Raw genomic sequence first — 72,089 nt, forward strand, 5'->3', positions numbered from 1 at the left:
TTGCATTGAGTAAATTCAAGTTTACACGGGCCACACAAACATTTTCATACTGTACATTATAAACCTCGATCCGGCACTCTAGTAAACATGTCTAACCGAAATAACATTCATCTTGATTGAAAAAGTAAAAAATATATCATTCTGGATTCATGGTAACAAAATACTACAAATTGTATTTACAGTAAATGGGTATTTCCATGTAATTTAACACCCATAATGCACACATATTACTATGTATCACTGACATTTATCAGTGATCATTGAGGTTTGAAGATTTCCCAGGTAGAATGCAAATTGCCTCAAGAATGCAAAGTTTGTCCTTATGAGTATGGTAAATAGGAGACCATAACACTGGAATCGTCCCCATGATGCACTACTACCTGACTGTATTTAAAGGGAGCACAGCCAATAGGAACGCGCTCTCTCTGAAATGACCTGTGATTTGTCAAAGTCTCCCGTCATGGGTTAGATTTTCTAAAGCCTTTTGGAATTTTTGCCCAGTGATGCCAAAAATATTCTGGCTGCTGCAGGTTTAAATCAAATTGCAACATTCCCATTTTAAATGGAAATAATTTGCCTTGTGATATGTAATAAAAAGGCTAGCATTTCCAGGAAATATAAATAGCAAAAAAAAACATATGTATATCAAGTATGTCAAAGTACATATGTGGCACAGTACTAAATGACCCAAGGACCGATACTGGTCCCTGGCCCGGTCATTGGGAACCCCTGGTCTATGCTAATCACACACAGCGGCACCATTCAGAATGAATAGTTAAATGTTGAAAATGTACAGCTTTTTTTTTGTCTTTAAATTGTTCAAATGTTGTATGATAATTCAAGTCTAAATATACAATCAAAACATAACCTTAAAGGTCCCATATTGTAAAAAGTGAGTTTTTAATATCTTTTATATTTTAAAGCAAGTTTAAGAGCTTTATAAATACTGTTAAAATATCAAAACGCTCATAATACTGAGAATTACACACAGCCCGTATTCAGAAATTGTGCGTTTGAAACAAGCCGTCAATTTCTGTCCATTTGTGATGTCACAAATATACAACATTTAGATAATAACACGGTTTTAAACATAAACATTCTAAATGTGTCCCAGTTTATTTCCTGTTGCAGTGTATGTGATAACATCAGCTGACAGGAAGTAAACATATACCCAAGCTGTTGCATAGCAATGCAAAAAAGACAGCATGTAAACATGTTCTAGTAGAAACACAAAATACAACTATGAACCTGAAAATGAGCACAATATGGGACCTTTAAAATAAGAGCAGCCCCAATGATTCCATGATTGCAAGATGTGGAGTAAATACCAGGACAGACAAAGTCTAAATGACAGCCCTTTTATTCCAAGCCGTGAGTGCTTGTTTAAGGGACGTGTCTTCTGTGTTGTGAAGGTCATTGATATGCTGAGCAGCAGATCTCAGGAGTCGGAGCCAGGCTTGACCACCCTACAGCCTGCCAATGTGTGGCCACCCGTGCCTCTATTTCTCACCCCGAATGTCCTCAATCTCCTCCGTCTCTGTGAGGCCGCGGTGGGACTGAAGTTTACTTTATTTGGCATTACAAGGCGGACGGAATTACATCACACAAAGACTTATTGCACTTGTAGTCTTTAAAGTAGTTTGGTGTGTACATTATTAGAATTGCAGAATGCATCCTTTCTTAAGAAAATGCAATGAAAACCAAATACAAAGTAGTTATTGTCTTTGGGTAGAAGCAGATTCTGGATACAGGTAGGAAACCCACAATATCAAACAAATGCACAGTTTGCATGTAATATGCTAACATGATAAACCCTTTCCACAAAAAAAGAGAAAGCAGGGCAGCAGCCAGCAGACAATCAGGGAGTTCATCACAGTCCTATGAAAGCACGTCCTTAGATCTGGTCCAGTAGGTGTGACAGGCCACCAGGTGGCAGTGTGGTTTCATCCTCAGAGAGACTTTCTCCCAGTTTGTAATTTGGCTGATTGAAGGCAGAAACAATTAGATGTGTGTTAACCTTCAATTCAACAAGAGGACAGAAGAAGTAACATGCTTTTAGAGATTGTTTGTATTAATAATTTAAGTGTAGTCTCTGTGTCAGTCTGTCACCCAGATGGTCCGCTGTCCACATTCTTCACAAAAAAGGAAAAGCACATGAAACCTTAATGAAATTGAATTTGATGCATCCTTAAACTAAATGTCACAGCAACCACTGCTGAAACACGTCTGACCAACACGTTCTCATCCCAACTCGTCACATACTGACGTTTTTATTTTGACATGTCAGACCCTCTCACAGTAAACATGTGCTTAATGTGTGTTTAGGTTCAGGCAACTGAACCACTATAGTTAGTAAAAAACTACATGTACGTAACGTGAAAGTGAAACTTAAAGGGACTGTATGTAAGTTTTGACATGTATAAACATTTCTTAATCATTTTGTTTTATTGCCAATGTGTGAACAGGTTGTAACCTAACCTAAAAAATTAGACCTTTCACGACTTTCTGGGTTTCCTCTATCAGCCTGTGGACTGTTTTTAATGTGAAGAATCCGGGCCATTGTTTTTTTCTGGGAAAATCCAACATATGTGTGCATACATATGCATGCTTGCGAGTGCCTTTAGTCTCTAAAGCTAACAGTGTGCAGAGTCCGCTAATGAAACAAAAGACTCAGACCACAACACAAACTCCACGGAAGCACAAAAAAAATAAGTCATATCTAGCTAAGCCCATCTTGCAAAACAGGAACGTGACCGACGTCGGGGGGAAAGTTAGAATCAACATCGGCTGGGTCTTCGATTCATGGAGGGACCTTCGTTTGGTTTTGGGGATCAAAACGAACCCAGAGCTGACAAAATTCCTATTGGACAGGTATGCTGACATTTCTGCCAAGCAGGTGAAATATACTGTAGAGTGATATTGTGGTTAAGCTGGCTAATGTTGCTAACGTTAATCAACATGATGCCTGTCAATCACGTTCAGTCTCGTGTGTCGCCTCACTGTTTTGACCGATGCTCGCTCGCGTCCACGTAGCGCGAGCAATATGACGCTGACTGTCGCTGACTTAACGGCCGCAGATGTCACTGTTAACAAGCAATTTCTGATTCTTACATAGAGGGACATGAACAGCGGTCTGCTGGATGAAAGCCTTGTGTTGGTTGGGACTCATCCACCTCTCCTACCTCCTTTTTTCCCCCGAGTACAACCCGGGTAGCTGCAGAATGTCAGCTCTCTGTTTTCAGCAGGACTACCAAGCATTTCTCAGTTCTCAGCCTGTGCTGTAAGAAAGAGTTTAAGATCTTTCCAACCCTCTAATCCATTAATTGAAGTGAAAACATGAAGATCCCCAAAAGTGGATTTAAGAGGTTTCCATTTCACAACGTGGAGCAAACCATGTGAGGGTCTGTGGCTTGTGGTGTGGAACCTCAGCACCGCTGCTCGCCGCTGTTCCGGAGGCCCTGAAAGGCCTCCTGTCAGCAGAGCAGGATCACTGATTCACTTGTGATATCAGTCAGGATGATGGCCTCGCTTTTTATTTTATTATTCTTTCAGAATACTTCAAGCAATGTCTAGAACAAATCTAAATTCCAACATGTCTTCTCCATTCCAACTAGCTTTATTTAATTTAAATGGAATTTGTCTAACTTTAAATCTTCTATATGTCACGTACATTTTTAAATTTTTTTTTGCATTCTTTAAGTAAAACAAATGAGCTCAGCAATGTGAAGATCTCCACCCAGAGTCTAAACATCCTGCTTGTCTTGTCCTTCCCTCTCCTCACAAATATTAGCTTCCACGTCCCCCCCCCCCCCCCCTCTCTCTGTCCCAGTCGGCTGGAGTGGCATCCCCGGCTCCACAGGGAACGCCGGGAATTTGAACCTCCTCCTGTCAGGATTGATTATCAGGGGAGCCATCAAAGTGTGTGTGTGTGTGTGTGTGTGTGTGTGTGTGTGTGTGTGTGTGTATGCCCATTACAAAACGTTCTGTCACATTTGTTGTTATAAACATAACTTCCTTTATGAAAATAATCAACAAGAATGATATGCATGTTGTTAAAGTGTGTATACTCTGTGCTCTATATGAACATACAGTGTTTTGTTTCATACATAATTCATACAATAGAATGTGTTTTCATTATAGTAGTTGACTGCCTTATAGACGCCAATGACATCATATGCATGACATACAATGTAAGAATGTGGTAATAAACAAAATAATGTACGAAAAGTGTATTAAAGTGTTCATTATTATGCATGGCGAAGTACAATAACGTTTTGTGTCCATATCATGTAAAATGTAAATTTTACAATATTTTGAAGTGTTTTGTTTAAATTTTATTTTAAGTATTATAGGATGATTTTTTTGACAATAAGAAAAATACTGAATATCGCCAGACTCATACAAAAATCATGCATTAATAATGTGTGTTGGGCTGCCATAGTGCTGTACATTGTTGTATACTGCTAAACATGCATAATATGCAGAATATATGTCGATGCTGCACTCAATTTTTGCAACTTTTCAAAATAAATGCACGGCAATAAAATGGGAAAAAAAATGCCAAGTTTCAAAATTAAAATGTATTTTAAAATAAGAAAAAAAACATCAGATGGAGTCACACTGCTTCTATTGGCCTCACACACATTTTCAGTATGGTCTTCTCCGTTCACAGGTCCCTCCACATGGACAGGAGACTCTATTAATAGGTGGAGAGGTGACCCGGTGACAGACACCCTCGGGTCACTGAGCAGAGATGGAGGCTCCAGCCAGGAGCCACTTGGTCTCATTCGTCTCGTCCTCCCTCCCCCCCACCACCACCATCTTCTCACAGTTCTGGGTCTCTGTGCCAACATCCAGCCTGTGGATCCTCAACAACTTTAAGACACTCTAAGAAAAAAATCCATAAAAAAACAGATAATGTCATGACAGAAAATTACCAGTACATTTTCCGTTAAGTTTACGGACATTTTCTTCAACCCTAAAATGGAAAATTCCGTAAATTTACGGTATATCCTCCGTACGTAGCCAAATAGCAGGCCCAACCTTTACATTCTGGAGGGAAAACAGACGCTAACGCTAGCATTTATACGTTACCTATCGGTCTCTGTGGGGCTAAAACTGGGGCTAACTCTACCTGATGACCACTGAAGTCTAAAATACAAGCATTTGTAAAACCTAAATTACAATACCAAACTTGGGTTAGTCTCAAAATAAGTCAGCAAAATATTCCTGGCGTATCTGGTAACGTTAACGGTCGACAACAGCTGAACTAAACAACAAAACAGCTTTACAACTAAAACGATACTGAGCTAACGTTAAGTCATTAACATAAATCATTTGGTTAGATATTAATTGTTGATTTTTTTTTTACCACAGAAGTGTGAGAAAGGTTTCTCCAAATCCGAAATTTGAACTAAACTTTGCCGTCTGTGATGGTCTCTGCCTCTTTCAACTTTCGCGCTAGCAGAGGTTCTTGTTCCCACAATGCAATGCATATTTAAAAATACGGGTAAAATTCCTTTGAAAAATCGATACAGAAAATTCTTTCATATTAACACGGTACATTGGCTCGTATCTTTATGGACTTTTCTCAGAGTGCTCCAGAACCACTGAGGCACTAACCTACATACATCTAAAGTGAATACAACTCCTTTTCTATCAAGCTCTCTGAATATAGGTCTAACGTATTTAACACAATATCTTCAGTGACACTTTTGTAACTCTTCCAACATGATCCCCTCCTTCAGATGGGCTATCCTAAAAATGGAGTCACAATTTCCTGTGTGAAGGCCTCCGAGTGCAAAGAGAAGCCACATAATGCTCAACACCAGCTACAGTTACTCAAACCAAACACCCTATACCCCTCGAAGAGTTCCTCTGAATGATTTTAAACCATTGATGTGACAGGAAAAACGGCCAATAACCACAGTGAGAAATCACCTTCCTATCTGACTTGAGAAGTATTTTTAAAATGGAATAGCAGGATATGGAAGAGCATTACAGTGAACCCCTTTTCCTTACTCAGCCCATCTCAGCTTGTTTTGGAAATGAAGTTGGATGTATGCTTTATTTTCCAGTGCCATGATCGACAATGTGCAACTCTCAGTCCGAGTTTTTAGCCTCAAATTCACTCCATGAATTTATGTTGCTGAGTCAATGATACAAGTAACAAAATAAAGATGATAGGCTTTGAGTGATTTGTGGCAGTTTGTGTCCGCTGGTGGCTTCATTTCCAGTCCACTCAGTCAACAGAGGCAAATACTCATGATCTGTCTCTGCACAAACTAACAGGTCTCCTCTATGTCCTCCTTAAAACGCCTTAATACACCTCAGATGGCAAACTTTCTCTTTCGATCCCCCGGCCGAACTTCTCGGTTCCCGTTTTCCTGGAAAACTACAAACTGGCCAGCACTAAAAAGTCTTGTTTCTTTGTTCATCCAGACACATTGTCCTCCACTGACCTCTGACCGCTGTAAAAGCTGGACAAACACAGGAACTCAAAGCACAGATAATGAGGATAAACAGTACAGCCACTCTGTGTGTGTGTGTGTGCCCAGTGTGCGCAGATCTCTTAGACAAAGTGGTCAACATTTTGGCTCATAGCTTCGAGACAAAAGACAGTCAAGAAGTTTAAAAGACTGCTGCAGTGTCAGTGTTGTCTCTCCCTGTTAACCTTCTGAGAAAACAAGGTTTTAGGAAGTTAATAGTCCCCTAGACAATAAGCCAACCTTGGTGGACATGGTCCACCTGTGGAGACCTGAGTTCTCGGTAACACAGTGTAGGGTAATGCATGGCGGTCAACTTCCTCTGATGAGACTCTTTTCCACCGAAAGATTCAGGAGATACATGAATTTAGTTCTGTATAAGTTCTGATTTCCACGTACTTTTTACTTATTTGTTTGTACATGCACACCTCAAACACGGTCAACTTCCATGGTGTTCTACTGACTGGAGCACTGTGGATAGTTTAGGAACATGGGCAGAATACATTTACCCTTGTTACCCACATAACATAGGTTGTGTACTGATTACATGTACTGATTATGAACTAATTACAATTTTGAAAAAAATATTGGAAATTCTTTCCAAAAATGAATTTGACTTTAACAAAATGCTAATGCCATTAAGAGATATTAGTTCTCACTCTTTCCCCCGTACAGTCACACAGACCACCGTCTCTGTACAGCCTGACAGAAGCAGCTGTGTATGTTTGTGGATGTGTGTGTGTGGATGTGGATGTGCTCAGGGTGGCGGTTAGTTTCTGCTAAATAGTGTCCTTGAGCTCTGTGAGCTGCTCAGGACCTGGTTGGATAACCTGCCAGAGAGAAAACAACACATCTTTTCATGACAAACTACTGAATGGAGACAGTTAATATCTTGTGATTTATCCTTACAGTTTTAAATCTTACTTTATCTTGCATTTCTTTCTTTCATACTTTATTGTCTTATGGAAACAACTTGGCCTAAAAAAGCGCTACATGGAGTACGTGAAGATATTACGGCTCATTGCTGGTATGCCTTGCAGCTGTACTTCTAGTGGTGTGGCAGTAAATCCCAAAGTAAACAACGATGGCCACACAGCCCCCAACAGAAACATAAATCACTTACAGCTCCAGAAAAGTATTAATTTATGACTTTACCTTTTTATAGACCCTATATTCTTACAATCGATCATCGGTTTTCACTGCTTTGCTGTGATGCACACGTCTGTATTAAGATTTAGGAAGGGAGGAGAGAATAACTTGAGTACTTTGTGAAAAATGATGAGCTTGATATAACTGAATCCATATGGCACACACTATTACAAAGGCAACTATATTTTGCAAACCAATTAGCAGTAGTTGTCACTATATGTCCCCAGAGCTTAAACGCTGCAGTGGGTAGAAATGGAGCAAATATGATTACAATACGTTATTTTTATAAAACCGTCACTATATCCTGACAGTAGTGCATGAGACAGGTAAACTGCAAAAAATTATGTCCCTCTGTGTCCTCCGGTGCTCCTAACGGCATCTGCAAGATTTCACAGACCGGAGGAAAACAACCAATCAGAGCTGATCTGGAGCCTTGCCGTCTCTGATCAGCTGTCAATCACTCGCCATCTCCGACCAAACGGTCAAACTAGGCAACGCTGATCAAATATGAATCAATATTCTGTTACTGTAATGCCTATTTCTCTCCTCAGATGTTTTCAGAAACATCTTGTAGTGTACTGTTTAGCTGTAAAATGAGAAAGTTTGTGAGATCAGTTGAGGAAATACCAAGCACCGCCCACCAGCCGGAGCACAGCCAATAGGAACACTCTCTCTCTGAAATTACCTGTGATTGGTCAAAGTCTCCCTAGATTTTCTAAAGCCTGAAAACAGAGCCATGAGGAGGTGCAGCAGTCTATAGTTTTCTCTCAGAACACTTGAATTACAATATGCTGAAAGGTTATTATGGGATGTTTGCCCAATGATGCCAAGAAGCAGCAGGGGCAGAAGAAAGGTGATAAATCAGCAGCTGCTGGTGTGTCAGAGGGCAACTAGAGCACATAGCTTCAGTGGTTCCTCTAACACTATACAACAACTAGAGCACATAGCTTCAGTGGTTTCTCCCACTCAATCACCACTCACAACACTTCCTCACCACAGCCAGCGGTGTCGTGGCCATCTGGCATACCGGGACAAATCCCAGTGGGCCGTCAAATAATCCATAAAGTTTTTAGTGGCCGTCCGGCCCCGTCTGTGTCGGCCTTCTCTGTGTGCCTGTCATTCAGGGTTGCTATTGAGAGTGTGTGTGTGTGTGTGTTCCAGGACTGGGCTAGTTAGTTCAACTTGTGCTTAGGTCATGGATAAATTGTTTTGAGCGTAATGACTCGTTTCACTGTCAGAATTTTGGTGTGACAAACTCAGAACAGATATTTATTGTTGCTCTACCTGGACTTTAATCGTCTTGAGTTTTCTCTCAATGACAACAGGGACTTATGTCTGTAAGACACAGGCTTAACACCCACTTGCCCACAGGAAAAGTGGAGCTTAGAGAGCTCTGCAGATAAAGCCTGAGTACCGATACACGTTCACACACAGCTATGCACGTGTAGAGAAACCTTACCTGGCAACCTTCTGCCTGCTGGTTGCCATGTATGTCTCCCAGCAGTCTCTTATTGTATTATTTCTCCCAGTTTCACACCTCACCAGAAATCTTTCCCTCATTCAAAGACCTTTAAACACTCTTTCAGCTCATTGTTTTGGTTTTTACGATCTGCTACTTTACCGCGTGGTTCAGTCTCATCAGTCTCGTCAACATTGTTTCCTTCTGCAGCAGCAGGCAGCGGTTTTCAGTGTAAAGCTCTGATAAGCCCACTGTACACTAGCTGCTCAGCAGAAAAACAGCAGACTGACACAGTTAGGGACTAACTGGTGAACACAGTGAAGCATTTAGCAGCTAAAGAGACAGATATTTCCCTCACGGAGGTGGTGGAGACCAAAAACAGAGTGTAAAAGAGACAGAATAGAGTGCTGCAGGAATGAGTCCTAAAACATGGAAATAAGTTAGTGATAATAGCAGGCTCAGTTTTAAAGCTAGAGTGAAGATGCTAGCATGTGAAACTAGAAAACCTGATGAATCCATCGGTACCAACCATGTCATACGAGCTTACCAAGGAGGCTAAATAACGCTCCAAACTTACGCTAAATTCTGGCGAGGAAAAACTGGCATGGCCATTTTCAAAGGGGTCCCTCTGACCTCTGACCTCAAGATATGTGAATGAAAATGGGTTCTATGGGTACCCACGAGTCTCCCCTTTACAGACATGCCCACTTTATGATAATCACATGCAGTTTGGGGCAAGTCATAGTCAAGTCAGCACACTGACAGATTTTGAATTTGCCATGTTATGATTTGAGCATAGTTTTTATGCTAAATGCAGTACCTGTGAGGGTTTCTGGATCAATATCTGTCATTGTTTTGTGTTGTTAATTGATTTCCAATAATAAATATATACATACATTTGCAGAAAGCAGCATATTTGCCCACTCCCATGTTGATAAGAGTATTAAATACTTGACAAATCTCCCTTTAAGGTTCATTTTGAACTGATAAAAAATGTGATTAAATGTGATGTGATTAAATATTTCAATCAATTGACTGCCCTAGTTTTTAGTTAAATGTCTGAAATAAGGACTGTGGTTAACACAAGCTGAAGAGATTTTAAGGTTTTGTTCTACGATATAAAATACGTCAGTAAATACCCCACTTCTGAATTTTGAAGCCTTTATGTGTCTTTAAAAAGGTGGTTGCTAACAAGTGGCTAAATGAGACGACTAAACGTCATCACGCCGACGGTAGTGTAGTTTATTTATAGCCTAACGTTAGCTTTTTACTTCTGGTGATTGCATTTACACTGCACAAATCATAAGAGTTCATGGAGTTCATTTGTAAAGATTATTTTGCAGAACAAAACGTGTCAGTATCATAAACTTGTGTTTGCCGGAAAGCTTATTTTCTGCAATAATCCAAAATGGAAAAATCCCATTGTTTTTTTATCAAGGGAACCGGGGCGATGCTAACTTCTTACTTGGACTACAACAATATCGTGTTTACAGCTTATTCCGCTCCACCCAAACCTCTGCTCCATACCCTCAAGTTGCCAAAACAAAATAATTCCTCTGCATTTAAACCTATGTCCGGGCTCTTGAGTGAAAGGGGTTCTCATATATGAACACATCCTCTCAGCGGACCGACATCCATCCCTCTTTGAACTGATACACTAGAAGCTCCCTGAGGCACAGACCTCCCCGTCTGGCAGATGATATCCTTGATCCTACACACATTTTGTCCCACGTAGCCCTTCCTTCCTGCACACGTCATGTGGATCAAATGTGGTCTACATGTATTTGGCCGTTACCCTCTCATAACCCCCATTCAGGCTGAGTCACTTATAAATTAATAATTGCGCCACCACGCCTGGCCATTAGGGTCTCGATCTACATTCCAAAAGCTGTCATGCAGAAAGCCAGATGGCAGGTGTCACGCTCAGACATTTGTCATATACTAAGATGACCCTCAGGCTACATCAGTCATGAATTAGTGATGAGGTCACATGCTTCGGATATATTTAACACGTCAAAATTGAAAGCCATTTTGGTGTTTTCATTTCTATTCTTAGTACACAACATGATAACTGGCTTCAGAAATATTATTGAAAGTTTGTTTTTTAATGACTTTTAATTGTATTTCCAACCCGGTCTCACAGGAAGGCATATAGCCTATAGCGCGACATTACACAGACATTTCACGTCTATGCATTTAAGGCTTTTTGAGTGTCATTTTTACGCCACGCAACAAAACTACAGTAACGTCTGCAGTTAGGTTGACGCAACAAAACCACTAACTTGGGTTTAGGCAACAAAACCACTAGGTTAAGGTTAGGCATCGACTGCGAATAGTTAAGGTTAGTCATTGACCTTGAATAGTTAAAGATAGGGTCGACGATGTTGTAAAGCTAGCATCATTTTCAAAGTAGCATCGCCTCAGGAGCTCCGTCTAAACCCCCCCTCCTCCCCTCTGGGCTTCTTCCAAGGCAACGCCCCCCCCACACACACATGCACGAGTACCGCCGCATCGTAACTACTTCACAGACACAGAGCGGAGAGAGGACCTCAACTCAACAACGCTACCTCATGACAAGTAACCTCGGCAGTGCTACTGCAGGGCTGACTTTTCTCTTCCATTCTCCAGTAAACATGCGGCGCCGACGCGCTTTGAGTTCAGGCTGGTGCAGGCCAAGGGTAGAGTACGAGCAGGGAGGCAGGGAGGCATCTGATTGTTTTTTTCCAAGCGGACCTCGAGGCAGTGATTGGTAGACGTTTTTACAGGATTACAGCAGCTACAGATGACGGCTCTTTTCCGGTTCCTTTTTCAGAGCTCATCAGTAGTGGATCGCTGTCGGGGGGGTGTAAAGACCATTTCAACCAATATAACAAAATATTGGAGTCATCCTTGACCCCACCCTCTCGTTCCTGCCCCGTGTTTGCTGATGCCAACCTCCTGCAAGTCTCTAGGACCACGTGCTGAACCTGCAGGGTGACGGGGCGTTTCCAGTCGTCGCCCCTCCCTGTGGAACTCATCACCAAACCACATCAGACATTCAGACTTGCCTTCCACAGCTAAGCTATCAGCTATAAATCTGATGTATTCTTCTTCTTATTAATATTATTGTTATTATTATTATTGAGTCATCCTTTAACACAAGAATGGTAAACCAATAGTAGGGAGTAAGATAGGGCCAAACAGCTGTCAAAGCAAGGGCGTAGAATTTATTAGAAATAATCACTTCTTGCCTTCTATTGTAAGAAACAAACTATTAGGGATGTTAATTATTAAAGTGGCAGTAGGCAGTATATTTTTGGCATCACTGGGCAAAAAATTCCATAATAACATTTCAGCATATTGTAATTCAAGTGTTCTGAGAGATAACTAGACTTCTAGTTATTTAGATAACTAGGCTTTAGAAAATCTAGCCCGTGACAGGAGACTTTGACCAATCACAGGTCATTTCAGAGAAAGAGCGTTCCTATTAGCTGTGCTCCGGGCATGTGACCGGAACTTGGCGTTCCTTCAAGCCAACTCAACCTGATGTAAACATGGCTGCCGGGTCACAAACTTTCTAATTTTACAGCTAAACCGTGCACTACAAGATGATTCTGAAAACATTTGAGGAGAGAAATAGGCATTAACGTAACATAATATTGATTCATATTTCATCAGTGCTGCCGTCGGAGTTCTCGATTGATTGACAGCCGGCTATTATAGACAGCAGCTGACAGCAGACTCCAGATCAGCTCTGACTGGTTGTTTTCCTCCGGTCTGTGAAATCTTGCAGATGCCGTTAGGAGCAACCGGAGGACTACGGAGGACACAGAGGCAGATGTTTTTTTTTCAGGTTACCTGTTTCATGTTCTACTGTCAGGATATAACGACCGTTTTATAAAAATAACTTTTTTTTAATCATATTTGCTCCAATCTCGCCTACTTCAGCTTTAGCGGTTAATGGTCGGTTAACGAGGGTCAGCTATCAGTCCCTATAGTTTGTAAAGAAAGCTGGTCCAGGGAAAGTTATGAAAGGACATTTCCAAAGCTGAGATGTTGCGACTAAAACTGAAAACATCTGTAAACTGACCTTGGTTTGGCCTTTATACTATTAATGCACAATTAATCCTGAGCTTCTTATGCGCCTTCAACAAAGACTGCAGATAGCTCCCTCTGTTCACGTTGAGAAACACCTCACATTTGGCAGTCTCAAATTCCATTTAATCCTGGACTCAATCTTGCCTTGAATGAGTTTTTACAGGTCCTCCGACAGCTATCACCCGGTGTTCGTCAGCTGCACGCCGTTATCGCACTGTGTACCATTAGTAGGCTACTGTAGAGGTGCCCGAGAGAAACTGACTTCTCCGCTTGAGCCGTGCAAACTCTCTCCCTCAGCCTCCGCACCTCTATTAAGACCCTTCAACTGCTCTAACTAAATACCTTTAAAATATTTGCTTACAGAAATCCTGACATCTGTCAAGCCTTTTGCATCGGAGCCAAAGACACAGACGCAGTTTTGTTCAAAGCTCTGGTTTCATGCCGTGCCTTCATTGGCTTGAATTCAGCCTCAGGCTGGAGGGGCTTGGCAAGGCTGATAATACATTAGATAAGTTCTGGGAAGTGGCTCAGGAGTAAACATGTCTCGGGCCACATTAATGGTAAAGTTCACACCCTGATCTGCGCTTGAATGAGAGGGAGCTGTGTTCAGGATGAGCAGCAGTTATTGGCAGCTCACACACACCCACACCCACACACGCACACACACACACACACACACACAACTGACACGATCAGGAAGAGAAAAGCTACAGATAAATAGATTGAGTGCTTTATATCTGTTTGATGAAACCTGTGGTAGATCTGTGTGTGTGTCTGTGTCTGTGTGTGTGTGTGTGTGTGTGTGTGTGTGTGTGTGTGTAAGTCAGACATCTGGTCTCATGCTCTCTATGCTCTCTATCCACACAGCACAACAGGCCACTATTTACTGCCTCTCCAGCAGCCATAAAACACACACATGCCTGAGTGTGTCTGTGTGTAATCATCTCTTCCCTCCCTGCCTTCTCTTACTTTTCCCTCTCTGCTTTCTTTGTTTCTCCAGAGCCGAAGTTCAAAAGAACTTGATCTCGCTGGGGAAACTGGGAGTCCTGTTTGCCTCTCTTTCTCTCTCTCTCTCTCTTTAATCACTTCTCTCTGTCTTCCTCCTCCCTCTTGTTTGCTCAGTCACCAGAGAATTCCCTGACGAAGATTTCAGGTCCTGTGAAGACGGCGTCGGCGTTTTTGTAGACGGCCGTTTCAGAGGGAACCCTGTTCCAATAAATCAATGTGAAATATACTGGAGCTTATCCCCCCCCAATATTCATAGTGACACTTCAATGGTGATGGAAGCTGATAAAAGGGCTGCGTCAAACAACATGCTGCTCAATGGAGAAACATCAGTGGAACTGAGAATCTGCTTCTCCTGAAATCCACCACAACCTGCTCCTCTGTGTCTCAAGGGACAGGAAGTCCCGGTCGTTACCACCACAAAGTACCTATAGGCTTTCACCTGGACTTTGACCTCAGCGGGAGCAGCAGTGAGGCAATAAGCCTCATCCACACCAGGAACGCCAGGAGCGCGTGGCGGCTGCATTACCTGTTGTTTTTATTTCGACATCGTTAACAGGTTCGAGCAGCCACACTGCCTGCTCAGCATCTCAGCTGTGTCTCTTCTAGAGATTCGAGGTCTCGCCTATTTTTTACGCGCGCTGCGCGCGGTTCACAGCAACAACAGACATAATATAACATAAAATATGTTACGGAGATGAAAAAAAGTAAAGACTTATTTTTAAATCAACACCACCTGCTTTCATTTCAAAATAAAAGCCCACAAGCGTTTTTTCTGTGGACAGAATTCCTTCATTTGTCAACACCAGGCTTTTATTCTGAAATATGTGCCGGACAGTGTTGTAGAACGTGCAGTGACTTGGAGAGCTCCATGAATGAATATAGTAGGTTTTAATTGTGGATTATTACTATTATTTACAAATTACCACACGTTTCTTAACCTTTCTCGTTCTAAAATAAATATAAATTACATTTATAATGAAATGAAATGGCCATTATGAAAGGCAAACTCTATGTAGAAAGTAAGAGCTGACAGCAGCAGCTGAAACGTCTATTTTACGTCTGCCTTGTAAAGCACTCTGTGATGAGCCCTCGTTGTGATAAGTGCTTATAAATAACCTCCATTATTATTATTATTATTATCAACCACACAATGGTTATGTTATGTTTGTTAACAGATGAAACCTCAATTGCACAACATGAGACTAATATCCTACAATCTAGTGTTAAATATTACAATTACACAGAAAGTTGTGACTTTACTACAACACCTGGTGTTTGCTGTCAAAACTAAGAGCCAATCAGCTCTTTGATCAGGCGACAGCCAGGCGTTTCCCATCATGCCCTGGGTCTCGCTTGTCGGTGGAGAACATCTGCGTTCAACCCAATTGAACACTTGGGATCGGCTTGGGCATGCTGTACGTGTTAGAGTGACCAACACAACCACGCTGGCTGACCTGCAGTGAATCCTGGTTGAGGAATGGAACGCCATCCAAAAGCAACGTGTGACCAGGTTGGTGACCAGCATGAGGAGGTGGTGCCAGGCTGTTGTGGCTGCGTATGGATCTTCCACCGCTACTGAGGCTCCTGACGGTGTATTAAATGAATAAAGTGTAAAATAGCCAATATGTCTTGTTTGTTCCTTGTTACTGATAGAGAGTTCAATCATCCAATCCACCAAACAACTCAAAACAAGAGTCAATACCAACAGGAGAACACACTGTTTACCATTGACGGAGCATTTTGGAAAAAAAATTCTTGGGCGCTACCCACATAATCAGCTGTGCTGCTCATCCCACAAATGCATGATCCTTACAAGTCGGACATCATTGTGAAGGTAAATAAACAGGCTTTCCAACGATGTAAAATACAATGCCACTTAGTATTGTAACAACAGAGAAATAATCCACCAAACACAAATTTCCAAACTTTTTTTTCCGAGTTTACATACATGGAATTTGGCTCAGGTTTTATGCAGCTCTCTCAATGTACTTCCACAGAACAGAAATAACTGTCACTGTCGGTCACATTTTCTGTGCTTCACCTCACCTTTCAACATTCAAAATGCAAATAAACTAAACTGTCTATAAACAGAAAATAAGCACCTTTATTTTTTTGAGACCCCCCCCCAAAAAGTTATATTTTGTTGTCAGGGGCTCTGAGAACAAGGTGTTTCACACGCCGTCTCTAAACATATTTCAGTCACAGTACACCTCAGTAATTCATCTACAGTATCTCAGAACACACAAGCAACCACAAAGCTGGTTTCTAATCCCTTTGTTTTTCTAGTTTATTAGCACATCTCTTGTTTCTAACTCTGTTGACCGACTCTCAACACTTGTTTTCATCTTATCTCCCGGCAAGTAGTAAAGCAAATGCCTCTGGCCCAACCCCTGCTTGTGTTCCCACAATGCCTTGTTTTCAGTCCAAACAGATGCCTGTGTAGGTATCATTATCTTGAACCTAAACCCACGTCCTCCCTGCTGCAGACTTTGAAGTCAACATCAGAGGTGTAAAACATTGACACTGTAGTTGGGGGATGTCTGTCACTTGTGTTGTGTTTATCAGTGAGAGGGACTGGAAGGCGTTCTTTAAAACATCTCTGCTGTGGAGTTGGCCATGTTGCTTTAGGGAAGAACAATATTGTGCTTTACATAAAAGTGACAAAATGCTGAAGACACTTTTCAAAGGATGCTTTCCTAACCGCAGGCACAGAGCCGTATGTGAGAATTATACAATCATTTAAAACTATTAATCCAAGTACTTTGCATATAAAAATAAAAACCATGCATATGCCAACAGTATGCATCCTCTTTTTGCCTTTGCATCATTTCGAGGTTTAATTAAATCTTAATTTAACTACCAGACAAATTCATTATCCCTTCCCATTCCATAAAGGGTCAACAGTAGATGTCACAGAGAGAAGAGGTGTCTGAAAGCTGGGAATGCAGCTCAGCACTGTCAAGTTGTTCTAGTCATAAATCATAAATAAAAATGAATGAATATATTAATTAACTAAAATAACCTATGAAAATAAACAAGCATGTGTGTATCTGAATGCTCTAGGTCTCTATTTTGTGGCTGTAAAGTTTCATGAGTCTGTGATTATCCTAGAGGTCACCACAGGTCATTTTAGACAGTTAAAAGAAATGGTCTCACTACAATGAAATGGCTACTATGGGGACTAACATCATCACACATGAATACAGTTGGGCTCATTAGATCCAAAGGGTCTCAGCTTTACAGTGATACACAATTTATGTAATTCAAGACTGTTTAGGGACCCCAGTATGCAGAAAGATTCAAATACATTATTTTAGAATAGGAAAAAATAACACATTTATACTGCATTAAAAAACTGCATGTTTTTTGCCCCAAACTGCATGTGATTATCATAAAGTGGGCATGTCTGTAAAGGGGAGACTCGTGGGTACCCATAGAACCCATTTACATTCACATATCTGGAGGTCAGAGGTCAAGGGACCCCTTTGAAAAGGACCATGTCAGTTTTTCCTCTCCAAAATGTAGCTTAACTTTGGAGCGTTATTTAACCTTCTCCCCGACAAGCTACTATGACATGGTTGGTACCTATGGATTGGTGGTAGGTCGGCCTGTCTTTTACTTCTTTAAATAAGGGAATTACTTGTGAGTGCTTTCTATATGTTAAGAACACAGTGAACCAATTTCTTCGGAAACTTACAAAACGTACTAATGCAAAACAATAGCTGTAACTTAGAACTGGCTATAGGTTTGATGGAGAGGTTCATGTTGTGGAATCAATGTAATGTGAACATATATAGTCTTTGTTGTTGCATGTAGATTGTGAAAAGTTATTTGTCTCCCATGAATCCAAGTATTGAAAGACAGTGGGGAATGTGTCCTCAAAGCACTTTGCTTCTACCTCAACGAAAAAGCTTGAAAGTCTTATAAAGGAGTATTTTGCAAGTTGCAATATACACAATGAACCACAACCCAACTCATTCTCTGTTATTTAGAGCAAGAAAGCTGTTTTCTATCTTATAATATCAGCCAATATATATTTTATATATTAGAAAGATTTGATCTGAAGGGGACATTTTACAATATAAAAATGAACCATTACATAAACATATTTTTTTGGAATTTCTGTACTGGGATTTCTTACTGATATATCAGCCTGGCCACATGTTGCAGTCAGGGTCTAACAGTGAGAACTCGTATTACTCAACATCAGGTGTATTTGCATGTTGTGCCGGTTTGATTTGGCCAATGCTGACAATACAAGCACTCATGTTGTAATTACAGCTGAAACGATTAGTTTATTGATTGGATTAGTTAATTGGCAACTATTTTGATAGTATCGTTCATCTCATTTTTGAACAAAAAATGCAAAAAATGATCAAGTTCCAGTTTCTCATATAGAGGATTTCTGTTTTTATATCATTGTAAATTGAACATCTTTGGGTTTCGGACAGTTGGTTGGACAAAACTAAACAGCTGGAGACAGCTCCTTGGGCTTTTGGAAATTGTTAAAGGCATCTTTTACTATTGAGTGACAATTAACAGACAATCGATTGAGAAAATAATCACATTTATTGATAACTAGAAAGGCACTTGGAGAGCGCAGACCTCCGCCAAGCTGCCCGAGTACGATTGCCTCTCCCCCTCTCCCCCTCTCCGTTCAGCTTGCATCTTCATCCACGTGTATTTGTGTTTATGTTGAGATCAGCTGTACGTAGCGGAGCATCATAAAACACTTTATTCAAACTGGACAGAAACAAAATAAAACCCACCTAAACCGTCGTCGTTACTCTCTCCAACAATCACCAAGTGTGCTTTGGTCCAACTCAACTGTAATTTCACCGAGTTTAATGTGAAAAAACGCCGAATCTACAGTTGTCGTCCCCCTCACTCCAGCCCCCGCTCTCACTCTCTGTCTCGCTCTCTGAAGGAAAAAGGCGGGGTCATGCGTCATCAACGCATCATCAGTTACGCTGCGCATGTGTTATACCCAGAGGTCTTGATGTTCTGGCTAATCGGAATCCTTAAAAAAAATCCTGAATCCGGATCATCTATAAATTATATTTACAGTAAATGGGTAATTCCATGTCATGTAACACCCATAATGTATCACTGACATGTATCAGTGGTCATTGAGGTTTGAAGATTTCCCAGGGAGAAATGCAAATTGCCTCAAGAATGCAAAGTTTGTGCTTATGAGTATGGTCAACAGGAGACCATAACAATGGGATTGTCCCAATGATGCACTACTACCTGACTGTATTTAAAGGGACAAGTGTTTATATACATTTTAAGGAATGTGTCTGCCTCACTGTGAAATTCCCAAAAAGCAACAAGTCTCTTTCTTAGAAAACAAAGTCCTGTGTTCCTGGGCTTTAAAGCTCTGGAAGGTAAACTTTCACAAAGCTTATTACTGAGAGTTAATGCCAAGTCTAACTTGGCAATGAACTCCGGTGCCAGCAGTGTAACGGAGAATGCATTCCTGTGCAAACATGTGAACTCTAAAACAGATGTGTTTTTTTATGGACCTCTGGTATCAGAGAAACTATAACTTTTGTTTGTCTCATTTATATGCTTTGCTCTTTTTTATATGCTTTGCTCTGGTTTTATATCCCTCTTTGTGCACAGATTGAATTACTCACACTCACTACTGGGCAAGTGAAAAGACACATTCCTATAGCTAGTCCCTGGGCACCGGGCTGCAGCAGCTCCCTCCTCTACACAGGTCCACATAGCCTTGGAAGTACTCACCTAAACTGCTCATCTGTCTATATATACACAGTGCTAACTTCTTCCTGTCATTCTGCTGCACCTTGAGTTGGTCGAAATGACCCTTTTTTTAATGTATATTTACATTAGCAACTTATAATAAAAGTTTAAAAAAATAAAGTTTTCAATAAAAAGTATTTGTGGATAATTAGTATTAGTTTTAGTTTATTATCAGTCTCAATATTAATTTAATGCACACAAAAATGATTATTATTGTATATAAATGTAAAACAAATCCACATATAAAAAAAATAAGGTTCACAAATATATTTCTGATACAAACAAAAACATTTATTTGTTTTAAATACATGTAATAAAAATCCTCAAATATGTGTATTTAAAGTAGTATTTACAATTTTCAGAAAAAAAACCCATATTTGGATGTTTATTTATTCATTATATGTTCATTTATACAAACTGTTGAACCTGCACTAACAAACTGCTGGTCATGTGTGAACGTCACTGCATCCGTGTGGGCTTTTTTGAGATTCCCCTGACGTGCAGCTCAGAGCAGGGACGCATGCATGAAACCTGAGGCTGATTGGACTATCCAGAGGGTCCTGGACTTGCTAATGTGTAGAAATCCCAGGGTTTATTCAGCTGGACCAGCTGGAAGATAACCTGCACTAACACAGGGATCCATTACTCCCCTCGCCAATCCAACCCTAATAAGATGCAGACCGTTACCAGTCAGCTGGTCATTGCCGCAGGGTGCCATGCTTTGCCCGTTGAGGTAAAAAAAAAAAAGACTGGCTATTAATTCAAACGCTGTGTGTTTTGATTCCTGGCACTGTCGGGGATGGATTCCAGCTGTTAGTTGGCCACTAACTGGAGCAGGGCAGGTAAGGCACTGAACCCCCAAAAACTGTGTGGTTTCATTTCAAATGAGTTTCATCCCTTTGTTTACTGTATTGGTTTCTCATCTGCAAATCTTAGATTAGGGCGGCTGTGGCTCAGAGGGTAGAGCAGGTTGTCCACCAATCGGAAGGTCGGTGGTTCGATCCCCGGCTGCTCCGGGTCACATGTCGATGTGTCCTTGAGCAAGACACTTAACCCCAAATTGCTCCCGGAGGCATAGCCATCGGTGTGTGAATGAGTATTTAGATTAAATCCTGATGGGCAAAGTTGGCACCTTAGTAGCCTCTGCCATCAGTGTATGAATGTGTGTGTGAATGGGTGAATACTGACATGTAGTGTAAAGCGCTTTGAGTGGTCGGAAGACTAGAAAAGCGCTATATAAGTCCAAGTCCATTTCCATTTACCATTGATCAAATAAAATTACCATTTTTAACCTGAGATCCAGGGCTGCCATACTGCAACTGAAGAAAGGACATGCAAATATACAAAACACAAGCAAATCAAGAAGAGAGCTTCATTGCTCTGACTACACATACAGTATGCAGCACTTGGAGAAAAAAGCAAATTCACATTTGCCAATTTGACAACACACATGAAAAAACATGTTGCACATACAGTAAATACAAGCAAATGGAGATGCTCTGCATTGTTTTTCAGAAAGAGGCCCGGAACCTATAGGTGTCATTTGATGCCCAAGTGATTAAAGTGGTGCAGTCCTTGTTTTGCCCAACCGAGACAGCTTATTAAGATCAGGTCATTCCTTTCCCCTGCTGATTTAGAAAAGGTCATCCGTGCTTTTAATTTCCTCCAGACTCGTTTATTGCAATGCACTTTATTCTGGTATCAGCAGGCAGAACATCCAAAGACTACAGTTAATACAAAACGCTGCTGCCAGGCTTTTAAATCGTATACTAAGAGAAGTGACCACATAACACCAATCCTTGCTGCCCTTCACTGGTTACCTGTGAGTTTTACAATTGATTTTAAGATTTTACTGCTTGTTTTTAAAGCCTTGAATGGTCTGGCTCCTGCCTATATCTGTGATTTGCTGACTCTCTATGAGCCTGATCGATGCTTGAGATCTTCTGGCAGGGCCCTACTAATGGCTCCAAAATCCAAACTTTTCAACAAAGGTGACCAACCGGGCTTTTGCCGCCCCGGCCCCTCAGCTGTGGAACTCCCTACCTGAGGATCTCAAGCAGACAAACTCAGTGTCTTCCTTTAAATCTCTTCTCAAGACTCACTTTTATATTTTATATTACTTTATATACTGATGGTGCACTGTTGTAACTATTTATGTGATTTTATTTTGTATTTATATGATTTTATTTTGTTTAGATTTTAAGTTCTGGCTACACAACACAATAGAAAGTTTCAGTTGCATAGGAAGTAGACAAACTTCCTCTGAACTGATTCTCACTAGATGTTATCATAGTGAAACCTGAGCTCACAAGTCTAAAAACATTAGAGCACATAAAGACAACTCAAACCATCTTCCTACATTCAACATAGCCAGAGAGTTTCCTCTAGCGTCCCAGGTTGGGTCTGTGTTGTGTTTAAACAGGGTGAGGAGTTAAGCACAGTTGGTCTCCGGTGTTGCTGAACCTTATTGTGGTTGTTGTCACCCTGATGAACTGGACTCTCTGAAGTCACACTGTGAGCAGATCTGCCTTTACATGTGTGCGCCTAAATGTTCTGAGAAACGGAAACAATGCGTGAGTCACATTTTATCAGGGTTTTTACAGAGATCAACCTACTGACAGCCAACAGGGAATTCCTTTGTCCTGTTCTTAAAACAACATGCTGTCAGTGTCTTCACCCAACATAGCTGAGCAACAGGCCTCAGAACAGCAGGAGGGAAGGAGGGAGGAGGGAAAGAGGAGAAAACTTCAAAAGTCTGGTTTGTTTACATAGATTCATTGTTTCCCCTCCAGTGTCGACTATCCCTCTCACACACACACACACACACACACACACACACACACACACACACACACACACACACACACACACACACACACACACACACACACACACACACACACACACAAGAGGAGGGGTGGGGAGGCGTGGTTGTTCGGGTCCATCTATCAACTTCCTGTTGCTCCTCCTTACACATTCTTCTTCCCTTCTTCTATTTCATGTAGGTTTCCATTTACTGCAGTAAAACATCAAACAGTCAAAAAAAAGGACAATTACGTTCATTTTTGTCAACTAAACATTTCTGTCATTTTTCTCCAAGTCTTTCTCTCTCTCTCACACACACACACACACACACACACACACACACACACACACACACACACACACACACACACACACACAGTTAACATTGTAATTTTCCTCCATCAACACAGTCTCACTTCTCACTTTCCCTTTCACACGCTGCTCTTTCAGAGCTTCTCTCCGAGCATCAAAGAACACCGAAGGGTTGCATTTGATGGAATGTAACGACAACGATACCTCAACACAGGTCGGCTCTTCACTGGAATAACTGAGAGCCTAAAACAAGCGCAAAAGGCTCAGACAGACCGAGCCGACATCAGAGAACCAGCGGGGTACGAAGGCCGTCTGTCGCCTCACGTCGCCCAAACGCACCACAAAGACTACAGCCGACGGCCAGTTAGCACGTACGTTCTGCGTGAGAGGAAATAACTCTCCACACCAGCAGGCAGAGGTCGTCTGTATTCGTCAAATGATGTTTGTTATGGCTACTAAACCATAAATAATAAATTAGCAACAATATTTGTTCATTTTTGAAAGAAATACCATCCTTGTCTAGACAAACCGAATGAACCACACCACATATTGTTTAGTATGGTTATATACTTTACGCCACGTCACGTCACGTCACGTTACGTTCTGTCTGGGAATGTGCAGCCAGGCCCTGGCCCGATGCAAATTCTACTCACTCCGGCAGACTTCAGGTCAGTAGATCAGGTCTTGGGCTCGTGAATTTTAATGTTAGCAGTCTTCTCCCCGTATTGGACATGATAATAACATATACTAATACAATAATAATAATAATATAGAAAATTTTATTGCAGTTGATAGTTACAGTGTTTAAGCTGGTAAAGGTGGTGGAGTTGTGATGTATGTTTAATTCAATCTTTTTAGCTATATGTCACAGTTCAAGTGATTCTATCCAAGGATATACACTTAAAGGTCACCTATTATGCAAAATGCACTTTTCCATGTCTTTTAAACATCAATATCTGTCCCCAGTGTGTCTACAGGCCACCATAGTATCATAAAAGACCATCCTCTCTCTTTTTCTCCTCCTCCGTTTGTCCGGAAATGGGTGCAGAAAAAAAATTCGCTTTTTTCCTTGTATTCTGACGTCATTAGAGAAATGCAAGCCATATAAGGGTTTCCTGGTCGAACCAGAGCAGAACCTTCAGTAGCTGACCCCGCCCCACAGCGCGTCACTGTCTCTCCTCCTCAACCGAACTTGAGCAAAGTAGCTCCTACTGTTAGTCTGCAAGAACCAGCAGAACCGTCTTCATGTACTCCCATCATCTAAATATAACATGTTCTTTCACAAAGGCTTTATGTAATTACACTGTTTAAACAGATGATATTTATATATTATATATATTTGATGTCATGCATGTAGCAGAGTACAGGTAGTAAATAGTGACTTGTAAGCAACACAACACATTTCTGTTTCACAGTCAAACTTTATTTGAGTTGACAGATGACAATATTAATTATTCACAGCATTTGTAATCATCTCACCTGTTAGTTATGTTAACATGGTACAGGAGAAAGTCTTCAGCTCTGGTAAACTATGGTAAGCTAAGCTCCGGTGGTCTGTAGTCATGGTAACACAGAGACAGCTACTACTGTAAATAATATACCATTACTCTGATCTTCCATACATTTATCTTTTAGCAGAAATAATGAACTGACTACTGTTTCACATCTTCTATTTTCCACCCTGATGGTCGCTGTGTTTACACACCGTGTCATAGCGGTAGCATGTAGCTAACCCGTTAGCATGTAGCTACATGCTAACGGGTTAGCTACATGCTAACGGGTTAGCTCTGTATCTCCCATCTGCCCACAGCTGTCTGCTCTCAGCTGTCTGCTCTCCTCTGGGATGATTCTGTCGGTCATTTCTCACAGATGGATCTGTAAAGACAGACGTAAAACAGAGTGTATGTTTACGGTTTACAGAGTTGATGCATGAGGTAAACACTGAGTTAACTAACAGAGATATAAATAGCATTATTTACCTGAGAGAAACCGTCAGGAAAACCTGGAATCTGGACCGCAGATGTTCATCATGTGTCGCCGATTTCTGATCAGATTCCTCCGGTAACGTGCGCTGGGTGAAGTTTCTGGTTTATAAACTTTAAAGTGGTTTATAAGCTCTATTCTAGCTCCTCTCTCTCCACTCCTCTCTCTCCCTGCTCTCAGGCCGCGAGGGGGGCGGGGAGGGTGACGCTGTGTTGTTGAGGACGTTTGATTGACAGAAAACGCTGACCAATCAGAGCAGAGTGGGAGGAGACAGAGGCTACAGACACAGAAATCAGCACTTTTGGAAATGGGCTGAAACAGAGGTTATAGAGACATGCTGGAATGCATGATCTGATTGGTTTTTTGAAAAAAAAACTTCAGAGACATGGTTTGGAGGTGTCTGAGACCTATAATAACTAGTTTAAATGGAGTATAATATGTGACCTTTAAAGGGACTGTTTGTAACTTTCAGAAATGCTTGTTAACAGCGACACCTGTGGCCGTTAAGTCATCGAAAGTCAGCGTCGGGCTGGCGCTTGCTCGCTCTAAATAGACATGAATGAGCATCGCTCAAAACAGTGAGGCGAAACACGTCAGCTAAAACCACAATATCACTCTATATTTCACCTGCTTGTCAGTAATGTTAGCTAACCAGACGAAGGTCTCTCCATGAATCACTGCTGATCCTATAGTGTTGGCTTTTCCTGCTGGCTGAAGCAGGAAGAGAAGCGTTATTGTCTCCGAGCGCGCCCGCAGGGAGACACCGGCACCCGGTCGGAGACGGTAAAGTTTCTCTTCCTGCTTCAGCCCCGCTGATAACTTAACTCGTTGCGGAGCTCCGTCACTTCACAAGACACGGAAAACCTCTGTTGGTCTGGAGGAGCTGCAGCAGTTATTTCTGCACAAACGTCCACTGTGCATTCACTAGATATTCTCAGAGCTAAACTAACTCTTCTGCAGTGTGGTGTGAGCGCGCGTTCACGTCTAGAGGTGTAGCGAGTACGCGAGAATGCGCGCGGTGTGAGTGAAGGCAAGCAGGCAGAGGAGCAGTGACTCCAGCCACATGCGCGCTTGCATATGCAAGCGCGCATGTTACAAACAGTCCCTTTAACTGTTGTTGGCTGTTACAGACCGCCGTCTCCTCTCTCTCTGATGCTTTACACCAGGGGTGTCAAACTCATTTTAGCTCAGGGGCCACATGGAGAAAAATCTATTCTCAAGTGGGTCGGACCGGTAAAATCATGGCATAATAACTTAAAAATAACGACAACTTCAGATTATTTTCTTTGTTTTACTTTGGTCCAAAATAGTACAAGCACATTCTGAAAATGTACACATCACAAATAATCCTCTTGACAAAACACTTCAAGTTAGTTGAAAATTCTGAGGAAAAAATTGGTGCAATTTCAAGAACACAATGCCTCAGTGATTGGAACTTAAACTTCGTCTCAGTGTATCTACAAAGCCATTAAACTTTAAGTCACAGCCTATCTGGGATTGAACAAAATAATAAATAAATAATAAATAAATAAAACAACTCTTCTAGGTATCAAATACCTCATTTGTCATTTCCACATATTAATCCTGTGCTAACTCAACAAACCATACAAACTGAGGTAGAAACTATTCAAGAGGGTTGAGTTACTCCCTGCCTTGTAGGCTAAACTATTTATTGATAGAAAAATAAAAGCTGTGCAATGCATGAACAATTTCAACAAACCAAACTTATGAATTGAAGTGACTGACATTATTACAGTAAATCACACACTGTTCACTTTCTTTAAATTTCCACAGAAGACAATCATTTTCACAGAACTATATCAGGGTGCAGTGTCTCATGCAGCATTTTAAGTGGGATTACCCATTGTTTATTTCACTCCTGAAACCTGGCATCTTTTAGCTTTCACAAGTGCATCAATATCAGGCGTCACATCCTGAGTGGCAGCCAATTTCAGGATGTTATTCAAGTGCTTGTTCGTGAGCCTTGAGCGCAGATTTGTTTTATTGATGCTCATTACAGAGAAAACTTGCTCACGAAGATATGTGGTTCCAAACATGCACAACACTTTTGCAGCAAGGGCTGTCAAGTTGGGGTAACGTGGCAAGAGATACTGATAAAATGTGTCCAAGCCAGCTGCAGCAAATTTGCCCTTCAAATCTGAGTCACACTGCAAGTCTATTATTTCAAGTTGGATGTTGACGGGCAGATCAGAGGCATTCGCGGTGAATGGCGAGCAAAACACTTTGAAGTCTTTCTCCAGTTCACCAAAAATCTGAAAACGTTGCTCAAACTCCCGCAATAGTCCCGTTATTTTATCTTTGAACCGCTTCATGTCTGCGGCATGTTGGGTCGCGCACACATCTTTCAGACAAGGAAAGTGAGCTGCATCACCACCTGCGAGTTGCGTCTCCCACAATGACAGCTTCAACTTGAACGCACATATGCTGTCATAATACTGCGTGACAACTTTGTTGTGCCCTTGCAGCATTTTGTTCAAGTTATTCAAGTGCTCTGTAACATCCACCATAAATGCAAGGTCCTGCATCCATTCTGTGGACTGAAATTCTAACACTGGTTTGCCCTTTTTTTCCATGAACTGTTCAATTTCCTCTCGTAATTCAAAGAAACGCCTCAGCACAGCACCTCGGCTTAACCATTTTACCTCGGTGTGGTATGGCAGCCCATAGTTGTGGCCTTTCTCTCTGAGAAGGCTGTCAAACTGACGGTGATTCAGGCCTCAGGATCGGATGAAATTAACAGTTTGGACGACCACCTTCATGACGTTATCCATCTTTAATGACTTGCAACACAAAGCCTCCTGATGCAAAATACAGTGAAAAGTCCAAAAATCCCATTCTCCATTTGCAGTCTGCACTTTCTCTCTGAACTTTGTCACAACACCTGCTTTTTTCCCGATCATTGAGGGCGCACCATCTGTACCAAGGCTGACAGCGCGGGACCAGTCCACTCCGACCCTGTCCAGGGCGCCGACGAGTGCGGTGAAAATATCAGCTGCTGTTGTGGTATCCGTCATTGGCACCAACTCCACGAACTCCTCGGTGACGGTCAAAGTGTCATCAAGTCTACGGATGAATATGGCCAGTTGCGCAACATCTGTAATGTCAGTGCTTTCGTCAATTGCAACTGAAAACGCAATAAATGACTTTACTTTGCGCTTCAATTGGCTGTCCAAATCCGCCGAAAGATCAGAAATCCTGTCTGCAATTGTGTTTCTTGTCAGGCTGATATTTGAAAAAGCCTGGCACTTTTCAGGGCACACAATCTCCGCAGCCTTCAGCATGCATGTTTTCACAAATTCCCCCTCACTAAATGGCTTTGAAGCCATTGCAATTTCATTAGCAATAAGGTAGCTAGCTTTCACTGCAGCGTCACTGATTTCTCGGCTATGAGTAAACACAGACTGCTGTTTCTTCAGACCCGCCAACAATTCATTCACCTTCTCTCTTCTCTGTTGTCCTTGAAGGTTGTTGTATTTGTCGGCATGAAGAGTCTCATAGTGGCGACGAACGTTATATTCTTTCAGCACTGAAACTTGCTGTAAACACAACAAACACACAGCTTTCCCATTCACTTCCGTGAATAAATAGGAGGATGACCATTTTTCTTGGAACAGTCTGCACTCTGCGTCCACTTTTCTCTTTTTTGACAGAGACATTTTGGGGCAATGAGGGTGCCAAAGCACGTAATGTTCAAATCAGGCAGGCAGAATGACAAGCTAGCTCCGGACTAGCTGTAGCCTACTTGCTTAGCCCCGGTATAAACAGTTTGCTTGCTTAACAGAATTGGGATAAAATTGGTTATTTGTCCCCCATAAAAAATTAACAAAAATCAAAATTAAAAGCTGTATTTATTCTTAATCAACTGAATTAAATCATAAAATGCATTTTTTTAACTCTTTTTGAAATTAAATTCATCAATATATTCATCAACAAAATCGCTTATATTGGTTCCTCTACGCTTGATCCATTTTTCAAGACATTCCATGTGCTTTCAATACTTTGTGTATGTACTTCTGGGTTGTTTGGATCTACAAAGTTTTTAGAGTGATTTATTGTCCTGTGTATGTACCCCATTTTTCTTAATATTGAAGTAAGATTTCCAGCAATCAGAAATGATTATTGAACCAGGAGCAATATGTTTCTCAATTAAATCCAACAAAGTTTGTTCTTTTCTATCAGGTACATGGACTAAAAATCTCTTTTTTGTTTCCCTGCAAACCCCACCAAACATCCACTCCGTTTTTAGCATTTATCCTCTGTTATACTTTCTACGCGATATAACAGTTTCATCGATCTCGATCCTTGCTGCAGCGGCCCAGGGTTCGAATCCGACCTGTGGCCCTTTCTGCATTGTCATCCCCTCTATCCCCCCCTTTCACCACTATCACTGTCAAATAAAGGAAAAAGACCAAAAAAAAAAATCTTAAAAAAAAAAAAAAAATTGCAGCTCCTTTTTATGCTTTGCAAAATCATCTCACGGGCCGGATTAAACCCGTTCGCGGGCCTGATCCGGCCCGCGGGCCGTACGTTTGACACCCCTGCTTTACACAGTTTGAATGACTCCTAATTCATTCTCATGGATCTAAACTGGGACTGATTTTCCTCTGCCTCTGATTGCATTAAGGAATTGTGTGACTCCTTAAATCTCACACAATGTATTAATACTCCTACTAGGCCAAACCCAAAAGATCTAAGCAGATCTGAATTACTAGATCTCATTCTCACAAAGTACTCCTGGACTGCAGTGTTCCGTAATGATGTCAACCGATGGTTCACGGAGGAACTATCTAACTTGATCGGGGAAAGAAACACCTCCTGGGCCAAGGCTAGATCCACTAACTCCCCTGCTGACTGGTCAGCTCTGAGAAATAAACGCACAATCCAGACGAGGACTATTACTTCAAATCAATCTCAGAAAATCTCAACAATCCCACTAAATTCTGGAAACAGATACAATCCTTGTCCCACAGGTCCCATTTCCACTTCAGGCCTCCCTGAACGCATTTCTAGTTGACTCAACTGAAATTAAGAGCAAAGATGATATTGTTGGGCTCTTTCATGAGCATTTTATATCAGCTGGATCTGTTTTTAATACATATGCAAGCAGCGTCTCAGAGCTTTAATTCCAGTTCTGTGACTCCTCTACTCTGTATCGACCCACCTAGGGACTCCTTTGTCTTTAAACCTATTTCTAGCATGGAGATCTAGGAAGCTTTGAGACCTATTGATCCCAAAAAAATCTGGATCCTTATCTTTTAAAGCTTGCAGCTGAGTTTATTGTTGAGCTTATCGTTCATATTTTGAGCCTCCGGACTAATTCCATCCCAAAAATCTGGAAAGCAGCCTTTGTATTTATTAAAGGATGGGGACCCTTGGGATTTAGACAACTACCGCCCTATATCCAAACTCCCTCTCTTTTAGAGAGAAACTGAAGGTTAGGCTGGGTTTTTATTATCCAAATAGGGCCTGCCTTAATTTAGCAATTAAGAAAACACTTTACTGTACGCTACGTTCTCAAGTGTTTTAGACTACGGGGACATTACTTACATGCATGCTGCCTCCTCTACACTTAGATGCCTTGATTCTGTGCATCACAGTTCTCTGTCCCATACACATCACTGTGTACTCTATGATCCTGGGTAAACTCCCTTCATATCTGTGTGAGCTCCAATCACTCACCAACAGCTGTATGGATAATTGCAGCTCGGAACACACTACAGCTTCATGATTTTGTCTCCCTGGGAGAGTTCAAAGCTCTGGTACAAAAAACCCAGTGTAACTGAAAAGTGCAACTGCCATTCCTAAACTGGATTTTGTATAATGTATCTGTTATCCCCTATCCGTTTGTAACATGTACTATTTTTAATTGCATATGTCTGTTCTTGACATCTTTTTATAATTTTGATAACACTGTAATGGCGTGCTATCTTGGCCAGGCCTCCCTCGGAAAAAAAGAGATTTTGATCTGTAAGGGACTTCCTGGTTAAATAAAGGTTAACTGAATAAATATTACTTTGGGAACAGAAGCTAGGAGTTCCGGGCTGCGGTCGAAAAGTCAAAACAAATATTTTCCTAACCTCTTTTCCTTGACCTCGAGGGAAAACGTCATGAGGTCAAGGAAAGATGAGAAGGAGAATTCATAAGGACTTAGGAAAAGACAACTGTGGTGTTGAGATAATCTGACTGCACTAAGACTAGGCTTCGTAATTATGATGTGACGGCGGCGGATGTTAGTGATGCGGGTCTGCCGTGGTGAAACTACAATGTTCCGAAGATGGACAACAAATGGCTCTGCATTCCCCCCTGTGCGTGTTTAAAAAGGTCTTTCAGTGACAGACTGCTTCAACCGCAGTGTGTTAAGGAGAGATACCACAGCTCCTCCTGCTCCTAGAACACTTTACATCAACACATAATAAAGGAGTATCTGACCTTAAACGTGGACAACCGGTGAAAAATATCACTTCATTACCAAGGTTGGAATTGAAATAAACAAAGGAATATATGATAAATATTGAGTTAATTGTTGGAGTTATGGAGAAGGTGTACAGTAGGATCATATAGTTTTTCCAACTTCTTTCCGGACATGTAATATTTATTTATGTTGATTATTTGTTAATTGATTGTTTACTGTTCATTTTATTTGTTATTCTCGTTTTGTTTTTTACTGAGGTATTTGTTACATGTTCCAAATTAATAATTAATTCAACATAAAGTGAAACAAAATGATTGTCACTGTCCACTCATATTGAACATGAATCCAAATTAGTGTATGAGTGTATGAAAATAATAGGCAAGATAAGCATATCGTTTGTTATCAGGAACGGCCGCATAATGCGTCGCTTTAAATGCTGCAGCCGCAAGGAATTGTAGGATGTTATTCTCTCCTTTCCTTTGGGTAAAGGATGGTCCAGTGTATCCTATGCTAAAGGAGATAATAAAGGAAGCATTGGAGCTCCTTTCCTCAGCATTTAGAGGATTCAAACAGCTCTTATCATGGCTGCTACTGAGATACTTCCAGGTCATTTCACTCCGTTAGGAACCTGTAGAAACACCCTCACTGGCTTCACACCGACACTGTGTTCAACGGGCTGAAGAGATGTAAACATATGGGATTTGTTTTGGCCAGTCAGTGTGGATGGCAAACACGGTATGTAAACAGAATCCCATCTGACATTTGAAAGTGTAAATTCAAATGTCCTCTGCTCAGCGTGAATGTTGGGAGGAATGTTAAACGTTTTAACAAAGGACATGATACCATATACAACATGGATGCCAATTCAGACGGGGCTACTCACACCGGAATTTTTCTTCTTCTGCATTTTATGGAACATGTATGTTTTCCTGCTGTGGGAGCATGCACATGTGTAGCGAATCATGACACGGCAGGAAGGTGGTCATGAAGATAAAACCCCACCAGACATGCTCTGGTAATAATTCCATCCTGTTCTTTTTGTGAAGATCGAGCATTTTATAGTCCAAAGGTCCGTTTGACTTTATTATTCGCTGCTTACTGTACCAGCTAGACAGGAATTCCTTTTGCGGGACACTAGATCTGATTAAAATAGTTCCGTTTAATTCAATAAATAAGCTCTTCCTCTGCACACACTCACACAGATACTGTACACACACATAACACTGCCATCAGACACATACATGAGTATAAAAAAGCTTCACCGGTATTGGTTGTCCATGTCTTCCATTCATATTTTCATAGAATTTGAAAGTTATGTCCATTTAAAAAAAGTTACCAAAGTGTCCGTTGCTGCAGGAGTTCCATGAGCTACAACGTCAAAGCTCTTCAGCTGGCCGGAGTTCCTGCACGGCTAAAGGAGCACAGAAACGCTGTATTAACATAGCAGGTCAGTTTTTCTGTGCTTGTGCAGGATGGAGACAACATGACAAGAGAAATGGGGATTTGAACTCCCAGCTCTCATCAATGTTGTCCTCCCTTTTTGTTGTGACTCCACACTGTCAGTACTCGCTGGCCTCTTTGAGTTCTACCTGAAACACTTGTTCGGGGGGGTTATCTGAACAGTCCAGCCCGTTATTGGGCGGCCTTACTGAGTGAAACCGACTCCAGTCCCCCTTGCACAGGATCCAGGGCAGTACGTCCACCTTGTAATGCAGCTCCGGCGAGAACTCCGTGCTGATCAAATTCGGCGCTCCCGCTCCTTTCCCTCGCGTTATCAGCCTCATCTGGTCGTCGTAGCAGCAGTGCTGCGCCGCCAACGTCGTGCTGTCATACGACAGCATCGAGCGGGTGCAGAATCTGGCCGAGGGTTTGTAGATGTCCAGACGTTCTTTGGGTCCGCTCGCGTCCCTCCAGCGGTAAGTCTTGCGTAGTTTGCCGTCGTGGATGTTGACGGCGCTGTAGACGGCCTCGGAGGGGTAGGAGCACGGGCAGCTGGGGAGCTCTGTGAGCACCTGGTGCAGGTACTTCTGGAGGAAGTCGTTCTTGCAGCTTAGCCACTTCTCACAGCTGTCTACGTCTAGTTTGGAGAGAGAGAGAGAGAAAGCAAGTTCAATAGACTTAAACATTTGTCCTGAAGCAATGATCACTCTCCTCAATGAAAAGAAAGAGAAGGGAAGGGCCTCATTAGCCCCTTTAGGGTAGAGAACTGGCAGGGAATGAAGCATGGCGTTAATTCAGAACTGAGGTTGCACTCCGCTGCTACGTCCGTGCTTCACCAGCTGACTGGTAACATCCAGTCATATTCGTACGAGGCTCATGCCAACAGTTCTACGTTTACAGCCCAAAAAAGATCAATGCCAGTTCTAAAACATGAAAGGGTGATTGGGAGAGAGGGCTTCAAAGAAAAACAAGTAGAAAAATGTGTTTGGTCACGGTCAGATTAAAAGCTATACTCTCTATAGTTGCTTCCTATACTGGATGTCGGGTTGAGAGGAGGGAATGTCAGACACTGGATCATGTTCTCCTATCCTGCTGTATCCTTTGTTATGTTTGCAGAGTGAAGAGAACTATCATGTTCTCTGGCCGGTGCTCAGCAGCAGGAGAGCAATAAAATGGAAACTAAAAGGCAATTCAAACATTTCTGGGAGGCAGAGTCGGTGTTTCATCGTGTCTTTGACAGACGCAGCGGAGCGGCTCTCAACACGCTGGGAAGGGAGATTTCTAAATATCAAAACCAGGCGCTCCCAGTGTGAATGACTGAGTTTGTTACCCACCGCTGAATGGAACATCGTGTTACAGGCCAACACCCGTTGAAATCATGGAGTGTTACCTGTTGACTATATTGTGTGGACGCACTATGCACCGAGGCCCTCTATACATACTTGTGTCCAGGGAGTCAGTGCTGTTGGTCGTCTGGATGGGCGTCAGTTCAGTCGCTGAGATCACAGTGTCTACATGACAGAGGGTAAAAGACGTGTCTTAAGGTGGTGACAAACATGAACACACAATACTGCTATGTTATGTACACATTAATGAACAGGAATACTAAAAATACTATTAAACTCTGGGTGTATCTGTTTTTTAGGTTTGGTCTTCTGCACTAAACTGTCTGTGCTTTTAAATTTGGATGGATCCCAAATGTGGACACTCAATTGACAATAAGAAGGAAAGATGGAACCTTATTTCTGTCATTTTAGGGTTGCATTATAGTTGTCAAAGTTGGAAAACAATCTTAAGATGCTGGTGTGGACAGGACCTGAGTTAAGAACGCCTGTTGTTATATGATTTTATCTTCTGTGGAACTGCAGGACGGAGACCAGAACAAATTCCCCCAGTGGGAATATTAAAGTATATTTTATTTTGTATCTTATCTTGAGTCTGTTTTCAAATCATAGTTGTGTTTACATTGAAAGTTTCTCAGCAAATCACACTGTATGTATCCTGTTTGTGTGACATGTGACATCACCACGTGAGGCGAGGTGTTTCAGTGTTTCTGTGGGGGAGAGGAACTCCCACTTTAGATGCACAATAAACTATATAACACACTAAAGGAAAGGGGAAAAGCACAAAAGCATAAAGTTAACTCCCTGCTGGCCCTAAACGTCGAGAAATTATGAATTTTTAAGATGTTTTTAAACTAAAATGGGTTATAGAGAACTCCTTTAAGGAATAACTCAGTGCGTAGGATGTGTGTGTGTGTGTGAGAGAGAGAGAGACAGAAAGAAAGAGAGAGAGAGAGCAATCATAAACACAACTCATAATGAGCCAATCTGCACCACCAGACCCGCAAAAATATGTGTTAAAGGGACTGTTTGTAACTTTTTAAGCGTATAAATGTACCGGGTCGGGACACATGCACGCTCGTGTGTGGCCGGAGCCTCTCCTCCGCTGCTTGCCTTCACTCAGACAGCGCCCGTTCTCGCGTACTCGCTCCACCTCTAGAGGTGAATGCGCGCTCACTACACACTGCAGAAGAGTTAGTAGCTCTGAGAATATCTAGTGAATGTTCAGTGGACGTTTGTGCAGAAATAAATGCTGCAGCTCCTCCAGACCAACAGAGGTTTCCCGTGTCTTGTGAAGTGACAGGGCTCCGCAGAGAGAAACGTTGTCGTCTCGTTACCGACCGGGTGCCGGTGTCTTCCTGCTCTCTCCGGCTGCGGTCGGGAGGAGATAACGTTGCTCGCTGCGGAGCCCCGCTGCTTCAGCCTGCGCTGAGGCAGGAAAAGCCAACACTAGGATCAGCAGTGATTCATGGAGAGACCTTCGTCTGGTCAGCTAACATTACTGCCAAGCAACTGAAATATAGAGTGATATTGTGGTTTTAGCTGACGTGTGTCGCCTCACTGTTTTGAGCGATGCTCGTTCATGTCTATGTAGAGCGAGCACAAGCGCAAGCCCGACGCTGACTTTCGTTGATTTAACGGCCACAAGTGTCGCTGTTAACAAGCATTTCTGAAAGTTACAAATAGTCCCTTTAATCAACCACCTGAACCCGACCCAATCCGCACACCGCCAACTTTATGCATCAGACTCCAAGGGGCCGATCCTGCTGCTGCTGGGATCTTCACCATCCTTCACATCTTAACAGTGAATTTGAACAAACAGTAGCCTACATGTGTATGTCTACACTGTCTGTTTTTGACCAGTGTTAGAAAAAGAATGGAGTCCACAGTTCCAGGATTTAACCTTTTTCGACACACTCTAAAAAGTGTTTAATAGCTGTGTGACACAAGTCAGATTTTTACAATCTTTCCCAGAGTTTTTCTACTTCTTACCGGCACAGTTCGCCACGTCACACGTGCGTGACTCGGTGGCCGTGCACGCGTAGCCACAGGAACGGGTGCGTTTCTGGGTGCCGTGTCCACAGGTGACGCTGCAGGGAGCCCAGTCGCTCCACTCCTCCTCGTACTCTGAAAAAACACAGAGAGAAAAGATGGATGGAGGAAAAACAGAGTGGAGAAAAGCTAAACTATGTAGTAATATATGAAGAGCGGTCTTTGAAGTTAGGTTGTGAATTCCTCGCCCAGCTGGTGCATGTGTGTTATGCAATTAAGGAGCAGTTGAAAAGAGACAGCGTGGGACCTCCGAGACATGGTCCTCTGATTTAAACAGAGAGGGGGAGAACTTCAAAAGACTGAGGGGGGGGCAGTGACAGTGATGACGTCTGTATGCCAGCAAAACTCTTCATCCTCCCTTTCAGAATGCTACTAACTGAGTTACAACATTTTATCAACAGCTGGAGCGTAATGCAGAAGCTGAATGCAGACTGCCTTTTCCCTTCCTGTTGCTCCTTTCTGAAATAAGAAGCTTATAATAGCAATGTTAGATTATATGCTAATAGGAAAATGCATCACTGCTTTATAAGAAGGAAGGAAGGAAGGAAGGAAGAGTAAGAAGAACCTTTTGAAATGGGTCAGTGATACTGGCTGTTCTAACCTGATCTTTGGGCTCAGTAAGTGTAGCCCAGCCTCAAAGACCTCAGACCTCAGACCTGTCTCCACACACAAGGTAATGATGCACTGTGACCAAATGAATCCTGCATACTTCTGGGTAAAGTCATCAGCACACTAATGATCAGGCAGGAAGTACGGCCAGCTGGCTGGCGTGTGTGTGTGTGTGTGTGTGTGTGTGTGTGTGTGTGTGTGTGTGTGTGTGTGTGTGTGTGTGTGTGTGTGTGTGTGTGTGTGCAGGGCAGTGAAAAGCCTCAGAGGTTGTCTGGCTGTAATACACCCCCCCATCGGCCATGTATTAGTGGGTCATTTAAGAGGTCATGTTACTGACGGGGTAGCCAAGCTTGCACTGCAGCTAGCAAGCTAATCTGACGGACGTACAGACGGACGTACAGACGGATGTACGGACGGACATACAGACGGATGGACAGAAAAACATACAGACGGACAGATGGACGGACATACAGACGGACCGACGGACATACAGACGTACAGATGGACGGACATACAGACGTACAGATGGACGGACATACAGACGGACAGACGGACATACAGACGGACGGACGGACGTACAGACGTACAGACGGACATACAGACGTAGAGACGGACGGACATACAGACGTACAGACGGATGTACAGACGGACATACGGACGGACAGACAGACGGACGTACAGATGGACAGACAGACGGATGTACGGACGGACGGACGTACAGACAGACGGACGTAGGGACGTACAGATGGACTTACAGACGGATGTATGGACAGACGGACGGACGTACAGACAGACGGACGTAGGGATGTACAGACGGACAGACGGACAGACTGACAGACGGACGGACATACAGATGGACGTACAGACGGACGGGCGTACATCGCGAAAACATAATGCCTGTGGCCCCAGCTGTCGTAGGCGCTGAGGTATAAAAACATCGACAATCAGGGTCCAGTTTGAAAAATACAGAAGTTGCCCTTTAAAAACAAGCGTATTAAGGCCTAAATATAAATATTTTTATTAAATATATATTTGTGTCTTAAATGGAACACAACTCTCCACCATTGTTGTTTGTCATTTTTAACAGGTCAAAGTGGCGGTTAGCGTCAAGGTGAAAAGGAGAAGCTGCTACCTGAATGTTTTTTGCTCTTTGCTAATAAATCACAGTCAGAGTTCAGCAAATTTTGTGCATTTTGTCATGAGTGTGTCTACAGTATGTTCCCTCAGATCAGTAACTCATTCCCTACTCTACCTCTGATTGGCTTACCCTGATATTCTTACCCTAACCCTAACCAATCTCACTCCTCATGCCTGATCCTGACTGACCCAGCTAACATGGGGCTGAGGGTGTAGGGCTGACCCCCACTTGGCCAGTGTCTGAACTCGGAGTCACTCGCACTGCTGCGGCCAAATACTTTTTCACATAATCACACTAATTTTTCACTTGGATAAGCCGTGTAATGTTGCACTGTAGACTGTCTTTAAGGACAGCAGACTGAGGTGGACAAAATAGTACAAATAGATAAATTGAATTCATTCTATCCAGCCTCATATTGTGTAGATCAGAGCTGTACTGTTTTGTTTTTCAGAGAGCATTCTTACCGTAGTTATCCTTTGCATCCCAGTCATTGTTCCAGTGACCACCCCAGTCTCCCCCCACTCCACTCAGGACGGGCTCCTCTGGGTCGTAGTTGTAGTCCTCAGATTGCTCCTCCAAACTGGCCCTTTCCAGCCCGTTGTCTACCTGCTCTGGGTATTCCCAGAACAGTGGCCAGAACAGCTTCTTGTGGCTATTGGCCCACTCTGAGGATGACGCTGACCAGTCATTACGCTGACCGTCCTTGACCAGGTCCATCTCCACCTCTGTCTCAGTCTGTGTGTCGTCTACCACCTCGATGGTCACCTGAAAGAAACACAAAATACTTACTGTACTGTTTATACATATGCAATGTGGCCAACTCTGTAAGAGAATTTCAGTTTCTGCTCGTGCCTCTTTGGAGGCCGAATGTGCTGAATCAAGTGTGCATGTGCGAGAGTTTCACGGTTTGCGGGGTCCCCTCTAGACACGACCGCCACTGACGGTGCTAACTTGATCATAGAATTCATCTAAAATGTACATATCACATATTGCTGCAACAAATGTAGTATTAAATATCTACATTTTAAATGTATCATTAAAAATAAAGGTGTATTTAAAAAAACAACTCTTTTCTACAAAGATTTATGTTATATATGACAACTTAACACGTTGGAACAAGCTCTGAGACATGATGCGGGGGGTGATGATGATGATGATGAGGGTGATGTACCTGCTCCAGGAGAAGTCTGTTTATTTGAAGATCAGATTAAAAGTGTACTCTCCTTTTATGAAAGAGGGTTATTGTGCAGTGGGGGGAAGGGACTGAGAGAAATGAAAGATGAACTGATAGTGGGTTCACTTCTGATTATCTCTTTTTCTCTCTCACACAGTCATACAGTACACATGCACACACACATATACACACACACACAGGTCTTGTTGCTTCTGTTTCCAACAGCAACTGTTTATAAAGACAAAGCAGCAGCTGAGGATAGAGATTACAGCACGATGCTGGATATCAGAGAACAGAGAGGATGAAGGTAAACAACGTCTCGTATTCCTGTAAATTCAAAGTATATGAATACAATACACTGATCAGCCATAACATTAAGACCAGACAGATTAAGTGAATAAATTTGACTATCTCGTTATAATGGTACCTGGCAGTGGGGGGGATATATTAGACAGCTAGTGAACATTTTGAACTTTGAACTTTGTGTTGGGACGCAGAAAAAATGGGCCAGCGTAAGGATGTGAGCGACTTTGACGAGGGCCAAACTGTGATGTCTAGACGATTGGATCAGAGCATCTCCAGAACTGCAGCTCTTGTGGGATGTTCCCGGTCTTCAGTGGTCAGGACCTACCAAAAGTGGTCCAAGGAAGGAGAACCGGTGAACCGGTGACAGGGTCAGACCCGAGGCTCATTGATGCACGTGGGGAGCTAAGGCTGGCCCGTGTTGTCTGATCCAATAGAAGAGCTACTGGAGCTCAAACTTCTGAAAAAATTAACGCTTGTTCCGATAGAAAGGTGTCAGAACACACAGTGCATCGCAGTTTGTTGCGTAAGCTGCAGACCGGTCAGGGTGTCCATGCTGACCTAATGTTATGGCTGATCGGTGTATGTTGAGTGTGTCTGGACTGTGTGTCCTTGTGTGCCATACAGAAATACATACGTTTTGGAGCTTATACTGCTCTCTGGCTGTGCCCAGCAGTGGCAATATCTGTATCATCTGATATAAATATACAGTATATTAATATACATATATATATAGCTTTTAGTTCCATTTAGATCACCATACTCACCACCCCTTTTTTATTGTGTCTAGAATCTTTAAATAAATTGGGAGACATGCTGCATCGTCAGACTGGAATAACTCAGACTGGTTACTTCTTTTCATGACAACTGGACTTCGTTGCTTGTTTGTTCATCACTGTATTTACCTTCATTTTGGAGTTTATTGGTTGATTCAGTGCTTGGACATTATGTTCTTTTTATATTCTGGCAGTGTTAAACCATTTGATCTCTTGTTAGTTTTGTGCACTTGTGTACGCAACACTATGAAATGTAGTGGGTAATTGTAATTTGAAATAAACTTGGAATCATAAAATTCAGCAATAACTGGCCCTTAGTAAAGGACTTGTACATGCATTGTACTTGATATGTGGTAAAAATGTTCTTCCTCTGCTAAACTCAAGATGTTTAGTGCATCTCACTCTGTTGACCAGGCAGCGAATTCCAGAATCACATCATCGTTTCCGTAAATCAACTCCACTCCGAGTCTTGACACTTTTTTTCATGAAGCCAACTCCACCAGGATTTGGCTTCACAGCCACACTTCAAAAGGACCTTTTGACCTTTTTTATATTCAGCTCTCATATGTTTTATATTTTCCAACCTTTTTTCTTTTATTTCTCCAAACCCTGTAGATGTCTGAGGTTCATGGACACGTTGGAGCGCCCCATTGTTAATAGTCCTGCATGTGGTAACTGGAGACGCTGTCCTGACTCAAACCAGCTGTACGTAGAGATGGGACGTATGGAGCGAGAGGGAGATACATGCTGTTGAGAACACAAACTGAGGAGAAAGTGATGGAAGAGGACCTCCTGTGATCGCTGGTTTAATCTGGAACACCTGCACTTGAGTGATGATATGAACCCTTCGTGCTATGAGAGAAGCAACCTAAATCTACTCCCGATGATATCATTTGTCCAAAACATTTTTGACTTCTTCCCACATGCATTTTGTTGCCTACCTGGATGTTGGGGTTCTGTGAGCCCATTTCTGCATTGGCCAGCTCTGGGAAGTTCCTCAGGTCCAGGATGAAGAGCTCAGGGTCCTCCTCAGGTTCAGGTGGGGGGAGGACACCCTGGTGACGGAGCTGGGACCAGCGGTGTCTGGACCTGGGGAGAGACGGACCAGAGGGAAGAGTCTGCAGCAGATTCTCCTGCTGGAGCTCCTGGAGAGTCTGATGGTCGTCGCCACGACTAGGCTTTGCTATCACCTGAGAAGGGAAAGAGACAGTGATCATGCCGTCTACCATACAACATATCGGGTGAAATATCGCGCAAAACAGAAAGAAATTGAGGAATTTTCAAAAGGAAATGTGTCTTTAGGTTTCTGACCACTAGTGAAGCTGTGAAACAAAGTCTGAATGACCACACTAGTTGTTCCGAAAATACATAGAAGCACATGGCTAATTGTTATTCAGAATGACATCATCAGACCTTCACAATTTCTTTTCCTACTAGTGAAGGTATGACCCACCACTCTGCCTCTATTACTTGTTGCCTTCATTGGTTGAGGTGGTCAGGTTTAGGCATTAAGAGATTAGTTAGGTTTAGGGTAAGAATTTCAGGGCGGATCATGCCTTCGCCATAGTAGGAAAAAAGAAAGAAATCGAGATGGGACAGTTTTCGATGGTAATGAACAATGGTACGACACCGACATTAGTGTATTGCAGATATATCATATCAATAGAAGTTGAACGACAGATATGGTAAACTAGGGTTAAGATCATTTAGAAACAGTGTCACCATCACATAGTTTATCCCCCAGTGTATCCTGGTCACAGTCTCACAGTTAACTTTACTGTAATATGCAGTAATAATTAAAGGGATAGTTTGGGTGTTTCTCACTGGGGTGGTATGAGGTACTTATCCATAGTCAGTGTATTACCCAGTTTGGGACGGCAGCAAAACATATTTTACACACCTAAAATAAAGGCTTACCTAAAAGAAAACTAACTGTTTAACTGCCGAGCTATGTATTAAGACAAGCAGACACACAAACCTGAATTTGATCATGATTTTGTAATTTAGAGTTATATGTGTAACAGATAATAATTCAAGCATTTTATTTTTATTTGGGCTGTGCAAAATAACAGTTTAACATATATTATTACACGGCTGTGTTGAATACTCGATTCTGATTGGTCAATCACGGCGTTTTGTCTGTAATTTCTCTATAACAGACCGTTGCTATGTATAACAGACTGTTGCTATGGGTGCAGCTCTGATGTCGGACTATGGCGGACCGGTTTTGTGTCAAAATATTGATTTCTTCAGTAAGTAGCCGTGTAATAATAATAATAATGTACAGCTAGCGGGTCACTGTTGTGAAAGAATCCCCTTCAGGGCGATGAGAGACTGCAGCATCGCCCTGTCGGGGATTCTTTCACAACTACGACCAGCTCGCTGTACATTATCCCTTACTTATTTTCTTATTCTTTAGAATAAAGCATCCCATTACCTTCTGTACTTCTGTAATCTCTTCTCTAGGTTGGTCTACCTGTAATACGTCTCATTTGCACTGATAAACAAAGCGTGTTCCTTATCAGTTCAATACGCCTAATGGTGACTATGGTAAATATTACCTGCTAAACATCAGCTTGTTGGCGCGCTGATAACATTTAGCTCAATTTGTGCCTAAGTAGCCAACACACAAGAGACTCACAAAGTTTCTAGCACGGCTGTAGACAGTTGTTTATTAGCAAAGAGTAATGTAGTCAACACTGAAGTATCAGCACCGACCACCGCTGTCACCGGTTAAAATGACAAATATTAATGGTGGCAGACATATCAGCTGTAGTAATTAACAGTAACTCTATATGTGGATGTTGGTGTCTGTATGCAGCTCTGATCAGTGAATTGTGTGTGACCAACTGAGTGGTGCCTCTTCTCTCCACAAATCATCTGGTTGACAGCGTCTCGTCAATTTCAGGAAAATGTCACGGTTAAACATTTCTGCATACCCTACTAAGGATTGTATATGTGTGCATATAAAATGTAGAACATGCACATTGCATGTACGTGGAGTTATTTATGCATTGAAAGCGCCTGCTTATATTCCTTCATTAAAGAACCCACAGAGGCAAAGAATCCAACACTTCCACACACGATCATCGCATCAAGCATATACTCTGATACATAGATTATGATATACAGTTTCATCTTTACCTCATCTTGGGGTGCAGGACATTTGAGAGACGTCCATCCCACACACAGCCCCATTCCGTAATAAAGCACACAACTTAAACTTGAACTGGCTCAAGAATTTGACGCCCTCTGCAAAATGTGGCATCAGCTTCAGCGTGCCTCTTGGTGAGGGAGTGGAGAGAGGGATGACTATCCCATCCAGGATTATTATTAAAGCAGTAGCACCTTCATGTCCCCTGTGATTGTTCCATGAATGTGCCCCCCCCCCCCTGCAAACCACACTCAATATCTCCGTGTTCACATTCCTTTGACAGAGTTAGGAGTAAGTAAGTTCATATTGCAACCCTGGACTAAGTCAGGCGTCGAGGCTTCCTGTGAGCAACATGAACCCAACCGCTCGCTTTAATAAAAACACAGAGCCCAGATTGAGGGGAAGAGAGGGAGTGGAGCTGTGAGACCAGAGGAGAACAGAGGAGCCAGGAAAAGACTAATGCACATATATTTACACACACACACACACACACACACACACACACACACACATTATATATTTACACCAAATATCCATTCCAGTGTTTCCACTATATTCATTCTGCAGCGGCGCACCGCTGTGAGTCCATGTATGAGGCAAGTGTCTGTGGTTAGTTCACGTCTGTAAAACAACAGCAGGGCAGTTGAGTATCTGTCATCTAAACTGCCAAAGTCAGTTGAACAGGTGAAGTGAAGGTAACGTTGTCGGTAGCCTCCCGGTTAGTGAAGGATTCAGTGATTTGTGTTTTTAGCAGAGCTAGACCAGAGAATCTGCTGTTATAAAAGATCCTAATTGTGATGTAATGTAGCCTCAGTTTAAAGGTCCCATATCATGCTCATTTTCAGGTTCATACTTGTATATTGGGTTTCTACTAGAACATGTTTACATGCTTTAATGTTCAAAAAACACATTATTTTTCTCATACTGTCTGAATATACCTGTATTCCCGCTTTGTCTGAAACGCTCCGTTTTAGCGCATTTCAACAGAATGGCAACGGAATTACGTTGCTAGGAAACAGCTTGGGTCCATGTTTACATACAGTACACTGCAACAGGAAATAAACTAGGACACATTTAGAATGTTTAAAACTGTTAAATGGTCTAAACATTGTAGATTTGTGACATCACAAATGGACAGAAATCCTGACGACTTGTTTCAAACACACAGTTTCTGAATACGGGCTGTGTATTTCTCCATGGATTGAGTGTGTTGATATTTTCACAGTATTTTTATATCACTTAAGTCTCCTTTATAATATAAAAGACATGAAAATCTCACTTTTAAATATGGGACCTTTAAAGAATAGCTTTATAAATGCTACATGCTAACTTAGGAAGGCTATCTGGCATTGTGTGCTCTGATTAATTACATTTGGCATGCAGTAAATACACCAGTCACCATCTTGTTTGAATGAAAACTCAACTCCTGCTATTTGCTCCTGGTGTTCTTCACCGCTGTTATAATACCAGGAGTAACATTAACACTTCACTATTGTGAAGTTTCATGAAGAGCTTTGCTAAAGCGACATGTTGCAGCTGTTAGTTCCAGCTTGTTATAGGCTGCATTATTGTGCACTTGACACTGAAACAGGAACCTGTTCCTATTTAAAGGAGCAGTGTGTAGGATCTGGTCAGATCTAACGGTGAGGTTTAGGGATGCACCGATACCACTTTTTTTCAGACTGAGTACAAGTACTTACATTTGGGTAATCGCCGATACCGAGTACCGATACGAGTACTTCTCTGTGCCAAAAGACCCTCGTTAACAGCCAGCTGGAGGGTGTGAGCGACACACGGCAGGCTGGGGAGTCCCGAATACGAGGCGGTGCGCCGCGACCGGCTCTAGGTCGGCTTAGAAAGGCTCGGGCGAAGGTGGCTCGCGGCCGAAGCTTTACAGCGCTCCCCACCCGGACCTCACCGCACCGTGGACAAAGGGCTCGCTGCGCCCTCTCTCCCCGCTGGGGAGGGATGGGGCCCCCTTCTCCAACCATGTCGTGCCGCGGCCCACGTAAAAGGCGTCAGGGGTCTGCGGCGATGTCGGCCACCCACCCGACCCGTCTCGAAACACAGACCAATGAGTCTAACGCACGTGTGAGTCAGAGGGTGTAAGCAAAACCCTGTGGCGCAATGAAAGTGAGGGCCGGCGCGCGTCAGCTAAGGTGGGATCCCGGTCCCGCGGGGTCAGGCGCACCACTGGCCTGTCTCACCCGCACCGTCGGGGAGCTAGAGCGTGAGGACACGAAAGATGGTGACGAGAGGTTAACGTCACGCTGCCGTAAAGTGGTATCGGAGCCGTTTTGCGAGTAGGAGTACATGAGCACAGTATCGGACCCGATACCCGATACTGGTATCGGTGCATTCCTAGTGAGATTGCAGACTGCAACCACCTGAAGCCTCTGCCGTGTACCAAGCGTGTTGGAGAGCTACGAGTGAGAGAGTAACGTTATCGACTCCGGCCCAAACCATTCTGGGCTATTGTAGAAACATGGAGGAGCAACATGGAGGACTCCGTGAAGAGGACCTGCTCCCTATGTACAGTAGATATAAACGGCTCATTCTAAGCTAACGAAAACACAACCATTCTTATTATCAGGTGATTATACACTAAAGAAAAAATGCTTATTAAAATTACATTCCATTTCTGCCAATAGATCCCCCTAATTGTAACGCAATGCATGGAGCACTGAGATTTATTAAGAATTTTAAAGCCCTTACACACCATCTCTCTTTGTATGCTCGGGTAGGATGGTCTGCCTCGTCCACCCGTAGACTGAACCACTGGCGTATTCTTATTTATAAGGCTATTCTTGGTCTGCTTCCATCTTACCTACGGACCTACATCCTTCAAAAAAGTAAGGGAAGTTACTGTCTTCGCTCCGAGGACTTAATCCTACTAACTGTCCCCAAAGTCCGTACTGAACTGGGAAAAAGGGCATTCCAGTGTGCTGCTCCCTCTTCTTGGAATCAGCTACAAAATTACCTGAAACTTGGAGAGCTGGTCTCACTGAATGTCTTCAAAGTGCTTCTAAAAGACTCGGAAACAAGCACATCTGGCTGCAGATGTTTTGAATGCTGATGAATGTTTTTTTCGATATCTTATGATTCTGTAATTTTCTGTTTGTCTTCGTTTTCAATTGTTATGTTTGTTTTGTGTAACTGTACTGCCGCCTATCTCGGCCAGGACACTCTTGGAGAAGAGATTTTTAATCTCAATGAGTTTTTTTTACTCCTGGTTAAATAAAGGTTAAATAAAACCCACTGGTCTTTAAATCTGCACACATTTTTTTTTCTCCAGTTGTCATACTGGTCGTTCGCGGCATAGCGCTGCAACAAGTGTCTTTTGGTTTAATTAAAGGCATTAATTATGTTACTTTACAGTAGCCGTTGTTTGTATTATTATTTGTTATTGAATAAAAAACATTTTCCAAAAGTTTGGTATGTTATGTATGTTTGTAATCCCAAGGGATTAAAAAAAAAAACCTGAAAAAAACAATATCCGAATCCCAAAATTGAAAATGTAATACCTCCATAAGGAGTGAATAATGGAGCAGTGTAATATTTGGGTGCAGCCCTGTGAGCAGGTACTGTACAGTGTTAATCAGTGAAACAGTAGAGCTGCAGGAAATAAGGTTGATGAGAGCAGTGACAGTGAACCAAAACAGTTACTGTTAATGTGAATAGTGAACATAGTGAACACCCACTGAGGGCTGAAAATAGGAATTACAGAATGTCACCATTTTCTACAATAGTTTTTTTCTTTCTATTTTTTAGACAAAACATCAGGAAAGAATATTCTTGCTTATTCAGCTGATGTTTGAACACCCTGTGGGACTATATGCATCCTGGATATCTTTGAAGTGGTATGAATATGAAGAAGGAGAACAATCCTCTTCTTATTTTAGCCCTCCCTTATATAGTATTATAATAGACGTTTCGACACATTGTAGGCCTATAGGCTATCATTAGGCTGTCCCTATACATGAGACAACACATACAGATGTTACAGCATCATTCTCATCTGGAACTGGGTCTCATCATCTGAGGGACGATGAAGAAATGTGAAATTGGGAGGACTTGATAGGATGAAAACTGAAAGTCTAAAGAGAAGTCTACATATCACTGACTTGGTGTGGAGAAGCATGGATGGGAACACTGGCTATTAAACTCATAATAAGGCTCGATGTTAGGATGAGTGTTGTTCTGATATATTTAACATCAAAGATTTATAAACTGAAGTCAATCTTAGGAACACAATTTGTCATTATTAAAACGCAATAGACAAAAATACTTCCTCATGATTTACAAGTATACTGTAGGTCCTATAAGGTAAAAAAAAATCACTCTTCTCTAGACACTCTTCCAAAAGAGCATCTCATAGAGTAGTAGTAATAGTAGTAATGGTAGTAGTAGTAGTAGACTAGTTTACCTCAGTGAGAGACGCGCTGGTGTTACTGGCTGGAGTCCTCCTGAGTCGCGTGGGCAGCCCGTGGACTGACGCCGACACCACGGAGAGGATCAGCAGCCAGCTCTGCTGCATCTTTACCACCTCTGGTACCTGGACCCGTGTCCTCAGCTCTGGTCCTGCGTCCTCAGCTCTGGTCCCTGGTCCACAACTCTGGTCCCTGGTCCCGTGTCCTCAGGAGGAGGGTTCAGACCATGTCAGTGAGCAGAGAGGACAATCAGAAGGCAAAGCGGCACACGTGTGCGCGTTGACCGTGCGCTTCCTCCGCGCTGAGTCGTTCCCTCAATAATAACTCCTCATATCAACAACTCTCTGATATCGGTATTATCTGTGTTCATCTCATGCACATGTACTGAAGGAGAAATAAATCACACCGGCGACAGGAGCCTCCTCTTGGCTCACGTTCCCAATTAAAGTCCGTCAATGCGCCGAGCTGAGCCTGAGACACGTCCTCCTCTGCTGAGGACACACACGGAGTCAGTCCACAGAGCGGAGACACGTCCTCCTCTCTGCCTGTAGTCCAGCTTGTAGTATTAACTTTAAAGGAGTAACCCCCCCCCTCTGCCCTGGATGACGCAACGGAGGGAGGGTATAGGCTACTACTACCACTACTACCACTACTATTACTACTACTACTACTACTACTACCACTACTGCTGCTACTACTACTACTACTATTACTACCACTTCTACTACCACTGCTACTACCACTACTATTACTATTACCAGTAGTGGTAGTAGTAGTAGTAGTAATAGTAGTAGTAGTAGTAGGAGACATCCTGAGGAATGAACCAGCGTAATATTCCTTACTGCTGGAAGACGATGGACCATTTAGATGATTTTGTATTTTTCAATCAATTTACACTTTTATCTACATGTACAGAAACCTTCAACAGGCTACATGCAAGCAGCATATGCTAATTTATATTGGTAATAATAGCCAATTGACATCATTTGGCAAAAATTCGATAATAACCTTTCAGCATATTGTAATTCAATTCTAAAAGAAAACTAGACTTCAGCACCTCCTCATGGCTCTGTTTTCAGGCTTTAAAAAATCTAGCCCGTGACGGGAGACTTTGACCAATCACAGGTCATTTCAGAGACGGAGGCAGCTGTCAATCACTCGCAAACTCTGATCAAACTTCTCTCCTCGTGTCTTAGTCCCACCCACGGGAGATGCAAACGGAGGAGGCGAGGGAGAGATGTGAGGAGAAAGGAAGCAAGGAAATACGAGACAGGAAGGATCAGCTGTCAGTCGGCTTTAACAGTTGCTTATGTCTGAACTAATAAAGACACACAGTTATTATCAGTGGCAGAGCAGCAGTGTTTCTCTCTGTAGCCTGTAACCTGTTTAACAAACACCTGTACTTGAATAACAGCTGCAGTCTGTATTTCTACTGTGGACTGATTCCTGCTTAGATGACCAGGAACCACCTCTACTGGCACAATGCCTTTATATTATTTATTCATTATTATTAGTGTCTATATTTATTGATAATCTGACACTAGAAATGATTTATTAGGCTAAATGTTTGGGTAAAATTTGAAATTATATAACTCATATCAAACCTGACGCTCAGGAATTATCAGCCTCACATGTGACTGAATGGAAATGATGATAAATGATGTAAAAGGTGTAAAAGACAGACTCTCCTTCTCTCTCTGACTTTAATAGTATCCTTAATAAAAGTTAATGGAGGAAATAACAGATTATGAAACAAAACTCTTTCTGATAAATGAAGAAAGTTGGCGCCACAATAAGGGGGCGAGTCGCTCGGTAAAAAACTTCTGCAAAGGATACACCGGTGTATCCTCGATCCTCGATCCTCAATCCCTGAGATGCATTTTAGGATTTGGGGTGTCCTTCAAGATGGAGCGCTGAGATTGATTTCCGGGTCACAAGCCGCAGGTTCGAGGAAGCAGGAGACGAGGAGACGAGGAGGCACAGAATCAGGAAATGAGATGCAGCTCTTGTGTTTAGAGTGCATGGAGGAAATCAATCTCACCTGGAAGAACACCTGAATGCTTAGTCCTACTTAAAACATGGGGTAGTGGTGCTCTCTGGTGCTCGACATAAGTATTACAAAATAAAAGAAAAATAAGCCTAAAAAGTAACTTAGAAAAATTGTCCTAAACATTTTTTTTTTAACCTGTTTCACAGACAAAAAAACAAACTTATACTAGAATGAAATTTTCAAAATAAAGTACATCCAAGCTATATCTGTGGCTGGCAGAATATAACGGCAGAGTTTTAAGTGAAGATTACAGTCGACAGAATTTACCACTGCAAGGTATCACCCCCCAGCCCACATCGCCCCACTCTGAATGTTCAGGAGTGTCAGAGCGTGGCAATGATTGACAAACTGATCCTGATACTGGTCGTGCATGGAATCAAGATGACTGATCAGATTAGGGGATTGAACTGGGCGGGATGAGTCCAACGATGACCAATGAGACGAAGGCACTGGACGGGGATGATTGTGATGCTAGTTGTAGAAAATGAGAAGTTACGGCAGCATCACTATAGTGGAAGCATATAACTGTGAAGTCTCAAGGTCAGGCTGCATGTTAACTTGTGTCTCACTTTTTAACATTGTTCCTGCTGTGCTTCTACTGCCTGAGAAGACAGCTTAAATCTAGCCATCTTTATTGCTCAATATCTAACCAGCGTGGCCACAGATACATTCAACAGCTTCATTGTTAAATGGTTAGCTGATGGTAGTGTTATAGTGACTGAATGCACAAATAGGCTAGAACAAAAATATATCAGTTTTCATCTCCAAAATATGAATAGCTTGACATAAAATGTGTGGTATAGTTGTAAAGGGGAGACGTTAACCTGAGGGATAGTGCTAACGCTAATGATATACTCTCCTCAAAGCCACCAGACTCCATTGACCTAAACACTCATTTTACCTCACGTTATTTACATATTTGTTTCTTCAGGACAAACTGGGCTATCAGAAGTATGCTGCAGGAATGTCACACGAATGTATAAATAGTCCCATAAATACAAAAGAAAAACAAAAACGGATATTGAATCTCACAGAATGCACCTTACAGTACTATACTATCCAAGTGCACCAAGTATAATCTGCACATTATTTCGGTTGCTGCCCAAAACAGCACAGATGTGCATGATACTAGGATGGGGTGAATGTCATGTAATTCTATTGCACGTGGGCTCTGGGATCAGCACATGCCCAGTCAGCAACATAGTGGAGCGGATAGTGGAAAGATCATGCAAATAGTGATACAAGCAGCACATTTGGCATGATGATTCCCGAGGGGACACTTAGCAAATATAAACGATTGGCCACTTGAAAATCCAAGATGGCAGCCATTTTTCATGATGGCCGCCAAGTTGACCTGCTGATAATGGTTCCTCTCATAGAGATTCATCTACTTGGTCGATTTGAGTGATCTTGGTGTCAAATTATCTATTTTCTAGCATGCTGGATCTAATTTTGATAGTTTTAACAATTTTTAACTGCAATATGGCGGCCATTTTGTGTCTGTTTAGTGTCTGCTTCCTCATGAGAGCATGGGGGTCACAGCATCCAGGGACCTCCTATTGTTGCTGATGGCTTTGTCTCCTTGTTTCACAATAACCGTGCAAGATATTTCAGCTTCACACACACTTTCTCGGCAGGAAAATGAAACAGCTCGGTCTTGATGCTTGATTCCCTGGCCGCCATATTGTAGTTAAACATTGTTAAAACTATCAAAATTAGATCCAGCATGCTAGAAAACAGATAATTTGACACCAAGATCACTCAAATCGACCAAGTAGATGAATTTCTATGAGAGAAATCATTATCAGCATGTCAATTTGGCGGCCATCTTAGATTTTCAAGTGGCCAATCGTTTATATTTGGTTAGTGACCCCTCGGCAATCATCATGCCAAATTTGGTGCTTGTATCACTATTTGCGCAATTTGACTGAAAAATGTATGTTATCCGCTCCACTAACACAGCCTCTAGTTAGTCGACAGACTCGACGTCTTGCCCTCAGTAGGCTTCAGCTAAATGCCAACAACAACAACAACAACAACTCCTTTCAACACGGATAAATGGATGAGTAATCAAAGAAGACATTCATGTTTTTTTTAGAATAAATATACCCTTACTCTATTGTGTTATGTATAGCACCATCTGCTGGCGTAACTTGATAAGGGAACTAGGTGCTGGTCAGACACACGGCCGAATGAGCAGCAGCACGCACATGGCAGATCGTCGTGCAGGAAAAGTACCCTCGCCATCGTGATAGAAAAACAGAAAAGAGATCATTCATAAATGTAAATTTAACATAAAAAAACTTATTTTGTTTTTGTTTCTCCTGAAGGATGTCAGGCAATATGTGAAACTACTTTCTAATTTGAGTGACGAAAAGACTTCAAGACACCTAATATGTGTGTGTTTTATAATATTTGTGTCTAGTGTGATATACCCCTGGCTCTTTTGTTATTGTTCTATTTGTATACTCTCCCCTGTATACTGAATATGTGTTCTTTTGTTTCATAAAGTAGAGATAAGTAGCCAAAATATCATGACGCCGTGGGTTGGTTTTCCTCCCGTTCTCTCCAATTTTTGAATCACCAACCACCACTGGTACACACACACACACACATACCAACATGCATACACACATGAGCACGCACACACACACACACACACACACACACACACACACACACACACACACACACACACACACACACACACATGTATGCTGGTGTACACTTAACTCCTTCCAGACACAGGTCTAGAAGACCTGGATTGAGGTGGAGAAGGCATGGAGAAGGAATGGAGCGGGGGGATGGGGTCAAGGGGTGAAAGAGCTTCCAGATGTTGAGGCTGTTTCTTTTTCTAATGAAAGTTCCTCCTCACTTCCTTTTTTTGACTGAGAACATGTGTGTGTATGTGTCTGTGTGTGTGTGTGTGTGTGTGCATGCATAGGCCAACGTGTTTCTCAAGTACAAATCTTGACACTGCTTTTGACGGTTCCCACATCGAGATCTGTTTCAGCACTTCTGACATGAGTTTTGATGCCACACAGACAAATCTGATGAGTCATCTCACTGCGTGCAGGCTCAGAAACGTGTTACTATACACCTACAGACATCAGTATGTTATACCTTGTTCACTAATTCAACATAAACCTATATTTGAATGAAAGTCACAGATGATTTTATTCGGTAATGCTGCCATTATCAAGCTCATTGCTACTCTACCTGATGTAAGACGACACTTGGAAAATAAAAATAAAGTAACTTTGTGAATCCACCTATATCTTACAATTACATGATAGTTATTAGGCTAACAGTGCATTAGCAGCCATTACACTGAGCTGTCATCTCTAAAATGAAGCTATAGGTGTACCTAAAACACAATACAATACATAAACATAATCCGCTGCCCTTTGTTATCTTGTCTTTATTGACAATACAAATACCCTCGTATATACGGAACTGGAGGAAAAAAATAACTACCTAAATGCAAACAGCGCTAACAAAAAAAGCAAAGTTTACTGCAGTGACTCTCACTATGACATTTATTTGATGCAATTCTCTTGCAGGGGATGTAGCAGGAACTGTGAATGGGCTCATTAATGTGACCTGAAACTGGACTCAACTAAAATAAACTGCTCACAACAACAGAATCAAAAGGGCCCTTGAACGGCCACTGAGTAAGTGTTTATAAAATGATGCATTAAAGGTCCCATATCATGCTCATTTTCAGGGTCATACTTGTAAATTATTTTGTGTTTCTACTAGAACATCTTTACATGCTGTAATGTTAAAAAAAATACTTTATTTTCCTCATACTGTCGGCCTGAATATGCTTGTATTTATCCTCTGTCTTAAACACTCCGTTTTAGCGCATTTCGAAAGAATTGCGACGAAATTGTAACAGAATTGCGGTCGATGTGTACTTCCTGTCAGCTGATGACATTCACATACACTGCAACCAGGAATAAACTGGGACACATTTAGAATGTTTACGTTTGAATCTGTATAAAGGGTCTAAATATTGTATATTTGTGACATCACAAATGGACAGAAATCCTCACAGCTTGTTTCAAATGCAGAGTTTCTGAATACAGGCTGTATGTATCTCCCTGTGGATTGAGCGTTTCGATACTTAAGTCTGCTTTATAATAAAAAAAAACATGAAAATCTCACTTTTTTATAATATGGGACCTTTAACAATTAATTTGATTAAGAATTGAAATTAAAAAGTTCTAATAAACCAACTGTACACTACTTGCCCATCACCAGCCAGCACAGTTAGTGATCTGCTGCTGAACAAAGTGGAGGATTCAGTAGCTAAAATAGACAGATATTTTTCTCAGGAGCTGGTGGAGACCAAACCAGAGCTAAAAGAGAGATCTGTTTTTCTGACTGAGTGAGTGAGTGAGTGAGTGAAGAGGAAGAGGCGACTGACACTCCATTGGCACAGTAATACAGACTATTAATTAAACAATCTGAAATTTATTTTTGTCCTTGAATGTTACGTGGTGACAATTCTAAAAGTAAAAATAGCCAGCTAACATAATGTTAGCATGTTTCAGAATCAGATTTATTTTGGCCAAGTACATACATAAATACATGGAATTTGACTCTGGTCTTATGCAGCTCTCTCAATGTACTTACACAGAATAGAAATAACAGCTAGGAACAATAATGACCAACAATTAAATAAGAATACAATCATAAATTAAAATGTCTATATACAAGTCAAGTGTTCTGGAAGTTGTAAACAATACAAATAGAGTAAAGAAATATATACTGGATGGATATACAGTACATGGACTGGATGATTATGTACAGTATGTAGATGTGAAGATGTCTATATAATGTAGGCTATGTACAGTGAGGATTTATATTGGCAGTGACAGATGATATGTATATATTACAAAGAAATGTGCATTAAAGACTGAATTATAATCTATAATGGCAGCAGTGGATATTTTGGTGTTTCAAAATTAATTGTGTATATTTTGTCCGATTATTTGAATTGGCAGGTTGACAACAAGCAAAAGACTAATGCTAGGATAACAGCAGATATCTGCAATAATATCTGAATTTAAAATACACCAAAAAACGTAACTACAGTTTAGCTCATTGTCCAACAGCATTGACATTTTCATCTTATAGATGATAAGAATGGTTGTAGTAGTTGAACTGTGATATTCATGCTATTAGGCTCTCAGAAAGCTGCTGCTGGTTTCACCGAGCTGCTCTGTGATCAGTGGAAGAGAACAGTGAGTGTACAACAGTAGTGGTATGAATACGAGGACAGTGTCAATATTTGCCCATACTATGTGCTATAGTAGTATGTTTGTACCTATGTGTGTATGTGAGTGTGTTGCACCCTTTGAGTGTACCTACTGTATATATATATATATGTATGTTCAGAGGACCTCACCAAAGACTCCATCCGTGTGGCCTCTAGGTAATTGCTCCCATATTTGCCAGGTTTGTGGTCTGGGTTGACTGTTGTACCTGTGTGTGCGTGTGTGTATGTGTGTGTGCGTGTGTGTGTGGAAGCCATCACTCTTCTTTAATGAGTGGTGAAAATGGAGAGAGGAAGAAGGAAAAAAAATGTCCTATTTGACTTTTTCCCTCCTGGAAAAGCTGGAGAGTGTGAGCTATCAAAGGGTGATAATTCAAGGTCAGACCTGACCCTGTGGATGGCAATGTGTGACATGATGTACTATATATGTATACATATCATCACAGACTATATAGCATTCTTTTGCACCATTATTAAAACAATGTATAGACTGATACTAAAGTAATCCCTCTCAAACATCACTTCTAACCCACCAGACCTTGCTGTATTCGGGACATTTCTAGGCTTCAGCAATAATGTTTTATTTCTCTGATTCACTGTTTTGTTCTCACTAACGCCGCTCCCTCTCTTCATTCACTCTACAGCTAGCTCCACCATCGCTGCTCTCTCTCTTTCCTTTACCTTTATTTATGTTCACTGTGCAATAATGATATGAGTCGTAATACCTGCAGAATGTGAATGTCTTGTGTGTGGTATGTTTGTTTTTATTATTATTTATTTCTTTAAAGTTTTAGAGGCACGTTATTGTTTATGTTTCTTGCACTTTTTAAGGATTGCATTTACATTTTGTTTAACTTGTACAATGACAATAAAGATATGTTCTATTCTATTCTATTCTAAATAGATAAGAAAGAAAAAATATACCTCTGTTACACAAAATTCTGTTCATTATTTTTTTCACAAATGTTTGTTTTCTTGCAAAATAAATAATATGATTACCTCATCAGGTCTCTAAAAATCCTTCAAAGGAAACAGTCTGAAAAGGGATGAGTCACTGTTTGGGTTACCTGTTGGCTCTCCTGTCCACACAAAGGCCATATCCTGTGATTAGAAGACGCAGAAGACCTGTAAAGACACTGGTACATTTTAAGGAGTCAGAAGGCCAAAAAATATATAACACAAATAATGTACACAAGCTTACAGTTGTGCAAGAGTGTGACTCACGAGAGGTATATGGTTCAAATCAAAGTATATGAAAAGTATTTTATCTGTAATAGATCTGTAACAGTGATTGTCAGTGTCTTTATACAGCACACTATAAAGTTGGTCATTCAAATTCATTAGCTTGCACTGCCATCTGCTGGCATCTCCTGTTAAATGTCTTTCATGCTATCATACATCAAGTAAAAGAAGTACAAATACACCTGTGTCTTAGGAAATACTGTCAAAATTAAAATAATGTTACAGTGCAGAGCTCTATATGAAGAGATTTAACACAGTTGATTACCATGAATAAAACACCCCAATAGATCAGTAAACATCAAACATGTTATATTTTTGGCCAGGCCTATTGGGTTAAGTCAAATTTGAATGCCCTTTCCACTTAAATAACATTTAAGAATCAAATGGGTCATGTTTGCACACAATGTGTTAATATGTGTCGACTGTATGAGATGTCTGCCTGAATCTTGTCACCTTGGCAAAGCGAAGTAGACCGCCAACGCAGTTTTATAATTTTTTAAATTTATAAATTAATTTATAAAAATGTATATACACAAGTCATTTACAAATTGACAAAAACATGCAAGTAATAACATACAAATTGAAGTAGGGCTGAACTATAAAAGCACAAATATGTTTTTCTAACAATTTAGTCTCATTAAAAATCACATTTAAAATGTCCAAACAAAACAAAATAAGTGTCAGCACAGGCTCGAGGCTAATACTAAAACAACCAGTGCTTTTAAAACAGAACTGGTTTTCTAGTCACAAAACAAAAGTAGTATAAATACAGTAGTATAAATAATAAAAGAAGACTGCTCTTCCTTTATGAGCCGGTCATTCTGATGTGTTTCAGTGGCCAAAGCAGCCGTCATCACATCATCTGCATAGACAAAAATATATGTTGATCATAACAACACTGATAAACCTGCCTGTGTATCTCATTCTTCTTTCTTTGTCAGAACCAGTACTAAACTACGCCATTCCAGTCTAGCTCAAAAACAATCAATTTTTTCTTTGGCCTATCTCAGTTTCATAGTTATTGCTTTGAGCTCCTGCTCAAAAAAATTCACTCCAGTGCACAGCTGTCCATCTCAGTCTGTCCATGTTGAGTGTTCAAGGACACACTCATTTTAATACGTAGAAGGTTACATCATACCTAAACTTAAATACCACGTAAAGTCTTATTCTACATAATAGACTTCATGGTTAGCCAATATGTTATAATTTATTATTTTTACTATTATTAAAACATTTTTATTACATAATATAGGATACCTATATATTTGTTTTATACACAAATGAATGCCAAAGCCATCATGACGGGCGCCACATTATCAAATTCGCGGATGATTCTGTTATTTTGTCCCTCCCCAGCAGTGACGACAGTGACGACTATGAACATGGTACTGTAGTGAGTGATTTTATTGACTGGTGCAAAACATTACATTTTTAAACATTAATGTGGCAAAAACGAAAGAGATGTGCATTGGTTTTAAGGAAAATCCCACTGTCATCTCCCCTGTTGTGATGGACAATCGGGCTGTTGAACTGGTGCAGCAGTACAAATATCTCGGTACTGTGATCGACAACAAACTGTGCTTTGAGCCCCAGGTTGATGCTGTGTGTAAAAAAAAGTACATCAGCGTATGCACTTTTATCCTAAGCTTCGCAGTTTTAATGTCAACACCACTTTTATGAAAATGTTTTATACCTGTTTTATTGAATCCGTTCTTACCTTTTCTTTTATCTGCTGGCACGGGTCACTTTCTGTTAAACAGAAAAATCGCCTGCAGGATATCTTGAAGGTGTGCAGCAAAATTGCTGGTACATCCTTGAACGACCTTCATGACCTCTATAAAGTCAGGTCCTTGAAGAAAGCTCAAGATCAATCTCGGCTGATCCGAGCCATCCCTTGTGGTATGATACTTCCATTAGGGCGCAGATACAATCTGCCACGATGCAGAACAAACCGGTTCAAAAAGCCATTTATTCTTGCTGCTTTCAGCCTTGTAAATGACACTTTGAAATTGTAATTTCTGGTGGTATTTGTAGTTTATTTATTTGTTTTGTGTGATGTTTATTTATTACTGCTGGCTGTGAACCAAATTGCTCACCAGGGATAATAAATATCACCTTGAATCTTGAACCTTGAACCCTATAGGTATATTAATAGAGACAAAGACAAGCAAACACAAAGTGTTACTCAATAAGCTACATCATGCTGTCTATGCTACTATTCAATTCATCACTGTCACATTAACTCTTACTTTGGATGACTTCCATTGCTGTTGAATTTTGCTTGTTACTTACATTTTTTTGTAGTTTTTAGTCTTACTATTTACTATTTTTTGTACTTTCTCTGTACTCATTTCTGTCTTTGAGGTGCTTTAACAATGTCATTGCTCCTCTGGGGATCAATAAAGGTTTATCTTATATTTCCTTTAGTTACAACTTACTGTCAAAATCTCAAACTTGTCCCGGAGGCCGTCCTCATCCGTAGATCGTAAGTCGTGGAAGCTTTGAAGGCGACGGAAAAGGATTTCTCAGAGACATAATTTACAGTCTAATGATGCTGTCAATAGACCTAGTACCTTGCTTTACTGAATGATTATGTGTTAACATTAGTCTTGATGTGTGTGTGTGTGTGTGTTGCCCTGTATGCACACGGCTAGGGATGCATTGATACTGATACCAGTATATAGATACTCATGTACTCGTACTCACAAAACGGCACCGATACCACTTTACGGTGGTGCGCCCGACCCCGCTGGGCCGGGATCCCACCTCAGCCGGCGCACATCTGCTTTCATTTTCATTGCGCCATGGGGTTTAGCTTGCACCCTCTGGTATCATGCGTGTGATAGACTCCTTGGTCCATGTTTCAAGACCGGTCGGGTGGGTTGCCGACATCCCCGCAGACCCCTGGTGCCTTTTACGTGGGCCGAGCCCTGATCTGGCAGCACAACCCAGTTGGGGCACACTGAGGACAGTCCACCCCGGTCGACAGTCGCACCGGGAGCAGGGGGCCGTCCCCGGTGGGGAGAGAAGGCGCAGCGAGCCCTTTGTCCACCGTGCGGCGAGGTCCGGGCGGGGAGCGCTGTAAAGCTGCGGCCGCCAGCCACCTTCGCCCCGAGCCTTTCCAAGCCGACCTAGAGCCGGTCGCGGCGCACCGCCTCATATGCAGGACTCCCCAGCCTGTCGTGTGTCGCTCACACCCTCCAGCTGGCTATTAATGAGGGTCTTTTGGCACAGAGAAGTACTCGTATCGGTACTCGGTATCGGCGAGTACCCAAATGTAAGTACTTGTACTTGTACTTGTACTCGGTCTAAAAAAAAGTGGTATCGGTGCATTCCTACACACGGCTCTTGAATGCTGGTAACTTTCAGCTAATCAGAATGAGATCATGTTGGAGTTGCCAGGTGAATTTGGCTCTGAGGAGACAGACAGCATGCACGCTAGTGTATGAGTTGGTCAAGGTTATTATAGTAATATAGTATAATAATATATAGTAAATAATATAGTAAAATTAAACTAAACAAAAGTAAGCAGTGAAATAGATATTTAATGTAAACTGGAAGTAAATAAAAATGACATCCTTTAAGAAAAACTGAAATTAAACTGAAACGATTTTACCTGGGTAAAAAAACCCTAATACAAATAAATTTAAAATGGCCCTAACAACAACAAAAAAATAAACCTTTCAAAAACACTGAAGGCCAAAGCCAAACAAGTAAACATTACTTTCTAGTAGGATCTAATTGTAGAATGTGCTGTATGCTTAGGTTGCTTTATTTAGAGTGAAATCTGAATTTAAATATGTGATATTTCCCCCGTACTAAGTTAGAACTGTCTAGGCATTATGTTTAAAACAATATGATGTTATGTCATTGATGCTGTAGATGTATAACAAATTTGTGACAAAAAATGATCATTTTGTTGTGCAGGAAGAATTAACCAAACGAAGAAGAGTGCCAAAAAGAACAAAAGAAACAATCTACTGAGCTTTGATGGCTATACTCTTTTTTTTGGTCTCAAATTACTTTTCAAATGTAATAACTGTAAAACGCCATATTGTAGATCTAAATTTGGACAACCAACTTTCTCCATAAAGAGCTACTTACCAATTAAAATCAAATTAATTCCAGGAATAAAAATCTTCACAACAAAATTGAAAATTTTTATGAATTTTAAACATATCTACTGAAAATGACCAAAGTATATTGGTGTAAATATATGTTTATTGCAGTATTGTATAGTGTGTTTATTGTGTGATGTGAAATAACAACATTTGAAAATTTGCAAGAGCTATAAATACTCAGCTTCATGTTCTGTATTAAATCTATGTTAAATTGAAAAAATATTGAATTCACAAGTGACAGCATTAAAGAGAATACATTTCCATACTGTTAATATCTTTAGGTATTTAAATCTACTCTTTACATACCCAGACAGTAGAGGGCAGTGTTGTCATGCTAATGGATGTAGAGCAGATAGATAGATAGATAGATAGATAGATAGATAGATAGATAGATAGATAGATAAATAAATCCTCGTAGAGATTTAACCCAATCAACGTTGACTTCATGCAGTACAATCAGAAGACCTTTGCAATTAAATTATTAAAAGTTCAGCATTCATAAAACGCTGTTGCATCGGCATGAAATATTACAAAATTTGCCATTAAACAACAAGCTGTTGTAACTTGACCGTACTTGGTCAAATCTGACCCAAACTTGATATGCTTCATAACAGTCCAGGCCTTCGGACATCCACGTATTAATATGTAAGGGATCAGGTAAGGCTAGCGGGTCATTATTGTGAAAGAAACCCCGACAGGGTGATGCCGCATCGCATCTGTCACACGGCTACTTACTTAAGAAATCAGTAATTTGAAACAAAAACTGTCCTCCAGAGTCCGACATCAGAACTGCGTCCATAGCAACGGTCTGCTATAAAGAAATAACAGATCGTTGAACGCCGTGATTAACCAATCAGAATCTAGTATTCAACAAAGCTGCGTAATAATGGCTTATAGTAACTGCGCCACATACTGGCAACAGGAAGTAGGCCTTGTGTGACAAACATTTGCTTTATTCGCTATAGGCTACCACAAAAGTGTATATGATAAATATTGACTTAACATTTTTGAGTTATGAAGAGGGTTTAGAACCATTAAATGTATACTTTTCCCACTCCTTTTTGGACATAACATTTACTGTATTTATGTTGATTATGTGTTTATTGACAGTTTGCTATATGTTTACTGCTCATTTTCATTTTCCAATTGCTCTAAATTTCTCATGCGTGATAAGAGTCCCAGTTTGAGGACATCGCATGCAAATTTTGGCACATATTCATAGCGCCACCTACTGGCAACAGGAAATGACATGTTTTGTACTTTGATGTACTCTGCCTATAGTCTGGTGACCTGTCCAGGGTGTACCCCCTCTTCGTCCAATGTCAGCTGTGATCGGCTCCAGTCCCCCCGCGACCCTGAATAGGATAAGCGGTTCCAGATAATGGATGGATGGATGGATCTATTGTGAATCGCAAATTAATCAGATCCATCTCAAATTAGGTCAGAAAAGTCTTAAGACATTGATGTTGCCTTATAGTGAAGAATGGGACTTTTTGTTGAATGGCGTCACCTTGGCGGTGCAGTGAATTTTGATGTCGCAACATGAAAAAAGAAACTGTTGTAACTCAACTACACATAGTCAGATCTTTTTCAAATTTCACTTGTTTAATGAGAGTGCCGGCCTGAAGACATCTACAGGCCAATTTTGAATCATAGCCATAGCGCCACCTACTGGCAACAGGAAGTTACAGTCACTGTATTTTGGCATGACTCTTAGCAGGTTAACCAGATCCACCTCAAATTTGGTCAGCGTGATGTTAACACGTTCATGATGCCAGACCACAAAGCTTTTGAGCTTTCCCTGAACACACTTGTGGTGCCCCCTGTGGGGTTGATCTGAAATTGCTTTGGCATGCCTATTCCCAAACACGTACTGAAGATATCTACCAAGATTTATGTTGATTGAACTAACGGTCAATGAATTATGGCCAATTTCCTGCCAAGTCCCTGACCTGTTAAGAGTTCATTGATCAATATCATCAATGGCGTTAACTACAGCGCCACCATCTGGCCGATTGGCGTCATATTTCTTCTGCCCCTCCGGGGCTTAAAACCTGATGAGAAGAACTGCTCCCCCTGGCTCTATTTATGCAAAGTTTTGCGCACCTCCAACCTATTTCCATTGGTCAAAATGATGCAGACAGTAATTGAGGGTTAATAAATATCACTCTGTCTATGTAATAGAGAGTGACATCACTCGTAGTATATCTGGAGAATTTTCCGCATTCCATTCACCAGAGTTTGCTCGGTCGCTGTATGTTAGGAAGTGGTGTGAAAATACTTCATGGCTTTGTCTAACTTGTGAAACAGATCCTTTAAGCTTCAGCTTCAGCTCTGAAATACTCCCTCAGATCTCGCATGGAGCGAATGGTGACACCGCAAACTCTGCAGAGGTCAATAAGCATGTTCAGCATCTGATGGCTGCTGCACCATCTTTAACTTTGGGGGCACATGTACACAACCTGTCAACCTGTCTACGTTACAAAGGACTGCTTCACTGGAATTGTTGTGCATTTGACAAATAGAGAACTTGACTCAACTTGATTTTTTTAATGCCACAGTAGTTGTTTTGGAATGCATGTTTAGATATGATGATTTGTTGCAGAGGAATCCTCTTAATCTTTTTGTTGGTCGGTCGAGGCAGATGACCGCCCACCCGGAGCCTGGTTCTGCTCAAGGTTTCTACCCGTTAAAGGGGAGTGTTTCCTTGCCGCCGTGTGCTTGCTTATGGGGGAATGTTGTCTCTGTAAATTATAGAGTATGTTCTAGACCTGCTCTATATGAAACGTGTCATGGGATAACTTCATGAAGTTCTGGTGGCACATTTTTAAACGCACCAACGCGTGAATTTAAAAATACCTGTATAGGGTATGTTTCAGGCCTTGGGGGTGTTCCAGCTGCACAGTTTTCATGATGGGTTGTTACATTTCTGATGTATCAGCCTTGTTAGGGGGCCATAATTAATTTACCAGAGCCGAGCTGTTTCATAGATAATGACAAAGAACAAGCGTTTATTCCTGTTGTAAAACAACATTTTCGGTGACATCATGGACACTTCCTCACATCTCTTGCTGTTGTTTGGCTTCCTAACTTCATTATAGACACATGTGGTTTGTCCACTGAAATCCTGTGTTTGTGTTTATAGCAGCAACATTGCAGTTAATAAGTGACTCAGTGTGTGAAACTTTGTCTGAGGTCATGGTTTAACTTGACCGAAGATCTCGGCTTGTGGTCCTGCTGTTATTCGTATTGGGTGGGGGGGTGGGAGGGTTTATGGTATCGCACCTGTTTGTTTGCTTAAGCTATGACTCATTTGCATCTGTGTTGTATTGTTACAGATTGTTGTTGGCAATCTTGTTCTAATTTGTTGTAGTTTGTAATGATACACCATGGAATAACAATGTGGACATCTCTAAACTTGTCAGCAGATGAGCTTGGTGGTTTTATTGCCCTATTCTATTCAAATTTAAAGGGAAAACTGTGGTGCTTTCAATGAATGGTGAAGCACTATGGACAGAGGCAATTTACAGTATGTGTCAGCCAGAGATGTATACTATGTGTTTTAATCTTTGCTTATGCCTTATTTATGAGATAGACTAATATAGTTAGGCACTGCATTTTAAAGTAGTAATTGAAATGCTGTTGAAACAACGGTTACATACTGTATACATAATCTAGACTTCTAAAGAAAGCAATTATTTAATTCAACTTTGGTTTTATTTTCATATGCAAATATATTGCCTAGATATCTTTTCATTTGCAAATCACCAAAAACAGAAAGCAAAATATACAAGGCTCTGCTCCATGAAAACATTTAAATTTTCTTCCCAAAACACAATACATTTTAAAATGTTATAATAAACAGCCAGAACGTAATATGTATCAAATTCTCATGCATTTTGTAATACATTATTACATATTGCAGGGGTTATTACAAAATGAGGGAGTAGCACTTTTTTTTCATGAAAATGTAATAATACGTGCATTATGTAATATGTAATATTAATAATTAATAATATGTAATAACCAATTAAAATGGATGTCTTCATTCATAAAAATCGTAACATTATAAATGTGTAACTTTATTCATTAGACATAGAAACTGGACAACAAAACAAACTTAAAGGGACTGTTTGCAAGAATCAGAAATGCTTGTTAATAGCGAAACCTGTGGCCGTTAAGTCAACGAAAGTCGGCGTTGGGCTCGCGCTTGCTTGCTCTACATAGACATGAACGAGCATTGCTCAAAACAGTGAGGCGACACACGTCAGCTAAAACCACAATATCACTCTATATTTCAGTTGCTTGGCAGTAATGCTAGCTGACCAGACGAAGGTCTCTCCATGAATCACCGCTGATCCTAGTGTTGACTTTTCCTGCTTCAGCCTCCCGACCGTGGTCGGAGGGAACAGGGGAGACACCGACACCCGGTCGGAGACGATACCGTTTCTCTCTGCGGAGCCCTGTCACTTCACAAGACACAGGAAACCTCTGTTGATCTGGAGGAGCTGCAGCAGTTATTTCTGCACAAACGTCCGTTCACTAGATATTCTCAGAGCTACTAACTCTTCTGCAGTGTGTAGTATGCGTGCATGCACGTGAGGTGGAGCGAGCTGAGTGAAGGCAGGCAGGCAGAGGAGCAGAGGAGCAGAGTAGAGCAGAGACCAAAGCTACGGTCTCCCCCGCGTCCTCCGACCGCGGCCAACACTGTTTTGCAAGACGGGCTTCACTAGATATAACTTTGCGGTTTTGGTGCGTCCGTGTAGTTTGTGTTGGAGTCTTGTTTGAACAGCGTAGCCACACGCGAACATGCATATGCGATATATTTTATTTGTAAACTAATTACACTCTCCCGCCGCAAGATTCATGTCCAGCCAGTGGCTTCTTCTCTGAATCAGCAGCTGGTTACTGTTGGGAGACTTGTGGGTACCCATCGAACCCATTTTCATTCACAGATCTTGAGGTCAGATATCGGGGGAACCCTTTGCTATGACAGTTTTTCCACGCCAAAATTTTGCGTAACTTAGCATAGCGTTGTGTAACGTTCTTCCCGACATGCTAGCGTGACATGGTTGGTACCGATGGTTTTTGTAGTTTAATATAATACCAGTACCTAAATTCTAACTCTAAAACTGAGCCTGATACAGCCTCCGAAAAAAGTAAAGTCGGCCGAGGGCATCGGCGCCCTCAAGAATTGGAAGAGGTTAACAGTACCCTCCATCTTTTTCTTTACCAAGTTAATTCTTGTATACTGGTACTTGTTAACCAAATGTTTAGGTACCTTACCCTAACCTTAACCATAGTTTATTTGTATCACCATAATAACCATATTGTAAAACCACTATACAACAGACCGGCACATATGGGTACTTCGCTAAAAGTCGAGGCCACGCCCCCTTTTGGGGGAAAGAAAACTGAAGATCCCATAGACTTCAATGTGATCTGATGTATGTTTGGATTGTAATTTTGACAAGTTTGTATTCATTCATCTCTTGTTATACAAACGTTTGTTTTATTCACATGTCTAATAATTATTTAGCGACCTTTCCTGAACCTGAGCGTTCACGATACCTTAATAACACACATTTACATTTACAGTTTACATTGTAGTTAATTGTAAGCCCGGTGCGTCTCAATCTAATGCTAAAGGGTGCCTTGTGCGTCAGTATCTAACGCCAACGGCCGTGACCCAGGAAATGAGAACGGGCTGACAGATATTGTAAACTTACCCGCCAGATGGTTTGTAACACAGAAACTGTTTGAAAAGGGCAGGCACTTTCAATCCTGTAATCCTGTTATTCTCGCGTGATCTTTTGACATCGCGATAATTGAGCTGCCATGCAAGGTAACAGATATTGTAGAAAGTGCGAATTTAAAAAAATGGCATTTAATGTTCAATAAGTCCACATTGTGTTGTTATGTTTGCAGAGTCGGTGGCAGCTCCTGCTCACTCAGGGCTCATCATGTGTTTATCCCACATTTTAAGGCGTGGTCTAGCTAGTGTTAGAAAAGAATAACAAAAAGGAAAAAAACAAGTCTAGCTAGCATTAGCTATTTGTCTTTCATCAAACACTGAAGTGCTTAAGCAGCGGCTAACACTATTGGCCCCCCAGCTGGTAAACTGTGTGGCCGCTGGGACTAAAAAACTATTTTCAGTGTCCACCCACACAGATATTGTCTATCACATTACAGCACTGACATCGTATATACAGGGCACTGGAGAAACAACAACTTCTCTTTGGTAATTACAATTATGTATACATCTACACATGTTAAAGTAACAAGAATATAAAAAACTCATTCTTAGCAAAAGTGAATTTTAATTTCTGATATACTTTTAAATTTTTCGGCTGTAGTAGATGGCCGTAAAAGTTAAACTTCTGTCCCCCCGTTTTCCTCCTTGATTATTTAAATGTAGCAAGTTTCAAGATTTATAAATTGTGAAATATTAATATGTAATAGCCATCTTTCAATATAAATAAGTATGTTGAAAAAAAGAGTAAAAGGAGGAGGAAACACTTGGCACTCCAACTCAGTGCTGTCATGTATTCTCACTGACATCATCATTGTAAAATTAGGAACCTGGTTTCATCTTTCCTGCAGATGTGGAAGCTTGAAATTGCATTCCCTGGGCCTGTGCCACATTTCATCAGTGAATTTTCCCCTTGTGGTGTCCAAAAAGGGGGCTTGGCTGCACACAGTGCTTGTAACCCCCACCCTGCCTCAGACCCCCACCCTAACCCTCGCTGCTTGGCGTGCAGATTGGAGTTTTACTTCGACAAACATTTGTTGGAGGCGGGGCTTCTCTAGAGGTAGTTAAAGTTAAACCTCAGTAGGTGGGGCTGTTTTATTAAGAACTAATTAAAATGGCAAAGAGACAACACTGGCTAAAAATATAATGTGTCATTTTTCATTACTACAATAATGCTGTCATCCAGCATCAAATCTCTAAGATAGAAAGCTCTGTGTGGTTTATTATTTGCTTATTATTTGAATGGAAACGGATAATACTAAAGGATAGAATTATACATATGTTAGCAAACATTGGTTTACTCAGAGCATGGGTGGCCTTCCACAAACCAGGTATCATTACACTCTCTGAAACACTGAAATCAAACTACCAAATGAAGTGTTACATACTGTAGAGCTGACAGATGCACCAGAGACGGTGCTGTGGCTACATTCCATCAAAAATAACAGTACTGCATGTGGATCCGAAACACTTTGAGTGTCTTTTTGTTAAAGTGATTCTTCATGAGAATAAATACGTCACTATTGGAGATATATACAGACCCGCCCCCCACCCCCCCACCCCCAGCCACACCGGCTGAGTCATCTACTTGTTTGAGTTCAACCGTTAAATCCATTGTCAGTAATAATGAAAATATTATTTTGGGTAACTAACAAAAATTGTTTCTATAGGTATTCTTTTAAAGATAAAACTGTTTTGTGTAATTTGAATCTGACACAACTAATCAATGAACCCACGAGTCACTCCCACCTCTCAGTCTGGATATTTGTCTCACATGCAAATAGAATTTCAATAGGCTTTAGTGACCATTTCATTGTTACCTCCGCCAAGGCAAAAGGCCTAGGAAGGAGGTTATGTTTTCACCGGCGTTGGTTTGTTGGTTTGTCCATTTGGAGGATTACTCCAAAAGTCTGTGATGGATTTAAATTAAATATTTTGGAGGGGTGGGATCTGGCAACGTACATGAAACCCACCTCGGCGGAGGTCTGCGCTCTCCGAGTGCACTTCTAGTTAATGATAAAATTACCTAAATCCTCTCCAAAATTGGTAAATATCAGACAGTATAAGAAAATGGACACAGATATGTTTATTATATATATATATATATATATATATGTATATATATATATATACAGTATATATATGATTTAATTACTATTAATTGGGAAAGACTTCAATTAATACCTGATGTCACAACGCTTGGGATTTATTTTACTCTAAATTCACTAAAGTAGTTGAGAAGAAGAAGAAGAAGAAGAAGAAGAAGAAGAAGAAGAAGAAGAAGAAGAAGAAGAAGAAGAAGAAGAAGAAGAAAGGCACTCTATCAATTCCCGAGGGGAAATTCAATTTTCTAACTAAATTAGTTTTAAAAAAATCCTAAACAATTCTGGAAAAAAAAAAAGGTTTTTAAAGCATCAGATAAATCTTAATAATCAATTAAGAGTCGCTGATAAAATACTGAATGATCCCTCAGTTATTATAAGCACATGTTTAATCAGCATATTTCCACCATCTGTTCTGATTTCATTCCTAACAGTGTACACATAACCTCCAATCTCATTTTAGCTTTCATACAATAACTCCTACTGAGGTCTGCAAGAGAGCAGTGGTCCTGGACTTGATGGGATTGAAACTAAATCAGCACATTTTACTCCGCTCCACAAGGGTGGTGACGCACTCGATCCCAATAACTACAAACCTCAAATCTCAATTATCTCTTCTATTGCCAACAAATATTTATGATCAATTATCACAATACCTTAATAAAAAATAATAATAATATCCCTTCTCAATATCAATTTGATTGCAGATCTAACTCTTCCAAAACTACTGCTCTCTTAAAATTCACTAAATTTCTGCATCTGATGGCGGTTATGTCACAGGAGTAATATTTATTGATCTTACTAAAACTTTTGATCATTATCTTCTTCTGGATAAGCTTCTTCCTGTCATTCCCAAGATGCATTGCTGTGGTTCAACTTGTATCCTCACAACAGAAAGCAATGTGTTGTTTTAATTTAATAATTGATAAAAAAAACTACCAAAAAATGTTTTAAATAAATCAGATCTGCTGACTCAGCAGAGAGGTGTGCCTCGAAGTTCTACCTTAGGACCACTTCTATTCTCTATTTTCATCCATGACCTCACACTCTGTTTTTTTCTGATTGTTGTGCACAAGTATATGCGGATGATACTATTACATATTCATCAAAAGCTTCGATATCACAAATTCAAGAGGCACTGCAATCTGATTTTAATATTTTACAAACTTGGTTGTCAGCTAACAAATGACTGCTCAATCAAACAAAATACAATATTCAATGCTTCTTTGGTGTGAGATAGAAGCTCAACTCCAATTCCAAGTCTTTGGTTTTAACTTGTGATGACGTACATCTCTTCAGACAGAAGAATAAATGAAATATCTAGGTGTGTGGATTGATTCTGAACTTAGATTTAAACCACATATTGATCATGTCATGAAAAAGGTACATTTAGGTGTTGGTGTTCTGTATCGCTCCAGACGTTGTTTCACATTTAACGTTAGAAAGAGGCTTGTCTCACAACTTGTTCTGTCAATAATGGACTACGCTGACACTGTTTATCAGAATGCCTCTAAAACTGATCACTGTCCCCTCACTGTTACATATATACAGTATATATACCTATATATTACATATATAACAGACTCTGCAGATTTATACTAGGTTGTTCTTGTTTTACACACCATTGCACAATGTTAGACACACTTGTGGTTCCCTCTAGATGCAAGACCTCAATTTTCACTTTTTAAATGTATTAACTTTTATTATCCTTTTTTTATTTTATTGCAAGAAAAAAGACAATACATTAACTTAACAACAAGAGGACAACAAAAACAGTGAGTACAAGCCAGTTAACATATTTCTGCCATAGGATGAGATAACCAAGTGGTGTGTGTGTGTGTGTGTGTGCGTGTGTGTGTGTGTGTGTGTGTGTGTGTTTGTGTGTGTGTGTGCGTGCGTGCGAGCATGTGTTTGGGGTGGAGTCTATAGGGTGGATATATGGAGAGAGGAGAGGTTAATAAAAAAAAAAATATATATATATATATATATATATATACACAGTATATACATAAATAAATAAATACATAAATTAACGAAAAAAATAGTAAGTAGTTAACTAAGGCTAACTAAGGGGAAGCATAGGGAAGGAAATTACTAAATAAATGAGCAAGGAACATAGATAATTCTAATAATAATTAGAACAGTTATAACAATGATAGAGTCATGGGGGGCGAAGCCCCGTCCACCGGCAACTTTTATTATCCTTATTGTCTAAAACAATTTTTTGTTTTAGACAATCAAATGATACACTAAGACGCTCTGATCAGATCCTCTTTATAGTCCCCCTTTGTATCTAGAGAAGTTGGTGTTATGTTTCAGGCTACTTCTGATTGGAATAAGTTATCTTTAAATATTCGTTCTCTGTTATAATTTCACTTATTTGAAAATGTATTATTTTCTTATCTTAAAACAGATTGCCATCACTGCTCCCCTCTCTCTATTTAGTGATTGATCATTGTTTGTTTGATTGTGTCTAGTCTAAGGTTGAACTCTTTTTCTTTTTCTATATTTATTATAATTTTTTTTGTTATATGTTGTTCGTTTTGGCGCTTTTGTGTAATATAACATTGTCTCTTGTATTTTCCGTTTTCCATTTGTTTTGTAAGTGTTTGTTTGGGACCCCCCTTGAATACGAGATGATGCATCTCAAGTATCCTGAATACATTTTATTACTATAATATACTACATCACCTCGCTTTGCGCGTCGCTCTTTGTACTACGTTATTTTGCTGCAAAAAGTTCCACATTCAGCGTAGCCGTGGTTTGCAGAATCGTACAATGCAAAAAATGTTACCTGGTGACTGAGCTGCATATACCAAACCTTAACCACAGCAAATCAGTCTTTGCACCAGTCGTGTGCTGACAACCACTTACTTTATTATTTAGGTAAGATGTTTGACCTCTTCTTTTAGGCAGAAAACCAGTGGTTCTTTGGTTCCACCCTGGTGTTTGTCTCAGTAAACAGGGGTTTTGTCTGCCTCTGAGAGTTAAAACACCAATCTGCCTGACACTTGGCGCTCTCTTCCCCTCTTGGATTTTTGCACTCCTGCCTCAGTTGCTCCACTATTATATCCTCCTCTCTTTTCCTCCTGTGCTTGGCCGAGGCTAACTGGAGCTCTTGAGTTTTCAGTGTTTCCAGCGTGGGGCTGTCTAATCCCCATGCAGAGCCCGCACCTGTGGCTGATAGGATCCTTCTGGAGTACAAAGGCTCTGATTTACAGCCCTGAGGAGCTGCGGGCCCCAGCTACAGCTGCAGAACGGCAGGAAAGGGAAGTTGTTCATCACGCAGTGTGCATTACACCAGCAATAGTCACTGTGCTCCTAGTGCAAGGCCAGACCCTTGGACCTTCACCTCAATTGACAGGTGGCAAAATATTGTTACAAATTACATCTAATAAACACTTTTATGGAACTAAGAAATAGCTTTTTATTTATATTTATTTTGCTTAAAGCTCTAGCTGGTAACTTTGAGCAAATATGATAGTAAAAAGTTATTTTTTATAAAAGTGTCACTGACAGTAGTGCATGAGACAGATAATCTGTGAAAAAAATCATGTTCCTCTGTGCCCTCCTGTGCTCCTAATGGCAAGATTTCATCACGCTTGAAGGAGAACAACCAGAGTCGAGCTGTCTCTGAAGCAG

General features: G+C 41.1%; 1 protein-coding gene across 1 annotated transcript; it reads right to left on the bottom strand.

Moving 5' to 3' along the window:
- Positions 1 to 32,531: 32,531 nt before the first annotated feature.
- Positions 32,532 to 48,483, bottom strand: ism2a (isthmin 2a). Its single transcript, XM_074609773.1, has 6 exons — positions 47,893 to 48,483; positions 41,254 to 41,502; positions 38,524 to 38,824; positions 36,253 to 36,387; positions 34,360 to 34,428; positions 32,532 to 33,554 (listed from the first exon to the last, which is right to left on the bottom strand). The coding sequence occupies exons 1-6, from the start codon at positions 48,001 to 48,003 to the stop codon at positions 33,037 to 33,039; spliced, it is 1,383 nt and encodes a 460-aa protein (XP_074465874.1). The 5' UTR covers positions 48,004 to 48,483; the 3' UTR covers positions 32,532 to 33,036.
- Between the last annotated feature and the right edge of the window lie 23,606 nt (positions 48,484 to 72,089).

This window comes from Sebastes fasciatus, chromosome 15 (assembly GCF_043250625.1).
Source record: "Sebastes fasciatus isolate fSebFas1 chromosome 15, fSebFas1.pri, whole genome shotgun sequence".
NCBI lineage: Eukaryota > Metazoa > Chordata > Actinopteri > Perciformes > Sebastidae > Sebastes > Sebastes fasciatus.

Excerpts from the sequence above, each read along its gene's own strand:
- ism2a (XM_074609773.1), bottom strand. The coding sequence starts at position 48,003 with ATGCAGCAGAGCTGGCTGCTGATCCTCTCCGTGGTGTCGGCGTCAGTC. Across the intron at positions 36,388-38,523 it reads GGATGCAAAGGATAACTACG|AGTACGAGGAGGAGTGGAGC; the intron begins GTAAGAATGCTC and ends GTGTTTTTTCAG. Across the intron at positions 34,429-36,252 it reads TGACGTGGCGAACTGTGCCG|ACACTGTGATCTCAGCGACT; the intron begins GTAAGAAGTAGA and ends TCTGTCATGTAG.